At 45.0% G+C, this 71,379-nt stretch overlaps 2 protein-coding genes and 3 long non-coding RNA genes across 7 annotated transcripts; 2 read left to right on the top strand and 3 right to left on the bottom strand.

The window, feature by feature from the left end:
* Positions 1-28,581: 28,581 nt before the first annotated feature.
* On the top strand, positions 28,582-31,434 carry PRMT10 (protein arginine methyltransferase 10). Its single transcript, XM_048684846.2, has 8 exons — positions 28,582-28,829; positions 28,933-29,125; positions 29,366-29,471; positions 29,719-29,908; positions 30,378-30,563; positions 30,640-30,723; positions 30,839-31,021; positions 31,169-31,434. Exons 1-7 carry the CDS (start codon positions 28,620-28,622, stop codon positions 31,013-31,015), a joined length of 1,146 nt encoding a protein of 381 aa, XP_048540803.1. The 5' UTR covers positions 28,582-28,619; the 3' UTR covers positions 31,016-31,021; positions 31,169-31,434.
* Positions 31,435-32,267: 833 nt separating this feature from the next.
* Positions 32,268-36,020, top strand: LOC125525274 (superoxide dismutase [Fe] 2, chloroplastic). 3 transcript variants are annotated; one of them, XR_007291219.2, is made up of 9 exons: positions 32,269-32,565; positions 32,674-32,862; positions 33,003-33,174; positions 33,281-33,354; positions 33,446-33,472; positions 33,547-33,570; positions 33,669-33,845; positions 35,542-35,641; positions 35,726-36,020. XR_007291219.2 is itself a non-coding variant. In XM_048690275.2 (7 exons), exons 1-7 carry the CDS (start codon positions 32,395-32,397, stop codon positions 33,792-33,794), a joined length of 783 nt encoding a protein of 260 aa, XP_048546232.1. In that variant the 5' UTR covers positions 32,268-32,394; the 3' UTR covers positions 33,795-34,122. The 3 variants fall into 3 exon arrangements, 1 of the variants encoding a protein (XP_048546232.1); XR_007291218.2 differs by having other exon boundaries at positions 32,270-32,565; positions 35,542-36,020; XM_048690275.2 differs by lacking the exons at positions 35,542-35,641; positions 35,726-36,020 and having other exon boundaries at positions 32,268-32,565; positions 33,669-34,122.
* A 367-nt stretch (positions 36,021-36,387) lies between these two features.
* LOC125525275 (uncharacterized) lies at positions 36,388-37,999 on the bottom strand. Its single transcript, XR_015611733.1, has 2 exons — positions 37,125-37,999; positions 36,388-36,691 (listed from the first exon to the last, which is right to left on the bottom strand). It is a non-coding gene; the product is annotated as an uncharacterized LOC125525275 (long non-coding RNA).
* Positions 38,000-47,745: 9,746 nt separating this feature from the next.
* On the bottom strand, positions 47,746-49,021 carry LOC147957906 (uncharacterized). Its single transcript, XR_015610521.1, has 2 exons — positions 48,379-49,021; positions 47,746-48,083 (listed from the first exon to the last, which is right to left on the bottom strand). It is a non-coding gene; the product is annotated as an uncharacterized LOC147957906 (long non-coding RNA).
* A 3,704-nt stretch (positions 49,022-52,725) lies between these two features.
* On the bottom strand, positions 52,726-54,852 carry LOC147957905 (uncharacterized). The gene is made up of 2 exons (XR_015611902.1): positions 53,359-54,852; positions 52,726-53,048 (listed from the first exon to the last, which is right to left on the bottom strand). It is a non-coding gene; the product is annotated as an uncharacterized LOC147957905 (long non-coding RNA).
* Positions 54,853-71,379: the final 16,527 nt, after the last annotated feature.

Genomic DNA, 71,379 nt, shown 5'->3' with positions numbered 1-71,379 from the left:
AGAGCTTCGGTGAACAGTGCCGCCGCCGCCTCGGTTTCCGTGCAACCCTAGATCTGGGGTTGTTTTTTCTCTCCAAGTCATTAAATTTTCAGTCCAAGTTGCTCTGTTCAAGGCTCCATAACTTTGCATCCATAACTCCGATTCATGCATATAGCATATCAAATTGTTCATCTCAGTGAGCACATCATTTTATTCCATTGCATCTTTTTCATTTGAGCTCATCTCGATGCCCGAAGTGCTGTTAGAAGGAGGCTTCATGAGTTAATTGTCAGATCTGCTAGTTGATCTTAGACTTTTGTCATTTTTGCCATGATTATTGTGTGCATGATATGCCCTTGAGTCCTTCATATGTTTTGTTAAGGATTTTTTCTTCTTTACAGAGGTGCAACCCATGCATTTTTGTGATGTGTGTGGTGACTTGTGCAAGCTTGCAAAGTGAGGCACCCGGTGAATCTGTTTTCACGGACTTAGTAGTTTTCACTAAGTCTGGGATTATTTAGTTCATGATGCCATATGTTCTTGCTGTTTCCTAGTGATCCGTGCCTCTTTTGAGGATGATCAGTAAAGGAGTTTTGTTAATCTTGTTATGATCTGTCCATACATGTCTTTACTTACAATTATGGAGCACCCTAGCTTGAGTAAATCGAGCTCTACTTTTGCTTTGTTGTGAATCTGGGCAGATCGTCAACTCGTTTGCGATTTTGCCGATGTTGTTGTAGTTGATCCGTGCATGCTATGCCATTGTTCTTGCCATGTCTAGCTTGTATTTTGTGCCTTGTTTATGGTTGTATGCTTGCCTTGCCATGACTTGCACCGTAGTGAGTGCATCGAGCTCGTTTACATGCCTTCGTGAGTTATATTTCAGCATGTCCCAGTTTTCACTAAGTCTGAAAACTGATTATGTTTTTGCTATGTTCGTGTGCTCGTTAGTATATTTTGTGATCCCTTTTGGCTCAAGGTCACTAAGGGACTTTTGTTAAGCTTGTTGAGTAGCTCCATGCCATGTCTTTCTTTGTCATGTTCAGGTCCTGTAGCATGTTGTTTTGATGCTCCGAAGAGGGCTATATGATCTGAAATTTCAGACAAGTGTTAATTCCACTAAGTCTGAAATCTGTTTTGCATTTGTGTTTTTGACATGCTTGTTTGAACCTCATAATGGATGATTTGGCCATAGCTCAGTGCTAGACTTTTGTTAAGAATCTTGTGTGCATCCCTGCCATGCATTTTGTTGTCATGTTTGGGTGCTGTAGCATGTTCATCTCATTGCATTTAGATGCCTACTTGCTGTAAATCGTAGACCGGTGTCAATTTTGAATCGCTTGCCATTTCCAAACCGTAACTCCGATTCCGGCGTTCTTTATATCGTTTTCAAGAGATTTCATATCATTTTTCTAGTGGCACCCTTGGAATTCCAAGTTGAGGCCAGATTCATGCATTTCCTGTCATATCTTGCATTTTGCATCCCGCATCGCATCCCGCATAGCATATCAGCATTGCATCATATCGCTTGATCCTTGCACGTGGTTGATTGTGTCCTTGTTGCTTGTTTGTCTTTTTTGGGTAGAGCCGGGTGACGAGTTCGCTACCGAGGAGCCCGTTGAGTTTGCTTGTGAGGATCCAGTCAACTCTGACAACTGTGCAGGCAAGATGATCATACCCTCGAAATCACTACTATCTTTGCTATGCTAGTTTGCTCGCTCTTTTGCTATGCCATTGCTACGATGCCTACCTTTTGCTTGTCAGCCTCCCAATTGCCATGTTGAACCTCTAACCCATCATGGTCCTAGCAAACCGTTGATTGGCTATGTTACCGCTTTGCTAAGCCCCTCTTATAGCGTTGCTAGTTGCAGGTGAAGATTGGAGGCGTTCCTTGTTGGAACATTTATTTACTTGTTGGGATATCATTATATTGCTATGTTATCTTAATGCATCTATATACTTGGTAAAGGGTGGAAGGCTCGCCTCTCGCCTAGTGTTTTGTTCCACTCTTGCCGCCCTAGTTTCCGTCATATCGGTGTTATATTCCCGGATTTTGCGTTCCTTACGCGGTTGGGTTATAATGGGAACCCCTTGATATTTTGCCTTGATTAAAGCTTTTCCAGCAATGCCCAACATTGGTTTTACCATTCGCCACCTAGCCTTTTCTTTCCCTTGGGTTCTGTAGACTCAAGGGTCATCTTATTTTAACCCCCCCCCGGGCCAGTGCTCCTCTGAGTGTTGGTCCAAACCGTCAGCCGCCGGTGGCTACCAGGGGCAACTCTGGGCTGGCCTACCGGAAGTTTGGACAATCTGAGTGTGCCCCGAGAACGAGATATGTGCAGCTCCTATCGGGATTTGTCGGCACATTTGGGCGGTGTTGCTGGTCTTGTTTTAACCTGTCGAAGTGTCTTGAGTTACCGAGATACTGAGTCTGATCGGAACATCTTGGGAGGAGGTCTATTCCTTCATTGACCGTGAGAGCTTGTCATGGGCTAAGTTGGGACTCCCCTGCAGGGATTGAACTTTCGAAAGCCGTGCCCGCGGTTATGGGCAGAAGAGAATTTGTTAATGTCCGGTTGTAGATAACTTGAACCTTAATTAATTAAAATGAATCAACTGAGTGTGTTACCGTGATGGCCTCTTCTTGGCGGAGTCCGGGAAGTGGACACGGTGTTGGAGTAATGTTTGCGCAGGTTGTTCTCTAGTTTCTCGCTCATGCTTTGCCTCCTCTTCTCGCTCTCCTTTGCGAATAAGTTTGCCACCATACTTGCTAGTCCCTTGCCGCAGCTCCACTCATATTTTACCTTGCCTTACCTATAAGGTTGAATAGTCTTGATCGCGAGGGTGCGAGATTGCTGAGTCCATGTGGCTCACAGATACTATAACTCCAGATGCAGGTCCAGGTGATCCCGCTTCAGGTGACGAGTACGAGCTCAAGTGGGAGTTCGACGAAGACTCTCAGCGTTACTACGTGTCTTTTCCTGATGATCAGTAGTGGTGCCTAGTTGGGGTTTGATTCGGGGCCTTGTCGCATGTTGGGTTCTTTTCTATTTTGGCGCTGTAGTCGGGCCATGAGTGTTTGGATGATGTAATGTTATTTATGTACTTGATTGATGTGGCGAGTGTAAGCCAACTATGTTATGTCCCTTTTATTTATCATATTGCATGGGATGTTGTGAAGATTGCCTAACTTGCGACATATGCCTTCAATGCGATTATGTCTCTAAGTCGTGCCTCGACATGTGAGAGCTATAGTCGCATCGAGGGTGTTACAAGTTGGTAATCAGAGCCTTCCCCGACCTTAGGAGCCCCATTGCTTGATCGTTTTGAGCGGCCGAGTTGTGTCTAGAAAAATGTTTTGAGTCTTTTAGGAATTATATATTTGAGAGATTAGGAATTATTTTTACTTCCCAGTCTCCTCATCGCTCTGGTAAGGCATCCTGACGTAGAGTTTTGACTCTTCTCTTCTCAAATTTCACTAAAAAAATTTTAGGATCACGCGGATATCTTGGAATCGTTCCGATGGTTTTATGATGAGAACATTGACTTGGTGCCTCCTGTCAGGGGTTTAGTGGAAGTGTCCCGGGGAGTTGAGCTCTGAGGTGTTGTCATCATAATTTTATCATTGCAGTTCTGGAATACCTAAGTTTAGTACGCCGACATCGAAAATCTCTTTTATGCAGTTCGTTGGTGAGATAACCTCGACGCCACCCAGTACTGGGGCGGGAGTTCGGGAGTATTGCCATAACTTGTATAACGGATGCTTTTCGAAGGTTGAGGTAGATGGTTTCCGAAGGTTTCTTGGTTATGTGTTGAAGGATGGATACAGCTGGATGTAGGATTTGCTAGTTTGGGTGAGATATTATGCTTCCCCTGTATCCCCAACACCTGATTGCATAACCGGAAAAGTTCGGGAGTTTCATAGGTGGGAATTCTAGTAGCTCTAGTTCTTCTTCCACGGATATTGGTTTGAGATTGGGATTTCTTACCGATTATTCGTTCTCGAGCCGTATCTTGTTGTTTTACTTCTTCTACCTAATTCTACGTGGCTTCGCAATTTAGGGATATGTGACCACTTCAAGAGGAATGCATTCGTTCATTTTGTTCGGATGTGAAGACTTTATGTTGCAATTTTCATTCCGTTGGTTTCAGCTTCATTTATCTGTCTATGTGCTAACGGTGGTCAACCTCTTCAGGATGGCTCCCGCTAAGAGCACCAGTCAGAACCAGAATCAAGATCCGCCACCTCCTCCAGAGGCATGGCAAGCTGTGATGGCCGCAACCAATGCAAACACACAGCTGATCATGCAAATTCTCCAAGAGCGCAATCAAGGCAGTCAAGGAAATCAAGGCAGCAATCAGAGTCACTTTGCTACACTCAACCAGTTCCTTGCTAATGGGCCAAAGACTTTCAGCAATTGTGTTGAGGCAACCGATGCTGACGATTGGCTTGTGGATCTGTGTAAGCATTTCGAGTGCAGTAATGTCAGGCCTGAGGACTTTGTCAAGTTCGCTTCCTTCCAACTCAAAGATCAAGCTGCAGAATGGTTCCAGCAGTACAGGGACTCCAGAGGTGGACGTGTTATCACTTGGGATGATTTCCGTCGAGATTTTCGAGCTCATCATATTCCGCAGAGTGTGGTTGAAAGCAAGCGTGAGGAATTCCGCAATCTGAAGCAAGGCTCTTTGTCTGTCTATGACTACAACAAGTTGTTCCAGAAGCTCGCCCGCTTTGCCAACCAGGACGTCCCTGATGAGAAGAGCATGATATATCAGTTCAGGGGTGGTCTCAGAGAAGAAATTCAGCTCGCTCTTGTCCTCTTTGAGCCCTTGAGGTACAATGAGTTCTACAACATGGCACTGAAGCAAGAGGCTGCTCAGTTGAGGTGTGATGCTTCCAAGAAGCGAGTCAGAGATGTTACTCCTTCTTCCTCTACTCAAGTGGCCAAGCAGCAAAAGTTTTGGCTTCCTCCTCCTCCGTTCCGTCAGCCGTATCAGCAGAAGAGCAAAGGTGGCAGTGGTTCTTCCCACCCACCCAACCCTGGCTTTCAGAATAAGGCTTCGTCTCAAGCTCCAAGATCGAGTGCTCCGTATCACCGTCCGCTTTCAGAGGTCACGTGCAACAAGTGCCAACAGAAGGGTCACTATGCCAACAAGTGTTTCAACCAGAGGCGTCTTCCTCCTCCTCCTCCTATCAGATCGGCAAGTACGGCTGTGGTCAAGCATAACCCCAAGCATGCCAAGGTCAATTTGATGAATGCAGCTCAGGCAGAGGACTCGTCAGATGTGATCATGGGTAACCTTCCTGTTAATGATAAACCTGCAAAAGTTCTTTTTGACACTGGTGCATCACATTGCTTCATCTCAAAACCTTTTGCATCTAAGCATGAGTTGACTTCCCAAGTTATGCATAAACCGTTAGCAGTCGTCTCTCCGGGTAAATGTTTGCTTGCTAATCACGAGATTCCGGATATTTCTATCATGATGGGTGATTTCAAGTTTCTGGCTTCTCCAATGGTTCTTGGTAACTCGGATATTGATCTTATTCTCGGCATGGATTGGCTTTCTAAGCACAAGGCTCGGCTTGATTGTGCAGCCAGGCAGATTCAATTGACTCATTCGTCTGAGGATGTAATTGTCTTTGCCGCTCGGGATAATTCCATCCGTCTGTTTTCTCTCAATGAGAAGGGTGAATTGGATGCCATCTCTCAAATTCCAGTCATTTGCGAATATCAAGACGTCTTTCCAGAAGAGCTTCCAGGAATGCCTCCGCACCGGCCAGTTGAATTCGTTATTGAACTTGAGCCTGGCACAGAACCTGTGTGCAAACGTCCTTACAAGCTCGGACCTGAAGAGTTGAAGGAGCTGAAGAAGCAACTCGATGAGCAAGAGAGAATGGGTCTCATCCGGCCTAGTTCTTCTCCGTGGGGTTGTGGTGTTCTTTTGTGAAGAAGAAGGATGGAACGGACCGACTTTGTGTTGATTACCGTCCAGTGAACAAGAAGACCATCAAGAACAAATACCCACTTCCCAACATCAATGAGCTGTTCGAACAACTCAAAGGTGCCCAAGTATTCTCCAATCTTGATCTCCGCATGGGTTACCACCAGATTCGCATTCGTGAAGAAGATATTCCCAAGACAGCATTCAGAACAAGCTTTGGTTCATATGAATACACTGTCATGTCTTTTGGCCTCGCCAACGCTCCTCCGACGTTCTCTCGCATGATGAACTTCATCTTCAATGCCTACACCAATGACTTCGTTTTGGTCTATCTCGACGACATTCTGGTTTTCTCCAAGAACAAGGAAGATCATGCCAAGCACTTGCGTTTGGTGCTTGATAATCTCAGGGAACATCAGTTCTACGCCAAGTTCTCCAAGTGCGAATTTTGGCTCGATGAGGTTCTTTATCTTGGTCATATCATCTCTGCCAAGGGCATTGCCGTGAATCCTGAGAAGGTGTCCGCAATTGTGAATTGGGAACCTCCTCAGAACGTGAAGCAACTCCGCAGTTTTCTCGGTCTCGCAAGCTATTGCCGAAGATTCGTTGAAAACTTTTCCAAGATCGCGAAGCCTCTCTCTAATCTTCTTCAGAAGCACGTCAAGTACGTTTGGTCTCCGGAATGTGATATTGCTTTCAACACTTTGAAAGAGAAGTTGATCACTGCTCCAGTTTTGACTCCGCCTGATGAATCCAAGCCGTACGAGGTCTTTTGTGATGCCTCTCTCCAAGGTCTAGGCGCAGTATTGATGCAAGAGAAGAAAGTTGTTGCTTATAAATCTCGCCAGCTGAAGCCTAATGAGAAGAACTACCCCACTCATGATCTCGAGTTAGCGGCAGTTGTGCATGCTCTTTTGACTTGGAGACATCTTCTATTGGGGAGAAAAGTGGATATTTTCACTGATCACAAGAGTCTCAAGTACATCTTCACTCGGCCTAATCTCAACCTCAGGCAAACTCGATGGGTCGAAATGATTCAAGAGTATAATCCGAGTATCGAGTATACTCCAGGCAAGGCCAATGTGATTGCCGACGCTTTGAGCAGGAAAGCGTATTGCAACAGTCTTATTCTCAAGCCTTATCAACCCGAGCTTTGTGAAGCCTTCCGCAAACTGAATCTGCAAGTTGTTCCTCAAGGTTTCCTCGCCAACCTTCAAGTCTCTCCTACCTTAGAAGACCAGATTCGCCAAGCCCAGCTTCTTAATGCTATGGTGAAAAAGGTGAAGATTGGGATTGCCAAGAGTCAGTCCAAGTACAAGTGCTACCGCCTTGATGACAAGGACACTCTTTTCTTCGAGGATCGTATTGTTGTGCCCAAAGGTGACCTCCGTAAAGTGATCATGAACGAGGCTCACAATTCTCTCCTCTCCATCCACCCTGGGAGCACGAAGATGTATCAGGACCTTAAGCAAGCTTATTGGTGGACTCGAATGAAGCGCGAGATCGCTCAATTCGTGAATGAATGTGATGTCTGCAGAAGAGTGAAGGCAGAACACCAAAGGTCAGCAGGTCTCCTCCAACCTCTTGCCATTCCAGAATGGAAGTTTGACCACATTGAAATGGACTTCGTGACTGGGTTTCCAAAGTCCAAATGTGGCAATGATGCTATATTTGTTGTCATCGACAAACTCACCAAAGTGGCTCACTTTCTGCCTATCAAAGAGTCGATCACTGTAGCTCAATTGGCGGAACTCTATACCTCTAGAATTGTCTCTCTGCACGGTATTCCTCAAGTGATCTCTTCAGACTGTGGCAGCATCTTTACCTCGAAGTTTTGGGATTCTTTTCAGAAGGCCATGGGCACGAACATCCGCTTCAGCACAGCTTTCCATCCTCAAACTAGCGGTCAAGTCGAGCGTGTCAACCAGATTCTTGAAGATATGCTCAGGGCTTGTGTGATCTCCTTCGGCATGAAGTGGGAGGATTGTCTTCCTTATGCTGAATTCTCCTACAACAATAGTTTTCAAGCAAGTTCGGGCAAGGCCCCTTTTGAAATTCTGTATGGCAGGAAGTGCCGCACCCCTCTCAACTGGTCTGAAACCGGTGAACATCAGCTTTTGGGTAATGACTTAATCACAGAAGCAGAAGAAATGTGCAAAGTCATTCGTGATAACCTCAAAGCAGCCCAATCCCGCCAGAAGAGCTACTATGATAGTAAGCACCGTGATTTGGCTTTTGAGATCGGAGATCATGTTTACCTCCGCGTCTCTCCTATGAAAGGTACTCGTCGCTTCGGTATCCAAGGGAAGCTTGCCCCTAGATATGTGGGACCTTTCAAGATTGTCAGCAAGAGAGGCGACCTCGCCTATCAACTCGAGCTTCCTTCAAACTTTGCAAATGTTCATGATGTGTTCCATGTCTCTCAGCTTTGAAAGTGCTTCAAGACTCCTGACCGCACCGTCAACTTCGAGGACATTGAGCTCCAAGAAGATCTCTCTTATCGTGAGCACCCAGTTGCTATTCTTGAAGAGACTGAACGCAAGACTCGCAACAAGTCAATCAAATTTCTCAAAGTCAAGTGGTCACACCATTCCGACCGTGAAGCTACCTGGGAATGCGAGGATCACCTCCGTTCTGAGTACCCGGAGTTCTTTCAGTCCTAGATCTCGGGACGAGATCCTTTCGTAGTGGTGGAGTGTTGTAACGCCCCGGATATAACTTTCCCAATTTGTACTCCAACTCTTGCCGTTTCCGGCGTTGAGTTATATTTATTTTTCTCGGGTTCGGGTCTTTGTCTCCGTGTGTTGTTGTCTTTGTCATGCATCTCATATCATGTCATCATGTGCATTGCATTTGCATACGTGTTCGTCTCATGCATTCGAGCATTTTCCCCATTGTCCGTTTTGCATTCCGGCGCTTCGTTCTCCTCCGGTGGTCATTTCTAGCTTTCTTTCGTGTGTGGGGATTAAACATTTCCGGATTGGACCGAGACTTGCCAAGCGGCCTTGGTTTACTACCGGTAGACCGCCTGTCAAGTTTCGTGCCATTTGGACTTCGTTTGATACTCCAACGGTTAACCGAGGGACCGAAAAGGCCTCGTGTGTGTTGCAGCCCAACACCCCTCCAATTTGGCCCAAAACCGACCAAACTCTGCCCCATGTCCTAGAGCGTTCGATCACGATCGCGTGGCCGATAACCGCACCTCATTTGGACTCTCCTAGCTCCACTTATGCCTATAAATAGACCCCCCGTTTTCGGATCTTCTCCTCCCACGAAACCCTAAAATCAGATCCGCCGCACACCGGACGTGTCCGGCCGCGCCGGACTTTGTCCGCTCCGCCGCCCGCGCCAACCCCTCGCCGCCACGTAGCGCTTCTGCCGCCAGCCGCCGCCGAGGCCCGGGAGCCCGCGCTTGGCCCTCCCGGCCTGGTCGCCCCGCGAGCCGCCCCCGCGTCCCGCGCCTCCATCCGCCGCCGCCTCTCCCATCTCCGGCGGACGCCGCCGCTGCGGACCACCCGCGAGCCCGAGCCGGAGCTCGCCGCGCCACCGCCGCCCTTCGCCGCCTCCGGCCGCCACAGCCGCCGCCTCGCCCGGCCGTCGTCGCGCGCCACTGCGCCGGCCGCCGCCGACCCCGCCGTCCGGCAGCCCCTCGCCGGCGCCGACTACCTCCTCGCCGGAGCCCTGCAACCTCGCCGGAGAGCTTCGGTGAACAGTGCCGCCGCCGCCTCGGTTTCCGTGCAACCCTAGATCTGGGGTTGTTTTTTTTTCTCCAAGTCATTAAATTTTCAGTCCAAGTTGCTCTGTTCAAGGCTCCATAACTTTGCATCCATAACTCCGATTCATGCATATAGCATATCAAATTGTTCATCTCAGTGAGCACATCATTTCATTCCATTGCATCTTTTTCATTTGAGCTCATCTCGATGCCCGAAATGCTGTTAGAAGGAGGCTTCATGAGTTAATTGTCAGATCTGCTAGTTGATCTTAGACTTTTGTCATTTTTGCCATGATTATTGTGTGCATGATATGCCCTTGAGTCCTTCATATGTTTTGTTAAGGATTTTTTCTTCTTTCCAGAGGTGCCACCCATGCATTTTTGTGATGTGTGTGGTGACTTGTGCAAGCTTGCAAAGTGAGGCACCCGGTGAATCTGTTTTCACGGACTTAGTAGTTTTCACTAAGTCTGGGATTATTTAGTTCATGATGCCATATGTTCTTGCTGTTTCCTAGTGATCCGTGCCTCTTTTGAGGATGATCAGTAAAGGAGTTTTGTTAATCTTGTTATGATCTGTCCATCCATGTCTTTACTTACAATTATGGAGCACCCTAGCTTGAGTCAATCGAGCTCTACTTTTGCTTCGTTGTGAATCTGGGCAGATCGTCAACTCGTTTGCGATTTTGCCGATGTTGTTGTAGTTGATCCGTGCATGCTATGCCATTGTTCTTGCCATGTCTAGCTTGTATTTTGTGCCTTCTTTATGGTTGTATTCTTGCCTTGCCATGACTTGCACCGTAGTGAGTGCATCGAGCTCGTTTACATGCCTTCGTGAGTTATATTTCAGCATGTCCCAGTTTTCACTAAGTCTGAAAACTGATTATGTTTTTGCTATGTTCGTGTGCTCGTTAGTATATTTTGTGATCCCTTTTGGCTCAAGGTCACTAAGGGACTTTTGTTAAGCTTGTTGAGTAGCTCCATGCCATGTCTTTCTTTGTCATGTTCAGGTCCTGTAGCATGTTGTTTTGATGCTCCGAAGAGGGCTATATGATCTGAAATTTCAGACAAGTGTTAATTCCACTAAGTCTGAAATCTGTTTTGCATTTGCGTTTTTGACATGCTTGTTTGAACCTCATAATGGATGATTTGGCCGTAGCTCAGTGCTAGACTTTTGTTAAGAATCTTGTGTGAATCCCTGCCATGCATTTTGTTGTCATGTTTGGGTGCTGTAGCATGTTCATCTCATTGCATTTAGATGCCTACTTGCTGTAAATCGCAGACCGGTGTCAATTTTGAATCGCTTGCCATTTCCAAACCGTAACTCCGATTCCAGCGTTCTTTATATCGTTTTCAAGCGATTTCATATCATTTTTCCAGTGGCACCCTTGGAATTCCAAGTTGAGGCCAGATTCATGCATTTCCTGTCATATCTTGCATTTTGCATCCCGCATCGCATCCCGCATAGCATATCAGCATTGCATCATATCGCTTGATCCTTGCACGTGGTTGATTGTGTCCTTGTTGCTTGTTTGTATTTTTTGGGTAGAGCCGGGTGACGAGTTCGCTACCGAGGAGCCCGTTGAGTTTGCTTGTGAGGATCCAGTCAACTCTGACAACTGTGCAGGCAAGATGATCATACCCTCGAAATCACTACTATCTTTGCTATGCTAGTTTGCTCGCTCTTTTGCTATGCCATTGCTACGATGCCTACCTTTTTCTTGTCAGCCTCCCAATTGCCAAGTTGAACCTCTAACCCATCATGGTCCTAGCAAACCGTTGATTGGCTATGTTACCGCTTTGCTAAGCCCTCTTATAGCGTTGCTAGTTGCAGGTGAAGATTGGAGGCGTTCCTTGTTGGAACATTTATTTACTTGTTGGGATATCATTATATTGCTATGTTATCTTAATGCATCTATATACTTGGTAAAGGGTGGAAGGCTCGCCTCTCGCCTAGTGTTTTGTTCCACTCTTGCCGCCCTAGTTTCCGTCATATCGGTGTTATATTCCCGGATTTTGCGTTCCTTACGCGGTTGGGTTATAATGGGAACCCCTTGATATTTCGCCTTGATTAAAGCTTTTCCAGCAATGCCCAACATTGGTTTTACCATTCGCCAACTAGCCTTTTCTTTCCCTTGGGTTCTGCAGACTCAAGGGTCATCTTATTTTAACCCCCCCCCCCCCCGGGCCAGTGCTCCTCTGAGTGTTGGTCCAAACCGTCAGCCGCCGGTGGCTACCAGGGGCAACTCTGGGCTGGCCTACCGAAAGTTTGGACAATCTGAGTGTGCCCCGAGAACGAGATATGTGCAGCTCCTATCGGGATTTGTCGGCACATTTGGGCGGTGTTGCTGGTCTTGTTTTAACCTGTCGAAGTGTCTTGAGTTACCGAGATACCAAGTCTGATCGGAACGTCTTGGGAGGAGGTCTATTCCTTCGTTGACCATGAGAGCTTGTCATGGGCTAAGTTGGGACTCCCCTGCAGGGATTGAACTTTCGAAAGCCGTGCCCGCAGTTATGGGCAGATGGGAATTTGTTAATGTCCGGTTGTAGATAACTTGAACCTTAATTAATTAAAATGAATCAACTGAGTGTGTTACCGTGATGGCCTCTTCTCGGCGGAGTCCGGGAAGTGGACACGGTGTTGGAGTAATGTTTGCGCAGGTTGTTCTCTAGTTTCTCGCTCGTGCTTTGCCTCCTCTTCTCGCTCTCCTTTGCGAATAAGTTAGCCACCATACTTGCTAGTCGCTTGCCGCAGCTCCACTCATATTTTACCTTGCCTTACCTATAAGCTTGAATAGTCTTGATCGCGAGGGTGCGAGATTGCTGAGTCCCTGTGGCTCACAGATACTATAACTCCAGATGCAGGTCCAGGTGATCCCGCTCCAGGTGACGAGTACGAGCTCAAGTGGGAGTTCGACGAAGACTCTCAGCGTTACTACGTGTCTTTTCCTGATGATCAGTAGTGGTGCCTAGTTGGGGTTTGATTCGGGGCCTTGTCGCATGTTGGGTTCTTTTCTATTTTGGCGTCGTAGTCGGGCCATGAGTGTTTGGATGATGTAATGTTATTTATGTACTTGATTGACGTGGCGAGTGTAAGCCAACTATGTTATCTCCCTTTTATTTATCATATTACATGGGATGTTGTGAAGATTGCCTAACTTGCGACATATGCCTTCAATGCGATTATGTCTCTAAGTCATGCCTCGACACGTGAGAGCTATAGTCGCATCGAGGGTGTTACAGCACACTTCCGTGATGATAATTTTGGTAATGTCATGGAACACTTCTACGACAGCACAGGTATGACTATCTTGATTCTGTCATAAAATCGTCATGGATGTACATGCATGACAAAAACGCGACCTACTGTGACAAACACGTATCATCACGGAAGTGTATTTTTTTGTAGTGACTCTAGCAATTTGTTCATCAAGAAATTCACCTAGTGGCACATTATCATCAATCAAGGTACTAGCGTCATCAAGAGTAGCATTCATAGCAGAAGTAGCATCATCAATGACTTGCGACATATCAGGATTAATAGCATGTGATGGTGTTGCAAGTTTACTTATAACAGAAGGTGAATCTAAAGCGGAGATGGATGGCAGTTCCTTACCTCCCCTTGTCTCAGAGGGAAAAATCTTAGTCTTAGCATCCTTCAGATTCTTCATAGTGATAAATTGGTAATAATCCCAAGTGACTCAACAAATATAGCTATGCTCCCCGGCAACGGCGCCAGAAAAAGGTCTTGATAACCCACAAGTATAGGGGATCCCAACAGTTTTTGAGGGTAGAGTATTCAACCCAAATTTATAGATTCGACACAAGGGGAGCCAAAGAATATTTGTAAGTATTAGCAACTGACTTGTCAATTCAGTCACACCTGGAGATTAATTATCTACAACGAAGTGATCAGTAGCATAGTAATATGATAGTTTTGATAGTAGTAGCAATAGCAATAGCACCGGTAACAGTGATAGCAATAGTTTTGTAGTAGTGACGATAGTAACAGCGACATTAGTAACTTAGCAAGATCAATATGTAGGAAAATCATAGGCATTGGATCGGTGATTTGTTGGATGATATTCATCATATAACAGTCATAACCTAGGGCGACACGGCACTAGCTCAATTTCATAAATATAATGTAGGCATGTATTCCGTAAATAGTCATACGTGCTTATGGAAAGAACTTGCATGACATCTTTTGTCCTACCCTCCCGTGGCAACGGGGTCCTATTGGAAACTAAGGGATATTAAGGCCTCCTTTTAGTAGAGAACCGGAACAAAGCATTAACACACGGTGAATACATGAACTCCTCAAACTATGGTCATCACCGGGAAGTGTCCCGACTATTGTCACTCCGGGGTTGCCGGATCATAACACGTAGTAAGTGACTATAACTTGCAAGATCGGATCTAGAACATAGATATAATGGTGATAACATAAACGGTTCAGATCTGAAATCATGGCACCCGGGCCCAAAGTGACAAGCATTAAGCATAGCAAAGTCATAGCAACATCAATCTCAGAACATAGTGGATACTAGGGATCAAGCCCTAACAAAACTAACTCGATTACATGATGAATCCCATCCAACTCCTCACTGACCAGCGAGCCTACGAAGGAATTACTCACTCCCGGTGGAGAGCATCATGGAATTGGTGATGGAGGAGGGTTGATGATGACGAAGACGGAAGATCCCCCTCTCCGGAGCTCCAAACGGACTCCAGATGTGGCCTCCCGATGAAGAACAGGAGGTGACGGCGGCTCCGTATCGCGAAAAAAGATAATTCTTCCTCTCTGATTTTTTCTAGAAAAATAGGATTTTATAGCGTAGGTTTTAGGGTCTACGGGGCCACCAGGTGGGGACAACCCACCTGGGTGCGCCTGGGGGGTAATGGATATTTGTGTTGGATAACATTCATCATATAACAGTCACAATCTAAAGCGATACACGATAGCTCCAATTCATCAATGTCATGTAGGCATGTATATATTTCGTATATATTCATATGTGCTCATAATAAGAACTTGCATGACATCTTTTTTCCTGCCCTCCCGTGGCAGCGGGGTCCATAAGGAAATCTAAGGGATATTAAGGCTTCCTTTTAATAGAGAACCAGAACAAAGCATTAACACATGGTGAATACATGAACTCCTCATACTACGGTCATCACCGAAGTGGAACATCAATGTATCAATAATTCCAAGGTACATAATTTTTTGGAGTTGAGATTACCCTAAACCACACAATATACATAACCCTAAAGCATGAGTTGCAATTTCTCACATTTGAGTCATTTAGATGAGTTATAGCTGAACTCCTTCTGGAAAGTCGAACAACATTGGTGATATCACTAGCAGGGGGCTAGTGTGCATTTATCACCTCCAACTATTCAAGTCACATGTGGTGTCGGTGATCTTTAGCCAGATTTACCATTGACATGCGAGATCCTACTATGTTTAGCCACCGCGGTTACGGTCAAGTATAAATGAATATGTAATAACACAAATAGGTGTATGCCCCTAGGCCAACCTAGAATGTACAGAACTGTAAGCCCTGAAGTGTAACTTTCTCATACTGCCTCTAAAATTGGACTCCTTTGCAAAATTTGCTCAACATCAGAGATATGACCAAGGGGGCTTCAACATATATTTGTCGCCTTCACCTCTTCAAGTGTCATGGTCTGCTAGAGTTGTCTATTACATGTAGAAGATACCATCTCAAACGAATGAACTTTTTCTAAACACAAAGAAAAAAGCTCTCATGTATATCTCAAAGTAAAAAAAAGAAACTTGTGCAACAAACTTGTAGTGAACTAATGTTCCTTTCCACCTAACTGGCATTTACCCCAGTCTTTATGGATAAACCTACTATTCTTTGACAAGATGCATAAGATTATTGCAATGAAATAAAAGGGCAACTAAGGGATGTATCAAGACAAGGTACTATGAGGCCTCTTTGATTCGCAAGATTCTAAAAACGCGGGAATAGGAAAAACATAGGATTGTCATGCCATGCCCATCTCAATCCTACAGGATTTTGGTTTGTTTGATTGTATCACATGGAAAAACAAAGGATTCTTTCAAAGAGGTTTGAGTGGATGTTAGAAATCCTACATGAAGTAGTACAAAGAAATCCTTAGGAAAAAATCCTATGGGATTCAATCATGTGAATCAAACAACTAAAATAGGAAAACTTTTTAAGGATTCTAATCCTCCAAAGTTCCTATGAAAATCCTCATAATCAAACTAGGCCTAAACTTGTTTTACTCGATTGTTGATGTTGTTATATATATTCCTCTCTAAAGTTCCTATGAAAATCCTTTGAATCAAACGAGACCTAAACTTGTTCCACTTGATTATTGATGTTGTTATATATATTTCTCTCGACCTAGTAGATGTCATGTCTAAATTGGCTATAATCTGGATCATAGCTATTTGCAGCTTCAAAAAGAAGAAAACATCATGGGTCCAAAAAAGTTGATGCAAGGATCTATAGTTGTGTACAATAATGTTGTCGTGAAACTGAAATTGATGCATATAGAACGGATGTGCCATGTCCACTTGGTCCAGAACTGAAAACATTGCATACATTTTCTGCCAACGGGGTACATGCGACAACCTTTTGTTCTCTTGGTGTGGACTATCCAGGATTGGAAAAAGAGCATGAGGGGTGGCGGAAGGGACTTCAGTGATGAGAACCGGGTCGCCACACTAAAGGTTAATACGTCTGTGTAGAGGCTGAGAATCTATTGAAGATCCTCGCCAGAGGCTTGAACTTATAGACCTAGTTGCGAGAGGCTTGTATGCATAGTCTTTGTGTGGTGATTTTTTGTTTGATGATTGAGTTGTTGCGTATGGCAGTGGATCAGATACGGTTGTTGTCGTGTACATATCTTAAGAAAGGAGGTAGATAGTGGGGAGATTTTTGGCTGGTGATTTATTTATTTACTAGCAAAAGGGCTTGTGCGTTGTAACGGGAGAAAAAATAATTCATAATCTTCAATGGCCATGACCACATTTTGTTGCATCATCAAGATACACTACCACTCTCAATTTCGTGAAATCATGTACATTTTTTAAACTCATGCATATATTTTAAATTGTGAGCATCTTTCAAATTCATGAACACTTTTACAAATTTTTGAACGTTTTCTAAAATCAATAACATTTTTTGAATTCATGAACATTTTATAGTATTTGAAAACATTTTTTAAAAATTTTAAACATTTTTATAAACAATTTTGTTGAATTGGTGAATATTTCTAGATTGTATGGACATTTTTTTTTAAAATTGGTGGAACAATCTTTGAAATTCACAAATATTTTTTTGATTTAACAAACATTTTTTCAAATGCATGTTCATTTTTTGAATCAGTGAACATTTTATGAATGAAAAAACTATTTTGTAAGTCACGAACAGTTTTTGAATTTTTATGATATTTTTCCCTTCAAGAACATTTTTTTAATTGAAGAAATTTTGGTCAATTTCATTAACATTTTGTAATACACAAACATTTTTAAAAATGATGAACATTTTTCTCCAAAATTTCGAATATCTTTTGATTAAGAAAACATTTTTTACAAAATCACATACATTTTTTAATCCACAAACATTTTATGTCAAAAATATATTTTTTATTTTCGGAACTTTTTTGAAGTCCCATATTATTGAAAGTAGAAAAAAACGAAAAAGAAAAAGAATGTAAAACAAAATAAACAGGCTGCCCGGACATGGGCTGGTCCAAACGGGGGCGTTGCGTCTTCTCCCAGTGCGCGCAGAGCGCAGCATAGAAGGTCCTTACCACATTTCCTCAAAAAAAAGAAGGTCCTTACCACATGGGCGGGCTCAGGCAGGGGATTATCCTGTGTGAAACGTTTTATTATCACTTATAAGTGCCACTGGATTCGCTCTGAAAAAAGTGCAACGGGTGGGTAATATTTTGCGAATTTAAATTTTTTTGAGGGCAAATCAATAGCTTTATAACTTAACTGCTCTTGGGCATATCGCCCAAGACACAAGCGCCCATATGGGCGGGTACATCAGACCACTCTAAGAAGTGGTTGGGGTCACATCCACGGCCAAGATTGGCAAGTTCATGAGCGACAGAGTTCGCGCTACGTCTACAAAAAATAGCAAACTTGGAAAACCATAGTTTTAAGTGGTATTTTATATCTTCTATGACAGCCGCATAAGCCGAAGAGTCAACCTTCTGCATGTCCAACGCGTCCGCCACTAGCTGGGAGTCCGTCTCCAGCTCGACCCGAACGATACCAAGATCAGCCGCGATATGCACTGCATGCGACATGGAAATGATTTCCGCAGCAAAGGCGTCCTTGACATGCTCCTGTCTTCCAGCTCGAGCGTAGGCCAGGCTGCCATCCTTCATTCTAACAGCCACACCCTAGCCCGAATGGTTCTGCCCAGGCACGAGGGATCCGTCCACATTGATTTTAAATTCAGCATGCATCGGCGGCCTCCATTTGTCAGGAGCTGGTTTGACTGGCTGCTTCCCGAAGATCTCACGAAATTCGAACACGCTGCTCCTCGTACGGCAGGCCACCGTATCGGCCGACCAAGCCAACTCGCCCTGCCTTATTTTATTCCGGTTCGACCACCACGACCACCAAAAGGTTAGGACATGCAGCCGCATTTTTACATCAAGCCCCCAGAGAAAATCCAGCACCGCATGCACGGGCCCGATAGATTCCAGCTTCATGCGTACTTCTTCCATCTCCATCCTCCTCCACACCTCCTTCACACTCTTGCACTTGATGGACAGGTGGGCTCCATCCTCGTCCACTCGGCCACAGAACAAACACTTAGTGTCAGTGATCGGGACCCCCTTTCTTGCCACATTAGTTCGGAGTGCAAGTGAGTCATGCTTGAGACGCCAAGTAAACATTTGAATGTTGGGTGGGCATGGCAGCTTCCACAACCTCTTCCAGGAGTCATCGCTCGTACTATCCAGATTGCCAGACACGTGTGAGCTCCCTCCCAACCCTCCATCCTGCTTCATACGATCAAGTTGGACTTGTAGTTTGTAGGCACTTTTGACAGAGTGGATCCCCTTGGTGTCATATTGCCATGCAATAAAATCCTGAGTCCCCTCTCTTAGCGGAATTTGGAGAATGTGCTTGACATCATCAGGCCAGAAGGTATCGTGTACAAGTTGCTCATCCCAGGTTCCCGTACCCGGGTCAATCAGGTCACTCACTCTATCCAGTAAGTTTGTGCCTCGAGGAGTGATCACCCCACGCGACCATGGACGTGGCAGCCACGGATCCGACCATATTTTGACTTGTGTGCCATCTCCGATCCTCCAGATGTAGCCCTCATTGAACAGTTGCAAGCCGTGTAACAAGCTTCTCCAGGAGTAAGAGATACCGTCACGGGGTCGAGCTTCCAGGAGTTTGCCGTCGGGGAAGTAGCAGGCTCGCATGATACGGGCACATAGCGAGTCCGGGAACTGTATAAGACGCCAAATCTGCCGCGAGAGCATCGCCAGATTGAACCCGTGCATATCCCAAAACCCTAGCCCCCCTTGTGACTTGGGCAATGTCAGTTTCTTCCAGCCGATCCAATGTGTTGTGCGATCTTTATCCTGTTGACTCCACCAGTAATCGCAAAGAAGTGAACTCAATTCCTCACAAAACGTCTTTGTGAGGTAGAAGCATGACATTGCAAACGTCGGAATGGCTTGCGCTACGGCTGTGATCAACGTTTCTTTCCCGCACATTGCCATTAGCCTCTCCTGCCACCCGTACACTCGGCCGGCCATGGCCCCTTTGACAAAAGCAAACGCCTTCCTTCTGGACTTGCCAACATGAACAGGTAGGCCGAGATATTTGTCGTTCCAAGTCTTGCTCTGTATCCGTAGGGCTCCTTTCACCGCCCCTTTGTCCTCCACCCTGGTATTCGGGCTAAACATAAGAGCTGATTTCTCTAAGTTAATGCACTGTCCCGAACAGGTTTCATATAGATCCAAAACATCCCGGAGGGCTTGAGCTTCATCCTGCTTGGCCTTCATCAGCAACACCGAGTCATCGGCAAACAAGAGGTGCGAAACAACCGGAGCGTTGCGGCAGAGTTTCACTCCTGTGATCCGCCTGTTTGCCTCAGCGTCATGTAGTAGGGCCGAAAGCCCCTCCGCACATATGACAAACAAATATGGTGATGTTGGGTCACCTTGACGAAGCCCTCTCGAAGGGGAAAACTGCTCAGTCAAATCACCATTCACCTTGATCTGATACCTCACTGTGGTTACGCAATTCATCACCAAATCAATCCACCGCTCCCCAAAGCCAAGTTTGTGCAGCATAGCACGCAGGAAGTCCCATTCGACTCGATCATACGCTTTACTCATATCTGCTTTAACCGCAGCAACTCCATCATTACCATTTTTCTTGTTGAGCAAGAAGTGTGAGAGCTCGAAAGCAATGAGGACATTATCCGTGATTAACCTCCCTGGCACGAAGGCACTTTGGTTATTCGAGATGATCTCTGGCAGAATCAACTTTAGCTGGTTGGCCAAAACCTTGGAAACCAACTTATAGACCACATTACATAAACTGATTGGCCGCAAGTCTTTGATCCTGTTTGGGTTCTTCACTTTGGGGATAAGAACAACCACTGTATCATTCCACCCTTCCGGCATTGCGCCCCCATTTAGAACCGCCAAGACCTCCTCAACCACCTTGTCCCCCATAAAATGCCAATGCCTCTTATACACGATGGAGGGCATACCGTCGGGGCCGGTGCCTTGAGGTCTCCGATGTGATCAAGAGCTGCCTTGACCTCCTCCCTGGAGTACTCGGCCTCAAGGATGGCCCGCATGGCCGGGGTTACCCGTGCTTGCACTTTGTCGATGAGTTCCGGCAACCGGTCACCGTGCCCCGACGTGAACAATTCCTGAAAAAATGAGCAAACATAGTTATTAAGCTCCTCTCCCTCCTTCACCTCCGAGCCGTCTTCCTTCCTCAACACTCTAACTCTGTTTGCCTTCTTCTTAGCAGACGCCACAGCCATGAAGTATTTTGTACTCCTATTACCCTTCTTCAACCATGTGACATGAGAACGTTGCTTGGCTTTGGTATTCCTCCTCTCCTCAATCTTTTCCACCCTACACCGAAGCTTCGCCTCCTCTCTAATTTTCTCTTCACTCACTGGAGCACGCATACACCTTTTTAGATCCCGACGTGCTTGCTTCAGCTTCTCCTCCAAGTCACCTGCCACTTCCTTCCCCCACTTAGACATACGCCCCGCCACTGACCTCAACGCTGTGGCAACATCACCTCTCCCTTCTAAGCATCCTTCTTCCCAAGACCCTTGCACCTCCTCACTACATCCCTCCTCCTGTAGCAACCATGCTTCAAAACGGAATCCACGGTCTTCGTCCCGCTCCCTTCTATTTTCTCCCTGGGTGCAAACAATGATGGGCCTGTGTGGTCTGAGTGGCGGGGAGCCCCGTTGAGAACACTGAAGTTGGGGAACCAGTCACACCAGGAAGCATTCGCCATGGCCCTATCAAGGCGCTCACAAATGTAGGTGCTAAGTTCCTTACTATGATTTCGCCAGGTGAATTTATCGCCCTCATACCCAATATCACTGAGCGCGCAAGATTCGAGGGCCTCTCTGAAGTTATCCAACAGCCTTTGTGGTCGAACCGCACCCCCTATATTCTCATCCAGTGACAATATCTCGTTGAAGTCTCCTAGACAAAGCCACGGACGATCCCCTTGGTGTTGTTGACCCAGAACTCGTAGGGTTTTCCATGTCTGCACCTTCCGATCAGCCGCTGACTCTCCATATACCCCCGTAAGCCGCCAGATTCTACCATCCTCCTCCTTCACGTCCACATCCACATGTCTTCTTCCGAACGATCGAAGCGTAATATCCACCTCGCGTCTCCAGAACAGCACCACCCCCCTGCTTCGCCCTTCTGCACTCCATGCCGCCATATGAGGCAAACCCAACATCCAACGAAACCTTTCCAACTCCTTCTCCGACAGTTTTTTCTCCGCCAAAAACAGTACATCGGGCACCTCCATCCTCCCCATCTCGAGGAGGCTACGAACTACCGGGTTGTTCCCGAGTCCCCGGCAGTTCCATCCGATTATTTTCATTGTGTTCGGCGGGGCTGCTCCTGCAGCCCGGCCGATAAAACGTTGATAGGCGAAACTGTCCTTGCATCCGTCTCCTCTCCCACCCCCTGCACTCCTTCCTCCTCACGACTCTTCTTCCCCACTTGCTCCTCTCCCTCATCCATCCTCCCCCTCTTCGAGCCCAGAACCATCTCATTGTCCTGCCTCACCCTCCCCTCTGGCCGATCACGCCCTTTCTTATGATATCGTTTAGCAGTGTAATTCTTATGCGGCTCAGCAGTCTTCTGATGCCGGGCTAACTGAGTGTTCTACTTCTCCAGTGTCCTACCTTCCACCTTTCCATCTACATCCATGACTATTTCCTTCCCACACTGACTCTGGGATGCATTGGAGGCATCTAACTTTCCTTGATCAGTAGGGTTTTCCTTGGACCTTCCAAGCATCAACTTCCTAGGGTTCCCTGCCTTACTCGGTGGCGGTGCCAATTTGCTCGGGCTCGTCACCTCCTCCCCTCCCTCCTTTCCTCCTTTAATCCCATTGCCTGATTTCGATTCAGATTTTCTCCATGTGAGGCTGTCACTCCCACTCCCCGACCGGCCCCCGGAGCGGCTGTACCCGTAGCTTCGGCCTCCACCAGAACCACGACCCCCCGATCTCCACGTACCCTCCTCAGTTCTACCCCTCCTCTGCCCAAGATCAGCCTTGAGCCATCTGCTGAATTGTTGCTTCTCTCCCTTACTGGTTTTAATCAGGCAGTACTTGTCCCCATGTCCGATCATACCGCATGTGTAGCAGAAATCCGGTAAGAACTCATACTCAAACCTACACCAGTCCACATCTTCCTCATCTTCGGAACCGATAGGCTTCTCTCCTTTTCCGCCCCTACTCTCCTTCCGATCCGCACCATCGTCCAGGGTGAAGCCCCTCATGATTGGTTTATCAATCCGCATCCGTACCTTGATTCAAAGGAATCTACCAATTGCACTTCCATCCGCTCCTGTATCTGCCTCCACAAATCTACCAATGGTGTTGCCAATGTCCTCCGCCGAATCCTCATTCATCATACCCAAAGGGAGGTTAAAAACCCTGACCCAGATCGGGATATCATTAAAGGCGTAGTCTTCGGGCCGCTTGCTAGGCACATATTCCTCCACCACCACCAGATCCTTGTCGAACATCCATGGTCCGTCCTCCACCGCTTTCCGCTTCCCCGATTCCTGGTGAAACGTGAAGAGGAATTTGTTTACCCCTATCTCCGTACAGGTGATCCCCTTGATCGGGCACCACACCTTACCCAGGGTGAGCGAGATCGCGTCTAGATGGGCCAACTTCTCGGACATGATCTTCCCCACCGCCTGGAACGCCACCTCTTTGCCCTTCTCCTTCACCGAACACCGGATCTTCACCCCCTTCCTCTCCTCCTCCGAAAGCTTCAAACCCCGCATCAGCCCCGCCACACCCTCCATCACTTCCTTCAAACCCCCTCTCTCCCTCCTAGGGTGGATTGTGTCTTACGACCACGCGCCCTAGGGAGCACGCAGAAGGCCTATGGTGGATGGGGAATGGGATCGGAGTCGGGAATCGCTCGCACGTAGGAGATGCCGGATGCCCGGCCACAGAAACCCTAGATCACGAGGCCCAGGGCACAAGAACCTCGCGATTGCTTCCGCAATCGTCGGACCTAACGTGAACCGTCACCCAACAGGGACAGACCCATCCCAGGTGTCTGTGTTGTTCTTGGTTGCGAATTTAATTATTAGGGCCAAAAGCCAGTGGGTGGGTTCTGTTTGTAAAAAAAGTTCGATGGGAGTTGGGAATCGGTCAAGCAAAAAACTCAAGGTGTATGGGAGGGGTACCAAATGACGACGTACAAATTCTCTTTAATAGTAGAGATGTGAGAGATGAGTGTGTAATTTTGATATAGTTAGATGTCCACCCACACAATTCTTTTTCTGACGGGAAACCTTTCAATCTATTCATCAATAGTCATGGAAACATAAAGAACATTAGAAGTAACAAAAATTACATTCAACTCAGTAGACCATCTACTAATGACTACAAGCACTAGAATGAGCCAAAGTTGCACCACCGTCATCGGCCTTCCTTTACCAAAGCCGGCCTCTTAGAACCAACACACCATGACAACAACTGTTACCATTGAATAGGCGTGTAGATCGAAAGTATCAGCATGTAGACACATGAACATGAACGACGAAGACCGGGTCCAAGTAGATTCAACGAAGACAAACGCCGATCGAAAATGATGGAATCCACTAGACACACACCTCCACACACCCTCCGACGACATTGGACACACTGTCAGGACGGAGGCTAAGCGGGAGAACCTTATTCCATCTTCAGGGAGCCGTCACAATCTGGTCTTCCTAAACAAGACACAAACCCTAAATGAACACGAATTTACCATCCTGGTCAATGTAGAAGATACCATCTCAAATGAATGAACTTTTTCTAACCACAAAGAAAAAGCTCTCACATATATCTCAAAGTAAAAAAAAGAAACTTGTGCAACAAACTTGTAGTGAACTAATGTTCCTTTCCACCTAACTGGCATTTACCCCAGTCTTTATTGATGAACCTACTATTCTTTGACAAGATGCGTAAGATTATTGCAATGAGATAAAAGGGTAACTAAGGGATGTATCAAGACAAGGTACTATGAGGCCTCTTTGATTCACAAGATTCTAAAAACGCGGGAATAGGAAAAACATAGGATTGTCATGTCATGCCCATCTCAATCCTACAGGATTTTGGTTTGTTTGATTGTATCACTTGGAAAAACAAAGGATTCTTTCAAAGAGGTTTGAGTGGGTGTTAGAAATCCTACATGAAGTAGTACAAAGAAATCCTTAGGAAAAAATCCTATGGGATTCAATCATGTGAATCAAACAACTAAAATAGGAAAACTTTTTAAGGATTCTAATCCTCCAAAGTTCCTATGAAAATCCTCAGAATCAAACTAGGCCTAAACTTGTTTTACTCGATTGTTGATATTTCTCTCTAAAGTTCCTATGAAAATCCTTTGAATCAAACGAGACCTAAACTTGTTCCACTTGATTATTGATGTTGTTATATATATATTTCTCTCGACCTAGTAGATGTCATGTCTAAATTGGCTATAATCTGGATCATAGCTATTTGCAGCTTTGAAAAGAAGAAAGCATCATGGGTCCAAAAAAGTTGATGCAAGGATCTATAGTTGTGTACAATAATGTTGTCGTGAAACTGAAATTGATGCGTATAGAACGGATGTGCCATGTCCACTTGGTCCGAAAACATTGCATACGTTTTCTGCCAATGGGGTACATGCGACAACCTTTTGTTCTCTTGGTGTGGACTATTCAAGATTGGAAAAAAAAGTGCATGAGGGGTGGTGGAAGGGACTTCAGTGATGGGAAGCGGATCGCCACACTAAAGGTTAATACGTCTGTGTAGAGACTTGAACTTAGAGACCTAGTTGTGAGAGGCATGTATGCATAGTCTTTGTGTGGTGATTTTTTGTTTGATGATTGAGTTGTTGCGTATGGTAGTGGATCAGATACGGTTGTTGTTGTGTACATATCTTAAGAAAAGAGGTAGATAGTGGGGAGATTTTTGGCTGGTGATTTATTTATTTACTAGCAAAAAGGGCTTGCGCGTTGTAACAAGAGAAAAAAATTCATAATCTTCAATGGCCATGACCATATTTTGGTGCATCATCGAGATACACTACCACTCTCAATTTCGTGAAATCATGTACATTTTTTAAACTCATGCATATATTTTAAATTGTGAGTATTTTTCATATTCATGAACACTTTTACAAATTTTTGAACATTTTCTAAATCAATAACATTTTTTGAATTCATGAACATTTTATAGTATTTGAAAACATTTTTTAAAATTGTTAAACATTTTTATTGAATCGGCAAACATTTCTAGAATGGACGGGTTTTTTTAAAAAGTTGGTGGAACAATCTTTGAAATTCACAAAAAAAATTTGATTTAACGAACATTTTTTTAAATGCATGTTCATTTTTTGAATCAGTGAACATTTTATGAATGAAAAAACTATTTTGTAAGTCACGAACAGTTTTTGAATTTTTATGATATTTTTCCATTCATGAACATTTTTTGAATTGAAGAAATTTTGGTCAATTTCATTTACATTTTTTAATACACGGACATTTTTAAAAATGATGAACATTCTTTTTCCAAAATTTCGAATTATTTTTGATTGAGAAAACATTTTTTAAAAAATCACGTACATTTTTTTAATCCACAAACATTTTACGATTTTTAAACATTTTATGTCAAAAATATATTTTTTATTTTCGGAACTTTTTTGAAGTCCCATATTATTGATAGTAGAAAAAAATAAAAATGAAAAAGAAAAAAATGTAAAACAAAATAAACAGGCTGCCTGGACATGGGCCAATCCAAACGGGCGTTGCGTCTTCTCCCAGTGCGCGCAGAGCGCAGCATAGAAGGTCCTTACCACATGATCGGGCCCAGGCAGGGGATTCTCCTGTATAAAATGTTTTATTACCACTTATAAGGGGAGGTCCTAGTCGGCGCCTTAAGCTCCCCGAAGTGGGCGTCGCTGGGGATCGAACCAGTGGCGGAGGCAGGAATATGTATAATCTGATGTTAGGGAGGGCCGGCTGCAGGCAACAGTAAAAAAATATCACTGTTCATATGCATAATACAAAGAAAATTAGGATGTTGGGGAGGGCCGGGGCCCTGGCTGGCCACCCCCTGCCTCCGCCACTGGATCGAACTCACGCCGCGACAGCACTACAAGAGACTAGCTACCACTGTATCACTCGCGCGCTAGCAATCAAAAGCAGCGCACATTTGTAAAAGACTACTACGCGCAAGTTCACTAATTTGAGAAACAAATGTTCACCAATTGAACGGTGTGACTAGTTGACCGTTGGCTGTTCAAAAAATATGTGTATGCTTTTTTGAAAAATCAGGAATTAAAAAAATCATTCACAACAAAAAGTTCACGGGGTCAACAAAGGTTGACGAATTTAAATGAAAAAAAAATCACAAAAATGAAAAAAGTTCAACGAATTTGAAAAAAGTTCGTCATTTTTGAAAAAAAGTTCATCTAATTTTTGAAAAAGTTCATCGAATCTGAAAAAAGTTCATCGTATGGAAAAAAGTTCATCAAATTTGAAAAAAATCCATTGGATTTGAAAAAAGGTTCATTGATTTCGAAAATAGTTCATTGATTTTGAAAATAGTTCACCGAATCTGAAAAAAGTTCACCGGATTTGAAAAAAGTTCATCGGATTTCAGAAAAAAAGTTCATCGGATCTAAAAAGAGTTCATGGAAATTGAAAATGAATTCATTGATTTCGAGAAAAGTTCACAGATTTTGAAAAAGGATGAGGAAAAAAGAAAAAAGGAAAAAGAAAAAACCAAACTGACATGAATAATAAATAAATAGACTGAATTATTTATTAATACAAGCCGTCTTGGCCGGGTGGCTAGAGCATTGGTTCGATCCCTCGTTCACCCACTTTTTTTTGATGTTTCTCTAAAAACAGAAGAAGAAGAAAAAAAAACGGGCCGAGCCCAGTTGACTCGGCTGCAGGCGCCCGTTTGCAAATTACACTGTAACAGGCGCCTGCAACGCCAAATAGGAAATGCCCTTATAAGTGCCACGGGATTCGCTCTAAAAGAAGTGCCACTGGTGGGTATTTTTTTGCAAATTTAATCATTAGGGCCAAAAACCAGTGGATGGGTTCTGTTTGTAAAAAAAGTTCGATGGGAGTTGGGAATCGGTCAAGCAAAAATCTCAAGGTGTATGGGAGGGGTACCAAATGACAGACGTGCAAATTCTCTTTAATAGTAAAGATATGTGAGAGATGAGTGTGTAATTTTGATATAGTTGGATGTATACCACCCACACAATTCTTTTTCTGACGGAAGACCTTTCAATCTATTCATCAATAGTCATGGAAATATAAAGAACATTAGAAGTAACAAAAATTACATTCAACTCAGTAGACCATCTACTGATGACTACAAGCACTAGAATGAGCCAAAGCTGCACCACCGTCATCGGCCTTCCTTTACCAAAGCCGGACAAACCTTGTTGTAGTAGATGGTCATGAAGTTGTCGTGCTAAGGCCTATTAGAACCAACACACCATGACAACAACTGTTACCATTGAATAGGCGTGTAGATCGAAAGTATCAGCATGCAGACACATGAACACGAACGGCGAAGACCGGGTCCAAGTAGATTCAACGAAGACAAACGCCGATCGAAAATGACGGAATTCACTAGACACACACCTCCACACACCCTCCGACGACATTGGACACACTGTCAGGACGGAGGTTAAGCGGGGGAACCTTATTCGATCTTCAGGGAGCCATCACAATCTGGTCTTCCTGAACAAGACACAAACCCTAAATGAACACGAAAAGACACCAAAATATGGAGCAAGGGCTCTCCCTCGGCCAGGGATGAGAACTACCACGCCTCCATGGCCTAAGGCGAGAGAGACGAGGCAGACCCGCGCGCGTCGCCGACAGGAGGCGAGAAACCCTAGTTGTCGGGGCGAGCGAACTCTCAACATACATCATATACATCTGATATAGACATACACACATCAATGAAACTCTCAAAGCTTGTGTTAATGTTCATGGACTACACAGCCCCTTCCACGAAAGATGCAAGAAAAAGGCCCATCAACCTCGAACACGAATATTAAGGCACCATCCAACGGCTGAGACCCACGGCAGCAGTCCTTTAAACATCCCTACCCCATAAACCCTAGAACCGAGCAGCCATCCTCCCAAACCGCAGGAAAACCCCTCCCCTCTTTCCTCCTCTCCCGCCCCCACACCCCTCCCCATGGCGTCTCCCCCCAACGGCGCCGCCGCCGCCGCCGCCGCCTCCTCGGCCGCCGGGGGCGCGCCCCCCGTCGACAAGGAGGTCGACTTCGCCAACTACTTCTGCACCTACGCCTACCTCTACCACCAGAAGGAGATGCTCTGCGACCGCGTCCGCATGGACGCCTACCACTCCGCCGTCTTCCGCAACCCCCACCACTTCCGCGGCAAGGTGAGAACAAACGGCCCCTCCCTCCCCGTCCCGCGAATCGATGGAAGTCCGAGGTTTGCTGTAATTTGGGGCTCCGGCTTGATTGATTTGGCGGATCTGTCAGGTGGTTCTTGATGTCGGCACCGGGAGCGGCATCCTCGCCATCTGGAGCGCTCAGGCCGGCGCCAGGAAGGTGTACGCCGTCGAGGCCACCAACGTGGCGGAGCACGCCCGCGAGCTCGTCCGCGCCAACGGGGTCGCCGACATCGTCGAGGTCATTCAGGGGACCATGGAGGACATTGTGCTGCCAGAGAAAGGCGAGTCTTGTCGTTTCTTGAATCCCTGTTACATTTGTTCGTTCCTGAATCGATGTCAAACCTTTGAAAGTACTGGTCTTGGCTGGTGGAGTGATATCCCAGCAATATTGTTAACAACAAAAATGCGAAGTCTTTCATCTTGAAAGGGGTTTTTTGTTCCAAGTCTTATCAGAATATGGAAGATATGATGTATATTGAGTATTGATCAGTTTGTTGTGTGTATTGTTTTTGAAACTGCAGTTGATGTCATTATCTCTGAGTGGATGGGCTACTATCTCTTGAGAGAATCCATGTTTGATTCCGTCATATGCGCACGTGACCGCTGGTTGAATCCAGGTGGTGTAATGTAAGTAAAGAGAAGCATTCTTGAATTTTAGGCTTGCTAACATGCCCTGTACTGGTTTGGAATTTTCTTACCCAGAACTGTGATTGTTATATGCAGCCTGATCAAATAGTCTGTAAATCAAGTTAAATTAACAAACACACAATCTTAAATGCTTTGTTTCTGAAAGATAGCAATCAAGACCCTCCTGATTTTGTTGTCTGCACAAATAAAACGCAGATGCACCTAATGCACGATCGATCTTTTGCAGGTATCCTAGTCATGCTCGGATGTGGTTAGCTCCAATAAGAAGTGGTTTGGGTGACAAAAAGATGGAAGATTTCGAGATTGCTATGAATGACTGGAATCATTTTGTTGAGGACACTCAGGCTTATTATGGGGTCAACATGAATGCCTTGACAAAGGCATATCGTGCAGAACATGAGAAGTTCTATCTCAAGGTATCTCTTAGCACAAAGGCATCATATTTTTGTCTTTTGGTTGGATTGGCATGCTTTTGGTCTGAAAAAATGTGATACATCTATACAAACATAAGTCTTATAATGATATTTTTTGAAGTAGCTCCTATGAATTTATATTCATCAAAAAGGACAAAGTCATGCCAAATGTTTGTGTAGTTCTTTGTTTCTCAAATAACTCCAGTCTTGGGATGTAAAGTTTAGTTTTTTTTGAAGCTTATAAATGACTTGCACCTAATAGGCCTGTAATATACTGTACTCTCTCCGTCCGGAAATACTTGTCGACGTATTTTAGTTTTAGATACATCTATTTTTATTCATTTCACCGACAAGTATTTCCGGACGGAGGGAGTATTTCACAATTAATCACTACATACTTCAAGTAAGGACCCTCAGTTCTTTATACAAGACATTTCTCACTTCCATAACCATTCTTCCTATTCTTCTGCAGTCTTCGATTTGGAACAATCTTCATCCGAACCAACTTATTGGGCAACCTGCTGTCGTCAAGGAGATGGATTGCTTGACAGCAACCGTTGAAGAGATTCGAGAAGTTAGAGCACAAGTTACATTGCCAATCAACCAGGATAGAACAAGGCTAGCTGCATTGGCTGGGTGGTTTGATGTTCACTTTAGAGTATGTCTAGCTGAATTATTTCACAGATTTCTCATGTTTTACTCAATGGAAGACACTCACTATTTTCCACTTACAGGGTAGCAAGCAAAACCCTGCAGTTGAGGAAGTTGAATTGAATACAGCCCCAGATGAGAATGGTGGGACACACTGGGGTCAGCAGGTTGGTTTTCTAGAATATATATCACTATCCTTTTCTGTTGTTGCTGAATTTTCTAACGGCAATCATATCAAGTTGCCTGTCAGTCTGTCTGACAGCCATTTGTTTCTTCCCCAAGGTGTTCTTGATGACTCCAGCTCCGAGAGTAAATGAAGGGGACAGTATCAATGTTTCTTTCTCGATGGTTCGCTCAAAAGAGAATCACCGGCTTATGGATATGGATATCACCTATGAACTGCACGAGGCATCTGGAAGGAAGCTACCAGCAGTCGCAACCAAGATTTTCTTAGAGTAGAGCAAGGTCTGGCTCACAGAACTGCAATACGCTTTTGAATTATACCCATTCAGTTTTTAGCGTCAAGGTGCACAATACATTTGGGATGAAGCACTTTGGTTAATGGTTCAACACCAGGATTTAACCTAATCTTTTTTTTTTCTGTTTTAACAGATCACTGACTGGATCTGACTCGGTTGATGGGATGTCAGGGCATTGTGTGCTATCATGTGTCGTGCTGCCGTATCAAAAACCTTGCCCACAGTTCAGAGAAACATTGGTCCCCGGTGTGTTTGTTTTTCATAGTATGGCCTAATGGCCAACCTTTGTGTAATACATACTATGCGGGGTTTGTAACAGTGATACCATGAGGCATGATCAAGTGCCAGAGATTTTGTTTGTTGTATCAGTAATTTATTATTGTCATTTGATTGGTTGAATGATTCGAGCTGTTGCCTCTAGATTAGAAGTTGGTTTTCCGTGCCTGTCAATTAGTTCAACTTGGGTTCACTGAATTTTAAAGCGAAGATGCAACCAATCTGAGCTGTTATTCAGTGAGATCCTATACCTAGTAATTCAGATTGACAGAAGTTGAGGTATTTCTGGATGAACTCTTTGCACTGACAGCAAACTAAGGTGTTTAGAGATAAACTAAAACAGATGAAAATTGCTTGGCAATTTTATCTGATGTTCTGAAAGTTTTTTTTTAATCTTTGCCTTTTGACATTTAAGTTTTGAAAATTCCGAAGTGATAGCATTACCATTGTGAGTGCATTTTGTACTTCTGTCACAGATTTTGCTTGCTGTATCAATAATTTTGTTGGTTTTCCTTCCAATGCCTGTGATGTAACTTTCGTGCAACTGATGTGTTTGTGCTCACTACATTTTAAAGGGAAAGATAGACTGAACTGTTTTTGCTGTCAGTTTTAGCTGGTCGGTAATCTAGTTCCATTTTGACTATAACTAGATTGGTTTGAATTTCCATAAAAAAGATTAGGTGTGGCTAGATCTCAGTCGATTGAGATTTAACCAGGTCTCTATCATGTGATAGAACATATAAGAAAGGAGAAAGAAAACATAAAATAATTCTTTTTGCACGGATCTTCATGTAAGATCCAACGAATATAGCATCGACTGAGACCTAGTTAAGTCTTAATCGACTGAGATAAGCAGATTTGGTTTGAATTTTGCTGACAGTTTTGAAAACTCCCCGAGTGATGGCATCAACATTGTGAGTGCATTTGTCAGTTCACTTGCTCATACTCAGCTCAGTCAGTAGCAGCTAGCAGGCACTGTGAAAACGATAAGGTTTGGATCAGCCGAGCCGGCAGCCACAGCCTTTCCCTCTCCCTCCCGAGCGCCGGAGCTCGTCTCCTCTCCTCGCCGGCGCCACCGCCCCCATGCTCCTCCCAATGCGCGGCCTCCCGGCCGCCCCACCCCGCCCGCTCGCCCACCCACACACCGCGCCCGCGCCGCCGCCCTCGCTCCTCGGCCCCCGGCGCCGCCGTCCGTCCCAGAGGCTCTCCAAGGTCGTGTCCTACTACGGCCTCACGACTCCGCCGTACAAAACCGTAAGCACGGCCGTCTTATCTTTCCCAGCAGATTCGCCCGCCGCCGCGCCGCCATTAAAGAAGATGCCACCTCCAGCTTCAGCTTCAGCTTCGCGTGGTTTCTTGCAGGACGCCCTGGAGCCGTACATGAGCAGGCGGGCGGTGGAGCTGCACTGGGGCAAGCACCAGCAGGACTACGTGGACGGGCTCAACAAGCAGCTGGCCATCAGCCCGCTCTACGGCCACACCCTCGAGGACCTCATCAAGGAGGCCTACAACAACGGCAACCCGCTGCCCGAGTACAACGACGCGGCTGAGGTAATGCCGCGCACTGAGATTTCATCTTCTGGTAGCTTTCAGTTTGATTAACTGTTGCAGACAGATAGCTGAAGCAGAGTGGATGCTGCTGTATTTGATTGCTGCAATTCTGAACCTGTATGTTATTTTGTGGTGTGTAGGTCTGGAACCATCACTTCTTCTGGGAGTCGATGCAGCCGGAAGGCGGTGGCTCACCCGAGGCAGGCGTGCTGCAGCAGATCGAGAAGGACTTCGGCTCCTTTTTTAATTTCAGGGAGGAGTTCATGCGCTCGGCGTTGTCATTGTTGGGGTCTGGTTGGGTTTGGCTTGTCTGTAAGTCCCCCTCCATTACTACTGCTTCTTTCAAGTACAGACAGGCAATATCTGTCTGAAAGTCCGGTTAATGTTCATTCACAGCTGAATGTTTTGCGCATTGCAGTGAAGAGAAGCGAGAGGAAGCTCGAGGTGGTTCACACGCGAAACGCTATCAACCCACTTGCTTTTGGGGATATTGTATGTTTGCTCAACCCTTTTCTGTCGAATTATATGAGGCATTTCCAATTTTAATCTTTGCAATGACATTCCGTGTCTTCTTCTCTTTCAGCCAATCATCAGCCTAGACTTGTGGGAGGTAAGGGAATCGAAGAACCCCTGTTTAGATCCTACCATGCGCCATGTACTGATATTTCTCTTTATCCTTTTCAGCATGCTTACTACTTAGATTACAAGGTACCCTACTAGATCCCATTTTTCTGCTTGCTATCAAAACTTTAGAAGTTAAGTGCTAATATACCTGAAAACCGATCTGGTTCTTTTTAATGATGTAGGATGACAGGCGAACATATGTGTCAAACTTTCTGGATCACCTTGTCTCTTGGCATACTGTCACTCTACGCATGATGCGCGCGGAGGCTTTTGTGAACCTTGGTGAACCAACTATCCCAGTGGCATGAGATGATATGGACATGACCTGGAGTTGTCTCTAAATATGTCAATCTCACGAGGTAATAAGTTTTGCAGCATTATACCTGGCATATGTGCATCTTATAATCAAGTAATATACGATTCAATCCCCTGCGGATGAGGTGGTATATAACTAATCAAATCAGGGTTCAGGGCATCTGTACCCTATGATGTTTCTTTTTCTAGCTATGAGGTAAGTACTAGAAGCATTATGTCTGCCATATTTGCAGCTTAATCACGTAATATGCCTTTCGATTCCCTGCGTGTAAGGTGGTATATGAATAATAAAGCAGGGTTCAAAGTATTGGTGCCCTATTATGTCTCTTTTCCAACTATGAGGTAAGTGGTAGCATGGCAGTACCAGAAGTTCTGCTGCATTATTACCAGGGATGTTGATATACCATGTAATGTTTGCACTTCCTGCACAAGTGACAATAAAGCTTCTCTTGAAAAGCTAGCGCATAAGGCAATCAAATATTGGGTTTCAGACTTAGGCACATACAGTTGGGAAGATCAAGGTAGTATTGACTTGACGCTGTTTCTTTGGTTGAGGACTTGAGCTAGGGAGTAGGAAGTATGCAGCTTGGAGGCCAGAGCAGAAAAACATAGTGAAATTTCACCGCATCTTAGTATTAGAATGTCCAGGGGTATATATGTAGGCATGTAGCAGGTGGGGTTGCATTGTTTCTTTTCTTCTTGGGGTGTGCAGTTGATCAGGTGTCTGACTGGACGGATTTTGGTTTTCACAGTTTATGGCCGGAGAAGAGACGTTGTGCAAAATCACCTTACATCGTTCTCATGAACAAACTAGTACCATCAATATGGATATATGGTGTTAAACTTTACCAGTGATATCATTTTATCTGCGCGAACTACTTCACAACTTTTTACATTGGTAGACATAAGTACCTTTTCTCAGTAGCAGCAATAGTAAGCTGAACCTGAAGAAAATATTTTTTTTTTCTTCCGGACCTTAACTCCACATACCAGTAAGAAGAACTCCTGTCGAGATTTTTTTTAAAGTTTCAAAGTACCCTACCTCGTTCTTTCCCATGAACAAACTACTAGGTGTCATGAATATGGATATATAGCCTTGAACTTTACTAGTGATATCATTTCATCTGTGTGAACTACTACTTCATAACTTCTTAAAATGGTAGATACAAGTACCTTTTGCCAGTTGAAGCAGTAGTAAGTTGAACTTGAAGAAAAAGTTGAGTAGTTTTTCTGCCGGGCCTTAGTTAATCTACCATGCCCTAGTAACAAGAAACCCCGTTGAGGATCTTTTTTTAAAGTAATCTGGGAGGTTATATGAAGTAAGATGGAGGTTTTATGCAAGGTTATCCTTTAACAAGGACTCTGAACCTGCCACCTTCTCCGAGTCTTTTAGCCATAATTACTTTTTTGTGGGGTTTTTGCCATGATTCACAACGTAAGCATCACACTATGCTATATTCTGACAACAAAATAATGACATCACACTGAGCTATATTCTGGCAACAAAAGATTAATCATATCATTGAAGAATCCACTAGACATTGCTTTCAGGCTTTCCATGTCCTGCACTGAGCTATTCGATGCAATGTTCGTGCACCCCATTCTATGTCCATCGCAATCCCCGAGGCCCACGTTTGTTTTAAACACACCAAGTGGTCTGCTAGTCTTCCTTACGTAGCAAGGCAGAATGTTCAAGCCTTCTAAAATATCTTGATTCCTTTTTTTCCGTCTATTTGTCAGGGACGCCAAGGAAAATCCTGAACCACATCCTACTGGATGAGACGGAGAGTTTGCGGGGGGCAGCGTGATGTAACCACGTCATGCGATGCACGGTGAACAAGTAAGCTCTGCCTGGAGATAAGACAGCTGATGTTTCGTCGTTGTCCTCATTCGTCGCTACAGGGAAGTGACCTCCCATTTCAAGTTATTATGCAGTAAAAGCAGGCATGGACGCTTCAGAGCAGGGTGACTTAACTCTAGAGTATGGACTATCGATCTAACTTGTGCTTGAAGCCACGGAAGTTTCTGTCTTAGAGCAATCTCCCATGGTGCTGTTAGAACAGCCCCTAGTTTTCCACGGCTTGTAGTCACAGCTTTTCATCATTCTGTTGCAACAGAATTCAACCATTGTGCGCTGAGGCATATAACCCCATGAATGTTTGCCTTGCTGAAACATATTCTTCTTTTTCATGAATATTTGCCTGGGCATATTATCCTCTCTTTTCTCCGCCTGATGCTTTGGAACATATCGAATGGTCCCTGCGCAGCCACAGACGACTTTTTTATGCTTTACAGATCTTCTTGATGGTCGTACCTTTTTGACGGTTGAACCAATGCCTTTTGTTAAGCAAAAAGGCTTGGAAAAAGCTGTACTATCATGTCGACGGTTTGCACTAAGGAAATTAGCGTGCAGTTTGCCGAACCGTCTACCTAAGCTACTGGTTGGCATGGCAGGTTAACCTGCTCAACCAACATTTGTGAGCCACAGCAGTTTGGGGAATCATGATTAGGTTGCACATGTTCATTCCAAAATTTCAGATGATTTCAGGGTGGAAAAATAAAATAATTCGGAAAACGACGCAGCGGTTTGATGCCAGGGAACCGGAATCTTATGCTAATTAAATTAAGATGCAGCACAAACCATAATCGATGTTTACAGTGATAGCCTTGTCCTGGACATATAATATTACAGCAATATCTGATACAGTTCTCATCGAGCTAAGGCACAAGACACATATGCTTATTATGAAAGGCGGCGGAGGCCGGTGGATCTCTGCTGCTGCGCCTTGCGGCCTCCGGCGGCCTGGTCTAGTTGCAGCAGCAGCAGAGGCAGTCGAGGCAGCACTCGCACGTCTCGTAGCAGCAAAAGCAGCACAGCGCCGTGAACACGCTGCAACAGAAAATAAAGAGACAATTGATCAGACACGAAGAAACAAAATCATACTCCCTTCGTTCTGAATTACTTGTCGAAGGTATGAACGTTTCTAGATGTATTTTAGTTCAAGATACACCTATTTCTGCGACGAGTAATTTGGAACGGAGGGAATAGAAGGGAAGAATGCATAGAACACAAAGGAATATCAGGAACTAGTACTAGGGGAATCAGTCCCAAGATGCTCCTGCCCTGTCTCTATGATTTCTCCCAGGATTTTTCAGATGGTAGAAGAGGCTGTTTATCTCTCTCTCTGTCTCTCGGCCTTTGCATCGACCGACGCACACGGCCGAGAGATTTTACATCTCTCGGCAAGACGAGCAGAGCAAAACTCAGAGGGAGAGTGAGAGTGGATGAACAAATACAAAGTGTGTGTGTGTGTGTGTCTCACCATGCGTAGATGCAGCCCTTCTCCTCGTGGCGCTTCTGCACATGGTCCGTGTAGGACATCTCCTGCCCCGACGGAGCGTTGTACATCTTCGCAGAGGGTGGGTTAGGTTACTATGGAAGAAGAATTGCCTCCAAGGATTCTGCTCTGCCTGCTCTCCTGTGGCTTTGGGAAGATGCTGGATTGCAACAGGAAGGAGTGGGTGGGGTTTTATAGGCTGGGAAGGCAGCTGCACCCGTGCCACAGTTTTTTTCCCCTACTCATCAGCACCACCTAAGCACAAGTGGCAGCGCTGTTTTGTAACTGACACAGCTCGATGGGCCCACGCGTCGGTGGCCGTGGTGTTTGCTGTTTGTCTTTTGTATAGGTGTGGAACACACGGCTTCGTGCTAGTCGACCTCTAGAAATCATAGAGAAAAATCTCCCAGAACTCCCAAATGGACCGGGGAAATTAAATATCAGTTTTGTAGTACATATGAAAATAAAGAGAGGGTTAAACATGGTCTGTCCTTGTTAATTTTCTCCATTTTGCGCCAACAGACCGGGTTAAATATGGACCCGGACCAGAGTCTCTTGTGCCTCTCTTGGTGGTTTGATTGTGAATCCTGACCTTCTTTTTGGATGAAGAGGGGATTCCTAGCTAGTCTAGGTGAGTGGTCGGTTGTGATGGGCTGGAATAAATCCACCACCTATCGATGAGGACTATGAGGTCATGAGGCCATGACCATGATGGATCAATTTGCCTCGGTCACCACTAATTATTAATTAGCCTGCAAAGTTAGCTACTACGGCCTCACTGTCTGCATATCTGTTCTTAGTGCAACCATCACATCATGCTTCAGAAAAAGGTTCTATATGTACGATGGGTGCAGATCATATCTTACCATGCGTAGAGGCAGCCCTTCTCCTCGTGCCGCTTCTGCGCGTGCTCGTAGTAGGACATGCCCTGCGGCGGCGGAGGGTTGTTATACATCTCGCCGCCGGCAGGCCGGGCTCCTCTCCTCTCTCCGGCTAGTTTTAGATCTCTTCTACCTTGTCTAGTTCTTGTGTGTATGCAAGCAAGGTTATTATTGCATATTGCATTCGGATGGGTGTATTTATAAGTCAGGGGAGGTCCAACACTTGTCAAATCCCAGCTGCCAAGTGTACATTCACTCACATCCGAATGTATCTTCTAACATAAATTAGAAGTATTGTAATTGAGACAAAAAAAGGACCTCATTAGTTTCCTTCGACCCGAAGGTTTCAAACCTGTTAGCTACCTAGTGTGATTCCCATTGAATTGATTCACTACACTGCCATATTTGACCAGAAAGGGTCCAAAATAAGACGTCCCCAACATTAATAGGGCAGGGGATGTCCAACATTTGTCGATGCCCAACGACAAGTGTACATCATATCTGAATTTGCCAGTATCTTCTAAACATAAATTACAAGTATCCTTGGGGAGACAAAAACGAGACTTGAGACTTGATTGGTTTCCTTCGACCCGAAGATTTCTAAAATGTCATCTACCCACTGTAATTCCCATTGAATTGAGTTACCACACTGCCATATTTGATTGTCAAAAGTCCAAATTAAGAAACAGACCATGCAGGGGATGGGGTCTCTCTTCAGCCTCATATGCTTCCAGCTGATGGTATTTTTCTTAGCAGCTAAGGAGTGTACCAATATTGGCAGTACTAGTGCAGCACCAGAATGGATGACAAGTGGATGCCTCTTACCGTCGTGTTCTTGGTTTTATCTTGGCGTGGATTTTTTTCGTCCGCTGGTGAGGTCACTGATTACCAACTAGTCGACGTTGTATTCTAGAAGGAAAATCCATCAGCGTCGACGGGGACATCGAGGAGGATTTGTTTCATCCGGCCTCTACTGGTCTTACTTGGCGTACATTCATTTGCAAGGAGAAGTGACCACGAATGTATAAGTGATCATGAAAGAATATCGCTCGCGCTTGACAATTAATGGCCACAAGAGATTAGACTATAACATGTATGTTATCATGATATGATTGGTTAAATTCCCATGGCAGATATCCTTGTAATGTTTTTTCTAGCAGTAACGATGATCAATATAAAGATTTAGGGAACTGCGCTGTAATATTTCCATCAAAAATTGGACCTGAACTGCTGCCTTAAGTATGTATTATGCGTAGCAATAACATAAGAGTCCAAATTCAAACGAGGACCGGAACCCAGAGGTGGGTGTACACCGCCATCATAACACCAACGTGTTATTTTTGACATCATCATAACACCAACATCTCCCATAACTTGCACATAATGATACACGTACGCTATCATGCTAGTACTTGTCTGTCCATTAGATGTAGTGTACATGCTTGCTATGTGTACAGTCATATCAAAGGCCCGTGAGCATATGACACGGCGAGGATATGGTTCTATCATAAAAGGCAAGGATAGCAAATCAAATTGACTATAGCAGAAGTAGTGCATGGAGACACCCACTGCTGCATAAGCAGATAAATGCAGTGCAGTGAGCTACTGAAGCGCCATCACATTAGCAATTCCTAACAGATAAATATAGTTGCATTCCAAGTCTCCCAGGTCCAGTTCCTCTAGTAATGATGATGAGAACATCTATATATTCATTAAGAGTGATCATCATCTTATTTAAATGAGTTGCATAGGTGTGAGAGGCATTAGGGATTATTCTATGGCAGGGGAGTAGATGAAAGTGAGACATTTGGAACTATACGGTACTTTTATTTCTTCCATAGGAGACAATTGGGCAAATGCCTCGTAAATGTCATTTGATACCATGTAATGTTAACAGCGCCATGCGGGATGTAATGCTCTGACGTTTAGGATAGAGATGTCTGCGGGTACAAGGTTTTCTGCATCTACATGTATCTTGTAATATAAAATTAGAAATATCCTTACGGATAGGAAAACACAACTAAATTAGTTTCCTTCGATCCGAAGATTTCTATACTGTCGCATCTCCACTTCCTGCATCCTGTTTGTTGGCCCCCTTATGTTTTGTGTCCAATTTTGATCATATGTATAAATAGAAAAATATGAATTATATTCCACAAAAATTACATTGATTATGAAAGGGGGTTTAATTAGAGGTCGAGGCCAAAGGCCAAAATATAAAACATTCCTCTCGCTGCATTACATTACACAAATGCTTAGCCCCCATAAGACACCATAGAAAAGTCTGTTCTTTGATTCTAGCAACAATAACTCCAAACGGCACCACGTGCATTCCACTCTTTCCAGATTTCACACGAGATAATCACCATTAGGAAAACAAGCACCCTTTGCGATTGAGTCCTCTTGGGCGCATTGAGACTCTACCACTCCTTCACGGAATCCATGCCACCCCAATCTGGAGGATGTACATCATGAAGACCAAGCCAAGTTTAATCATGCCCCAAACTCTGACGGTGTAGCCGTGTAGCAACACTGAAAAAGAAGATGAGCCGCCGATTCTTGAGACTTTTTGCAAAAGGGGCGCAAGTTTTAGTTAGACCATCCCTGGCGTTGGAGTCTGTCAGCCGTCCAGATCCTATTTTGACTAGTAGAACGCCCGTGCGTTGCAACAGGCTTTTGGTAAATTTTAAAATCTACCCACGGAGGTAAAATAACCAAGAATAATGTCGTCTCAACTAACTCACATCTTTTTCTTGACAATCAGCTAACACACATCAATAATATCGAAGCCTTCCCCACCTTCGGCCCTCGATTAATTGGACATTCACAAGAGGGCGCGCCCCAGACTTGGTCATCTACGGCGTTGGCAGCCGAACATCGAGTTGGACGTGGGGGTGTAGGGAGGGAAACAAGCACGCAAGCAACAACGGCATCGCGACGGGCAATCGTGCCACGGCCTTTACCTTTTCCTGGGCAACGACCAGAGGCCACCGTGCTCCTCTGCTCTCCCTCCTCTCTTCCATGCCTGGCAGCAAGATGGGACGAGATAGACAGGAGGCAACCCCTCGAGATCTAGATCGGGTGGAGTCAGGTTTGGAAAGAAAAAACTGAATCGGGAGGATTGAGGGAAGGAGATTGAAAATGAAATGGAATATAACAAATTAAAAACTGAGAGAGACTAATTAGATGGTTTTATGTTTCATGAATGTGTCATGTCCAACAAACATGTTTATCCCAATTTCCAACCATTTCTTTCTATATGGCCACCAAGATGTTTTTGTTTACCCGAGCCACAGATTCCTTACAGCCCCACCCTCGAGCGAAAAATTATCTCTTTTTTCCTCATTTATCTTCTTTTGCCACTTGGTTTTTCATTATTCTCGTCATACAAGAATTGACTTGCTAGATACCCTCGTCAAACTAATATGATACACTTTTACGGATCCACCAATATGAGTTCGTTATTATTTCATTACTAAAGAGGATGGAACTCTAAAATGCTAAACAACATGCTACACCAAATAATGTTAATTGATTGTATAATCAACCAATCTGATTTAGAATTATAAGATCTTAGGAATTTAATTATAGAACCGATAATGTGTTTGTGTTGACTATTATATTTGATCACTTTTGCAACCAAGATCTTCCTGATATAAGCACTCACATTTTAAAGCAGATGCAGAGTAGCAGAAACGACCATTCTCCCTTTTTCCTTCTTCTAGAGATCTAGCAATAGACTTATGATATACTCCCTCAATATAAGTCTTTTTAGAGATTCCCCTACGGACTATATATGGAGCAAATTGAGTGAATCTACATTCTAAAGTATGTCTATATACATTTGTATGTAGTTTATAGTGGAATCTTTAAAAAGATAAATATTTAGGAACGAAGGGAGTAGACTGCCCTGTTTCCTTTAGATGTAGGGTCCTCCTTGATTATGATGTAGGGTCTCGTCCAGCCATCGAAGGCCCTCCGTCGTCACTCCCTCCACATGACTACATCTTCCTCCTTGAGTTACCGCGCCTCCCGCGTCAGCCTAGGCGGCTGGGCGCCTGGCAGTTCCCGAGCGTTACTCGCCCAACCACATGATGCGCGACTCCATCACCAGCATGCCCTTGCACCACCTAATGCATGCCTCCTTCAGCGACCAATAGCGGCCACGGATGATGTCGACACGCGCTCAGCCCTCGACCACTGCTGCGTGCGCTGCTCTCCCTGCAACAGTGTATCAATTTTTTAAACGGTGTATCGATTAGCTCGGGTGTTCTACTTATGGCTGAAATAAATTATCTTTTTTTACCCGATTGAAATTAAGTGAGTGCAAGACTACTTCACTATATCATACTACCACTAGTAGAAAACAGGGCTATGGTCCAGGCCGGCTCAGCCCATTAGTCCCGGTTCAGTCTAGAACCGGGACTAATGTGAGCATTGGTCCCGGTTCGTGCGGCTAAGGCATTAGTCCCGGTTCACTCGGGCCCTTTAGTCCCGGTTTAAGACATGAACCGGGACTAAAGGGTGCGATGACCTTTAGTCCCGGTTCGTGCCTCAAACCGGGACTAAAGATTAGACCTTTAGTCCCGGTTTGAGGCACGAACCGGGACTAATGGGGTTGAGACCTTTAGTCCCGGTTCGTGCCACGAACCGGTACTAAAGGTCCCATTTTCAAACTCTACCCCCCCCCCCCCCCCCGTGGATCGCCTTTTCAGTTTAAAAAAAATAAAAGAAAAATAATGGAAATGTCAAAAAAATAAAAGAAAATAAGTTTCTCATGTGATATGTGGTCTAGTTGTTGGGAAAATTTGCAAATGTGAATTTTGACTTTATTTGCAAAATCTCTCTGAAATTTGTAAAAATGGGCATAACTTTTGCATACTAACTCGGATGAAAAAGTTTTTTATATGAAAAATCATCTACTCGAAAAGTTACATCCAAATTTAACAGGGACATTTTCAAATCCTCAAAAACCTAATAGAAAAAAAGTTACGGGGCTTTTAAGATCTAGAGTGGAAAAAATTGAAAAATATTCAAACAGTGGGCAAACTGTGGTCAAACAGTGGGCAAACTGTGGTCAAACTAATTATTCTAGAATATTAGTGTTACTAAATAATTATTTTAGTTATTTCAATTTTGGTCAAATCTGGTCAAACTGTGGTCAAACAATGGTCAAACTAATTATTCAAGAAATATTAGTGTTACTAAATAATTATTGTTTTTTAAAACAATAGTTTCAAACTCAAACAGTGAAATGTGTCACTTCATGCTCAAGCAAAATTCCTGAAGGTTAATAGGATTGACATCTTACTATTGTCAGGAAAACAACAAGTGCGGACTTGGAGCGAGGGAGAATAGAACCCGGAAGTTAAGCGTGCTTAGGCTGGGGGAGTGGGAGGATGGGTGACCGTTCGGGAAGTAAGATGTTTTGAAATGATGAGGGGTGATTAGAGGATAAATTGAGAAGTGATGAGGGGTGGTGATTACAGACTAGAGGTTAAAATAATTCAGAAGTTTGAAAATAAAAAAATTCAAATTTTTTTACAAAAAAAATCATAAAATTTCCTTTAGTCCCGAGCTCCACGTGGCCGCGCCCTTTAGTCCCGGTTCTGGATTGAACCGGGACTAAAGGGTCAGGGCATTAGTACCGACACTTTAGTCCTGGTTCAGGAACCGGGACTAAAGGCCCTTACGAACCGGGACTATAGGCCCTTTTTCTACCAGAATCTATTCTAATTAGATTCAAAGATAATATAATAGCAAGACCTTAAAGTACCAAATTCTTTGAAAACACACATAAGAGAAACTTAGATAACTGTGAACTCCGAATGCCCGAACAACGAATCAAAGTTTTAGAATCTGCACAAGCATGAGCACAATTTTTTTTATGGGGCCCAGGAAAGGTTTCATGGAGAACAAATATTCTATTCTACATAATGTATCACACTCCTTGGGACTTATTTATACAGTTTTTCGCTTTGCTCTGACCTAGCATGCTGACCAACCCCCCATATTTTCCCCCATATTTTTGTTTTAGCTCTTTATCTCTCTGTTTTTATCTGTTCGATCAAAATATCTCGTCCTGCAAGTAATATAACAACCGGTGGGGTGCTACCCCCCAATTATTCTTCAATGAAAATGGCTTTATTAATTTTATTCCAATTTTTATCGTTGACAACAACAACTAACTATCATGGATACATTTCCACTTCAAACATCAAATGGTGCATATGGTTTCTACTTCAGAAACCATATGAGCTTGTTATTATACTTCTGAAACCATATGAGCTTGTTATTATACTTCTGAAACCATATGAGCTTGTTATTATACTTCTGAAACCATATGAGCTTGTTATTATACTTCTGAAACCATATGAGCTTGTTATTATACTTCTGAAACCATATGTTATGTAGTATTTATACCTTCCAATACTCATTGCCAGTTGGAACGGTCCTTTCTTAGTTCTGTGGATACTGCAATATGCAATGCTATGTCAAACTGGACATATCCATTTAGGATTGCCCTTAGTTTATAGCACACTCTCAACATACTTGCAATAGTTATAAAGTCTGAGCCCAAAGATGGTAATGAAGTGAAAAGGAAAAAAACAGCACACATATAATAACCCAGTTGTAGGGTCCATGCATAAAAAAATAAACATATTCATTGATAATATGAAACATAATGTATATGAAAATTAGTCACCATGTATCAGACCGCAAACACAATAGTAGTACATGGATGGTGTTAATATTACCTTTTATTAAAAGAAAGACTGCAACATGATATATAAAATGACCAAGGAGTAGAACTGATGGCCAAACTTCTCAAAATTCTAGTAAGGAAATTTTGGGCAATCCTAAAAAAATTAAACAAGGCAGCAGCTAGTCATTTGCAATGCTTGATTGTACATGATACCTTGCCCTTTTACAATGTTATTCTTATCTGAATCCACGAAGACGCTATCCGATCCTCTGTAGTGGTAAACCATGTCTTCTTCTCATCATGTGCTGTCAATCCTGCAAAAGATACATATAAATCTCTCTCTCTCTCTCTCTCTCTCTCTCTCTCTCTCTCTCTCTCTCTCTCTCTCTCTCTCTCTCTCTCTCTCTCTTTTACAGTGTGTGTGTGGTGTGTGGACCTGATATTTAAAGGTAACAAATTAGCCTTGTTCAAAAGACTATTGTTCTCTTGTTAAGTTCCTTTGCATGTACCTACTATAGATAAGTTCATGCCATCAGACATGAAAAGGTTAAAGAATCCGCAATAGTACTAACGCATAAACCTTCCATATGAGAGCACAAAAATAGATGCAGATTAAGAAAATTTACATTTGCAGCAAAAGCTATGAGAGCACAAAGAACATCATTCTGTCAGTACTTCTATAGTCTATTTTGCTTAAGTATTCCTTGGATACAAAAGATATTATCAATCAGACCATATCAGTACTTCTATAGTCTATTTTGCTTAAGCATTCCTTCCGTACAGAAATTTTTAGCAATCAGACCACATGAAAAACTTAATGATGACAAAGTAGCACACCTTGGCGGACCAAATACAACAGAGCAACTCTATGTATCTCCTCCTACAAACCAAACTAAACACCACGATGCAAGCACATGAGAAATACTTAATATAGGGAGGAATCTGTAGAGGAACCTAAATAACATCCTTAATTGCCTTAAACTCTGAACTACTGCAAAAAAAACATTTATGTAACACGTCAGGTGAGAATAGTGGGAGCACCATGATTTGGTCATGATTCGGAAACTGATAGAGATGCTGTAGTCAAGTTCAATGAACGTCTGACCTGGCCGAGAGGTCCTATATATGCTCCGAGAACAAAACCTGTGTGCCAAAAATAAATACAGTAAAGATGAACACCGGTTTTTTCTGATCAAACCAGGCATAAACCTCTTGTAAAACAACCTTCTCGTTGTTTGATGTCCGCAGGAACTCGGTGACAGTGCAAGACACGCTCATAGCTATGCCATATATACCAAGCAAGCAACATGTATGGAGGAGGAGGGGGCCCGCACTAGTATCGCATAATCTTGCACGCGGCGCACTTCTTGCTGCTGGTGCTGGGGATGCCGCAGGCGTAGCACGAAATTGATCGTGTTCTTCGGCTCCAGCCTAGTGAAGTCGACCGCAACTTCGGCCGCTGACTGCTAGCTCGCCTACCAGGCATGACCTGAATGCCATCTGACTCTGCTAGAGTGTTAGAGGAGGCGCCCGACCATGTCCCCAACGCACCAGCAGCCTCCCCAGCTCTTGGTCATCACTCACGACCCTCCACCACCACGGCACTCCTCTTCGTTCTCCAACCATGCCGCCAGCCCGTCACACACATCAAATGCCCCACCAACATCGCCCTTGGTCAGCCGCTCTAAATCTCGATTTTGATCTAGAAAAAGAAGGGTGAGCGAGAAACGAGAAGTGATGGCGTGGGAATCTCTGATGTCGAGGACGACACGGAGATTAGATGAGACATTCCCGCGACTTCCATCCGGCTACCTGCTGCTTGCCGCCGTCATCCCACTGCTGCGCCGCGTGTCTCTCCCACGCTGCTGCTGCTATCAGGAGGAGGGACGAGGGAGAGGAGGATTGGGGCGGCGGCAGCATCACGTGTGTTTTTTCTTTCCTAACAATTGTGCATCGGGCTTGTACGAAAGGGGAGGAGGAACGGGTGGGGTAGACTGTTTTTTAAGGCCTTATTCTGGCAGGAAATCGGTAAATACCCAAAATGAGACGTGGGCTATGTTTGGAAAATATCGATCGAAGGTGGCGAGATCCTTCCTTCGATGGAACGAACGAAACCAAACGAAGGACTTAGAGACGTACCATCACCGCCGCAGACTCCTCATTTAGGAGTAGAGATAAATTATGTGATTGAATCTTTCTTCTTTTTTGTATGGGGGAATTACGTGATTGAATCATCACTTGCCAAATCAGGAGGTGGGAAAAATGGGTGGGGCGTGCGTTGGGGGAGACCTTCGATTGATGGGGTGGGGCGTACAAAGTGAAGAGAGTAATTACCATATTCAAAATTTCCTGAGTTATGGCCTTACCATACCTGGATTGATTTATTACTATAATTATCATATTTGAGATTTCTGAGTTTATAGCTTTACCATACGTGGATTAATTGTGATTGATTACCATAAATACGTTGGGTATTGCCGGCGAGACGAGAAAAGAGGAAAACCGGTGGGAGGGGAGGTGGTGGGAGGTTGGACGAAGAAAAATCAGACGAAAAAAAACCAGACGAAAGTCGTGGGACTATTCAACCAACTCGTCCATTAGGAGTAGAGATAATTAGCCATGCGAAGAATTTGCATTTGGGGGGCCGGGGGCAGGGGGAATTCCTCCACATGTTCTGGAGCATGTCCGTGTCATTGTCAACCAAACCAAGGAATTGTGCGCTAGCTATAGGCCGCCGCCGCTGAGTAATGTCAACCAAACCAATGCATTCATGAGTTGTGCGCCCTAGTTGATGTATTATGTTGACGGTTTGCAAAAAGAAAATCAGCGCGCAGTTTGCTGAACCGTCTTCCTAAACTACTGGTTGGTATGGCAGGTTAATCTGCTCAACCAACATATATCAGGCACAACAGCTGCACACGTTCATTTCAGTCACAGAAAAACAAAGTTCATTTCAGTCTTGAAATAATTTCAGGGAGACAAAGCGAAGTGTCAAAGGAAAAGCACAGTGGACAGGCGAGGACCAGAATCTGATGCTAATTAAAACAAGATGCAACACAAACCATGATGGATGGTGATTAACTGATTATAGTGATAGTGTTGTCTGGTGCAGATAATATTATGCGGTACCTGATACAGTTCTCATCGAGCTAAGCTGCTAGCTAGCTTATTACGAAATTGTAATTTTTTGGGGGGAATAATTAACAGTAGTGGAGGCCGGTCGATCTCGCGCTGCCCCTTTCTCCGTCCATCCGTCCATGGTGACCATGGCTGGTTTAGTTACAGCAGCAGCAGAGGCAGTCGAGGCAGCACTCGCACGTCTCGTAGCAGCAAAAGCAGCACAGCGCCGTGAACACGCTGCAACCCAAACATCCAATTATATCAGTCAAACAATAATAGCAGCGTCATAGAAGGGAAGAATGAACAGAACACAAAGGAATTAACAGGAACTGGTACTAGCCTACTAGGGGAATCAGTCCCAAGATATTTTCCTGCCCTGTCTATATGATTTCTCCGAGGATTTCTCAGATGGCAGAAAAGTTTATCTCTCTCCCTTGGCCTTTGCATCGACCGATGCACACGAGAAGACGAGCAGAGCAAAACTCAGAGGGAGAATGAGAGTGGATTAACAAAGTGTGTGTGTGTGTCTCACCATGCGTAGATGCAGCCCTTCTCCTCGTGGCGCTTCTGCACATGGTCCGTGTAGGACATCTCCTGCCCCGACGGAGCGTTGTACATCTTCGCAGAGGGTGGGTTAGGTTACTATGGAAGAAGAATTGCCTCCAAGGATTCTGCTCTGCCTGCTCTCCTGTGGCTTTGGGAAGATGCTGGATTGCAACAGGAAGGAGTGGGTGGGGTTTTATAGGCTGGGAAGGCAGCTGCATCTGTGCCACAGTTTTTTTCTTACTCATCACCACCACCTAAGCACAAGTGGCAACACTGGTTTGTAACTAACTAACACAGCTCGATGGGACACGGCTTTGTGCTAGTCGACCTCTAGAAATCATAGAAAAACAATCTCTCAGAACTCCAAAATGGAACAGTTTAAATCTTACATGATGGGTGTGTCGTGCATGCTCCGGGTATGGGTATGGTCGGGAACGAGACTAAATAATCAGGCTCGATCTCCACTACTAGTTAATCATGCCTGCAAAGTTAGCTACTACGGCCTCACTGTTATCAGTGCTCTTATTATTAGTGCAAGTATTACATCACATCATGCTTCAGAAAAAGGTTCTAGGTATATGAGGGCTGCAGATGTCTTGTCTTGCTTCAGAAAAAGTGAGAAGCTGAATCAATTACCAGGCATAGAGGCAGCCCTTCTCCTGGTGGCGCTTCTGCGCGTGCTCGTAGTAGGACATGCCCTGTGGTGGTGGAGGGTTGGTATACATCTTGCCGCTGGCCAGCTGGTCTCCTCTCCTCTCCGGCTAGCTTTAGATCCCTTGTACCTTGTGTTTATACAAGTAAGGTTATTGCACATTGCATTTGGATGGGTGTAGTTATAAGTCAGGGGAGGTCCAACACTTGTCAAAGCCCAGCTGCCAAGTGTACATTCATATCCAAATGTATCTTCTAACATAAATTAGAAGTATCCTCATGGAGATAAAATCGGGACCTCATTCGTTTCCTTTGACCCGAAGTTTTTTGTCAGCTACCTAGTGTGATTCCCATTGAATTGGTTCACTACACTGCCATATTTGACCGGAAAAGCTCCAAATTAAGATGTCCAACATTTGTCAATGCCCAACATTAATAGGCTAGAGGATGTCCAACATCTGTCGACGCCCAACAAGAATTAGAAGTACCCTTGGGGAGACAAAACGGGACTTGATTGGTTTCCTTCGACGCGAAGATTTCTAAATTATCATCTACTCACTGTAATTCCCATTGAATTGAGTTACCAGACTGCCATATTTGACCGTCAAAAGTGAAAATTAAGAAACATACCATGATAAGTGGACTATGCCTACTTTACTATTAGATAATGTCAAACGGGAGGCAAGAACTTGGGGCCTTCCGGGGCGAAACATTTGTGCACTTTGATGCCGCGAGAGTAGGCTTTTTCTTCCATTTGTTGAGGTGTAATGGACCTCGTTGAACTTTGTTTGGCTCTTCTTCTTTGTTAATGAGATGAGGCAAATCTTTTGCCTCCGTTTAAAAAAACAGACCATGCAGGGATGGGGTCCCTCTTCAGCGCTGATGCTATTTTTCTTAGCAGCTAAGGAGTGCACCAATATTGGCAGTACTAGTGCAGCACGGTAGCACCAGAACGGATGACAAGTGGATGCCCCTTACGTCGTGTTCTTGGTTTTATCTTGGCATGGATTTCTCGTCCACTGGCCAGGCCGCTAACTACCGACTAGTCAACGTCGTATTCCAGAAGGAAAATCTGTCAGCGTCGACGGGGACTTCAAGGAGGATTTGTTTCATCTGTCCTGTGCCTGGTCTTACTTGGCGTCCATTCATTTGGAAGGAGAAGTGATCAAGAATGTCGCTTGACAACCGCCACAAAAGGGATTAGACTATAGCATGCTATCATGGCATGATTAGGAAGTTCGAATCCATTTCAGATATTTAGGATCACTTTAAATCCCCGTCGCAGATCTCCTTGTAATGTTTTTTTCTAGCAGTAACAACGATCAATATAAAGAATTAGGGAACTGGGTTGTAATTTTTCCATTAAATTAAGGACCTGTACGGCTGCCTCAAGTATGAATTCTGCGTAGTAATAATACAGGAGTTCAAATTCAAACTAGGACCTGAACCTAGAGGTATTTTTGACCTGATAACACCGACATCTCCAATAACACATAATGATACATGTACGCTATCACGCTGGTACTCGTCTGTCCATTAGATGTAGTGTACATGGTTGCTATATGTACAGACATATCAAAGGTTCTATCATAAAAGGCAAGGATACCAAATCAAATTGACTGTAGTAGAAGTAGTCCATGTGCTGAAATTAGAGACACCCACTGCTGCATAAGCAGATAAATGCAGTGCAGTGAGCTACCGAAGCACCATCACATTAGCAATTCCTAACAGATAAATGTAATTGCCATTCCAAGTCTCTCAGGTCTAGTTCTTCTAGTAATGATGATGAGAACATCTATATATTCATTAAGAGAGATCACCATCTTATTTAAATGATCGCATCTTATTTAAATGAGTTGCATAGGTGTGAGAGGCATTAGGGATTAATTCTGTGGCAGGGCAGGAGATGAAAGTGAGACCTTTGGAACTATATGGTTCTTTTAGTTCTTCCATTGGAGACAATTGGGCAAATGTCCTTTGATACCACGTAATGCTAACAGTGCCATGCGGGATGTAATCCTCTGGCGTTTAGGATGGTACAAGGTTTGCATCTACATGTGTCTTCTAATATAAATTAGAAGTATCCTTACGGAGATGAAAACACAACTAAATTAGTTTCCTTTGATCCGAAGATTTCTAAATTGTCGCATCTCCACCTGTGTCTTGTTTGTTGGCCCCCTTGTATTTTGTGTCAAATTTTGACCATATATTTGAGTAGAAAAATATAAATGACATTTCATAAAAATTACATTGTGAGATTCGTACTTGAAAGAAGTTTCCATTGACATTGTTTTTGCGCCATATGTTTTATATCTTGCTAGGTAAATCTACGATCAAATTTAGCCTGAAATACGAGGGGGGTAATAAACCTGGAAGGAGGAAGTAGTGTAATTAATTCCCACTGAATTGATTTACTAATGACTACACTGCCATATTTGATTGGCAAAAGGCCAGATCAAGCGCTGGTACATTAACAGTTCAGCTGAGGATACAATTTTAGCGGGTAACCAGGTAATTCATGAAAAAATAATCAATAAATATGCCCCTTTTTACAGCCCCATGCTTCCAGTTGGCAGTAATAGTTTTCTTAGCCACCAAGAGATGTGATGAAACTTAATTAAGAAGTGTAGCAGCAGCAGCAGCAGCACTAGTGTGTCCTGTTCTTGGCGTGGTCAAAAATTGAGTACATTATGAAAGGAGGTTTAGAGGTCGAGGCTGAATGCCAAAATACAAAACATTTACTCTTGCTGCATTACATTATGCAAATGCTTAGCCCCCAGAAGATACCACAACAAAGTGTCCTCTTTGATTCTGGAGACAATAACTCCAACCGGCACCGCGGTGTTGCAGAAGACACGCGCATTCCGCTCTTTCCAGATTTCTCACGAGATAATCAACATTAGGAAAACAAGCGCCCTTCCCGATTGAGTCCTTTTGGATGCATTGAGGCTCTACCACTCCTTTATGGAATCCATGCCACCCCAATCTGGAGGATGTACATCATGAAGACTAAGGTAAGTTTAATCGTGCCCCAAACTCTGACGGTGTAGGCATGTAGCGACACTGGAAAAGAAGATGAGCCACCGATTCTTGAACCTGTTTGCAAAGGGGGCATAAGTTGTAGCTAGACCATCCCCGGCGTTGGATCTTGTAGTTGTGGAGAATGATAGAAGCGTCTCAACCCTCATACATGAGAGCCCGCATGTATATATTGATACAATCGAGGGGATTACAGGATTCGGTGGAGATTGCCAACCGAAGGGAGATACATTAGGAGATAGAGAAGAAGAGATAAGTAGTTTAAACAGATAACAATAAAACCTACCTCTATCTCCTATATTTGAGGCGCAAGATATGTTTAACAGTAGTCATCTGTCCAGATCCTATTGTTGATAAATAGCGATGTGACGAAGTAATGTCAACCAAACCAAGAAATTGTGCGCTAAGTAATGTCAGCCAAACCAAGGAATTCATGAATTGTGCGCCCTAGTTGATGTATTATGTTCACGGTTTGCCAAAAAGAAAATCAGCGTGCATTTTTCTGAACCGTTTACCTTACTACTGGTTGGTATGGCAGGTTGATCTGCCTAACAAACATATATCAGTCATAACAGTTGCACACGTTCATTTCAGTCTTCAGATAATTTCAGGGTGGCAAGCAAAATGTGAACGAAAAGCGCAGTGGGCAGGCGAGAACCAGAATCTGATCCAAATTCAATGAAGATGCAACACAAACCATGATTGATGATTACAGTGATAGCGTTGTCTGGGACAGATAGTATTATATTGATGCAATATCTGGTACGGTTCTTCTCATCGAGCTAAGACACTAGACATATATGCTTATTATGAAAGGCGGCGGAGGCCGGTGGAACTCCGCTGCGCCTTGCGGCCTCGGTCCATGTCGGTCATGGCGGCTTGGTTTAGTTGCAGCAGCAGCAGAGGCAGTCGAGGCAGCACTCGCAGGTCTCGTAGCAGCAGAAGCAGCACAGCGCCGTGAACACGCTGCAAACCCAACACCCAATTAGTCAAACAAAAATAACAAAATCATAGCAGGAAAAAATTAGTAGAACACAAAGGAATTAACAGGAACTAGTACTAGGGGAATCAGTCTCAAGATATTTGCCCTATCTCTGATTTCTCTGAGGATTTTTCAGATTGCAGAAGAGCTTTATCTCTCTCCCTCGGCCTTTGCATTGACAGATGCACACGGCCGAGAGATTTTACATCTCGAGCAGAGCAAAACTCAAAGGGAGAGCTAGAGAGTGGATGAACAAAGTGTGTGTGTGTGTGTGTGTGTGTGTGTGTGTCTCACCATGCGTAGATGCAGCCCTTCTCCTCGTGGCGCTTCTGCACGTGGTCCGTGTAGGACATCTCCTGCCCCGACGGAGGGTTATACATCTTGGCAAAGGGTGGGTTGGGTTACTATGGAAGAAGAAAGTCTCCAAGGGTTGTGCTCTTGTCTGTTCTCCTGTGGCTTTGGGAAGATGTAGGATGGGAACAGCAAGGAGTGGGTGGAGTTTTATAGGCTGAGAAGGCAGGGAGGGGAACTTTTGGTCTATGGGGACATATGCATCCTATATGGGAAAAAAAATTAGTAATTCAACAAAAAGTCGAAAATTCCTGAAAATATTTTTGAAATAAACTTGACCTTCTATTGTATTCGTGAGAAAAAAATATCCCTTTGACTTCTTTTCAAAAAAGATAAATTTTTGGCTAAAATAGCGTGAATAGTGATCTATAATAGCAAATAAATTTTGTCTTTTTTGCTGTGAGGTCAACTTTTGTTTTTTTTTTGTCGGGATTTTTATACTAGTGCAAAAGTAAGTCAAGTATTTTGTCAAAATAGTTCTTACCTATTTTGACTTTTTATTAAAAATTTAAAAATAAATCCCCATATAGGGTGCATATACCACCAAAAACACAAGTGTATTTCCCGGGAAGGCAGCTGCATCTAAGCACAAGTGGCAACGCTGTTTTGTAACTAACACAGCTTCATGGGCCCACGCATTGGTGGCCATGGTGTTTGCTGTTCGTCTTTTGTAGGCGTGGAACACGGCTTTCTGCTAGTCGACCTCTAGAAATCTCTCAGAGCTCCGAAATGGACCAGTTTAGCTGCTGCTACATGAGTAGGGGAAACTAAATATCGGTTTTGTAGTGTATAAGAAAATAAAGAGAGGGTTAAACATGGTCTGTAGTTGTTTTCTTCATTTTGCGCCAAAGCGGACCCGGACCCGGACCGGAGTCCCTTGTTCTTCTCTTGGTGGTTTGATTGTGAGTCCTGACTTACTTTTTGAAGAACGAACCGAGGATTGAGTGGTCAGTTGTGATGGGCTGGAATAAATCCACCACCTATCGATGAGGACTACGAGGTCACGGGCCCATGACCATGATGGCTGTGTGTGCATGCCCTGGGTCTATGGTGGGAAGGAACAACACAAATTTGCCTGCGTTACTACTAATTATTGATTAGCCTGCAACCACCACATCTGCATATCTTTTCTTAGGCTGGTCATAGTGGGAGTAACTTAGATTAGTGTCATGCATATGGCACTAGCCTAAGTTACTATCTTTAGAATGCAAAGTAACATAATAGTAGTAACTTAGATGGCTTCATTAATCACCTTGTAGACTCATTTTGTCTTGAAAATCGCTATGTTACAGTAACATATTATGTTACCACCTCTCATTAATTACTTGCCACATAAGCAAAAAATTCTTAAAGTGCGCTATGTTACTAGCTAAGTTACTCCCACTATGACTAGCCTTAGTGCAACCATCACATCACATCATCATCATGCTTCAGAAAAAGTTCTACCTGGCGTAGAGGCGTAGAGGCAGCCCTTCTCCTGGTGGCGCTTCTTTGTGTGCTCATAGTAGGACATGCCGTGTGGCGCCGGAGGGTTGGTATACATCTCGCCACCGGCTGGCTGGGCTCCTCTTCTCCCCGGCTAACTTGAGATCTCTCCTACCTTGTGTAGTTGTGTGTATATTAGTATGGTTATTGCACATTGCATTTGGACGGATGTATTTATATAAGTCAGAGGAGGTCCAACACTTGTCAAAGCCCAGCTGCCAAGTGTAAATTCACATATGAGTGTATCTTTCTAACATAAATTAGAAGTATCCTCATCGAGACAAAAACGGGACCTCATTAGTTTCCTTCGACCCGAAGTTTTTTGTCAGCTACCTAGTGTGATTCCCATTAAATTGATTCACTACACTGCCATATTTGACCGGAAAAAGTCCAAAAAATAAGATGTCCAACATTTGTCCATGCCCAACATTAATAGGGCAGGGGATGTCCAACATTTATCGATGCCCAACGACAAATGTACATCATATCTGAATTTACTAGTATCTTCTAACATAAATTAGAAGTCTTGATTGGTTTCCTTTGACCCGAAGATTTCTGAATTGTCATCTACCCACTGTAATTCCCATTGAATTGAGTTACCACGCTGCCCATGTTTGACTGTCAAAAGTTCTAATTAAGAAACAAACCATGCAGGGGATGGGGTCCCTCTTCCAGCTGATGATATTTTTCTTAGCAGCTAAGGAGTGTACCAATATTGGCAATAGAATGGATGACAAGTGGATGCCTCTTACGTCATGTTCTTGGTTTTATCTTTGGCGTGGATTTTTTTAGTCCACTGGCGAGGTCGTTGAAAACCCACTAGTCGACGTCGTATTCTAGAAGGAAAATCCATCAGCGTCGACGGGGACATCAAGGAGGATTTGTTTCATCTGGCCTCTGCTGGTCTTACTTGGTGTACATTCATTTGCAAGGAGAAGTGACCACGAAAGTATATCGCTCGCGCTTGACAAATGCCACAAAAGAGGTTAGGCTATAACATGTATGTTATCATGATATAATTGGAAAGTTACAATCCATTTAATATATTTAGGCTCACTAATTCCAGCAGATACCATTGTAATGTTTTTTTCTAGCAGTAACGACGATCAATATAAAGATTTAGGGAACTACGTTGTAATTTTCAATCAAAAAATGGACCTGAACTGGTGCCTTAAGTATGTATTCCGCGTAGTAATAACATAGGAGTCCAAACTCAGAGGTGGGTGTACGCCATCATAACACTAACGTATTATTTTTGACCTCATCATAACACCAACATCTCCAGTAATTTGCACAGAATGACATATGTATGTTATCATGCTAGTACTCGTCTGTCCATTAGATGTAGTATACGTGCTTGCTATGTGTACAGTCATATCAAAGGCCCGTGAGCATACGACACAGCGAGGATACGGTTCTATCATAAAAGGCAAGGATAGCAAATCAAATTGACTATAGTAGAGGTAGTGCAGGTGCTAAAATTGGAGACACCAACTGCCGTATAAGCTGATAAATGCAATGCAGTGAGCTACGGAAGCGCCATCACATTAGCAATTCCTATAAGATAAATATAGTTGCATTCCAAGTCTCTCAGGTCTAGTTCCTCTAGTATATGATGAGAACATCTATATGTTCATTAAGAGTGATCACCATCTTATTTAAATGAGTTGCATACGTGTGAGAGGCATTAGGGATTATTCTATGGCAGGGCAGTAGATGAAAGTGAGATCTTTGCAACTATATGGTACTTCTAGAGATAATATCAGTGGCAATCTACTTGCATCTGATGTTTAATTTAGTGCTAAAAGTTGTAAAATACATCATTGCTGTCATATAACTTGCCTATGCGTGCATATGCGGTCACTTCTTCCATATCCAGCCACATCTAATGCTCCTATCGCATGTCAGCATGAATGCGGCCCACATGTCAGTGGGCAGGAGTGGTGAGGCGTTGGATGAGCCACTAATTGATTGCTTTTATTTAATTACGCACCTTTAGGCTTCAACACATAAGAAACATGAACAAAAAATAGTGCCAAGGGGATTCGATCCGACGTCCCGCACTCCATAAGCTAACTTCACTATGCACTCAACCAGGAATAAATTGATGCAAGTAAAACAAACGAAATGTTCTTTAACACAGTGTTCGCTCAGCTCAACAAAAGGAATAAACCAAAACTAAAGACCAGCCGTGCTCCCCGCAGGAATAAATTGATGTAAGAAAACAACTTAAATTCTGTTGTTTCAAACAAAAAATTGTTCACGCATTACAAAAAAATACATGACATCTAACAAATTTTTTAAGCATTGTAAGAAATATTTGCGTAATTAGTAAGTTGTGTTTTAAAAATGCTCATGCATTTAAATAAAAGTCAGACGGGAAATATAAATGTTCGCGCATATGTTGTTATTTATCTTGTTCTATTTAAGAAAACTACACGGGGAATAGAAATTCTCCATGACATCTGCATATTATCACGAGAGCGGGATCATTATGATTGAGCGTCCATTTTTTCAAATTTAAAATTATTCAAATTTTAAATGTCTTTCGGGCAAATCAGATGAACTACATTTTCTTTTATTTACATTTTCAAATATAAAGCTATTTGAATTCAAACAAAATTTCCATTGATTTATCTGAAAGAAATTTACGCACATTCATTCTGCACTATATCTTCTTTTGTCTAGATTATTTAATTTCAAACTATTAAAATTCATAATAAATAGTTGATTTTTCGAAAAATTTCAAAAATAAACTAAAGACCTGCCATGTTATTCCCCGCAGGAATAAACTGATGTAAGAAAACAGCTTAAATTCTTTTGTTTGTGACATTTAAAAAAATGTCCATGCGTTACAAAAAAATACGTGACATCTTAAAAAAGTTTGAACACTGTATGAAATATTTTGTAATTATAAAAAACATAAGTTGCATTTTGAAAATATTCACACATTTAAATAAAAACTCAAGCGGGGAATATAAATGTTTGTTCATATGTTGTTATTTATCTTCTTCTATTTAAGAAAACTATGCAGGAATATAAATTCTCCATGACATGTGCATTTTATGATGAGAGTGGGATCATTCTGTTTGAGCTTCTATTTTTTCAAATTTAAAATTATTCAAATTTAAAATTTCTTTCGGACAAATCAATTGAACTATATTTACTTTTGTCTAGATTTTCAAATTTAAAGCTATTCGAATTCAAGCAAAATTTCCATTGATTTGTCTGCAAGAAGTTTACGCATATTCATTATGCGATATATCTTCTTTTATCTATATATTTTTTAATTTAAATCTATTCAAATTCAAAAGAAAGTTGGTTTGACCTATATTTTTTATTATTGAGATTTAATAATTTAAAATTGTTTGAATTCAAACAAAAAATTAGTTGATTAGTTCAAAAAAATTACATACATTTGTTTTGCACTATATTTCCTTTTATCTAGATTTTCAAATTTAAAATTATTCGAATCAAACAAAAATTGTTTTGTCAGAAAAGTTTATCTAGAATATAAATTGTTTGCTAACATAGAAAAAATAAAGAACACAGAAGATTAATTGTCTATATCTCTTTAATTCATGTCAAACATCAGTCGGTCGAGTGGTTATCAAGCGCTGCTAATTGCAGCAGGTCGTCGGTTCAAATCCGAGCTCTAGTGTGTGTTTTTAATTTTATTTGAGGATTTTCAGCGTAAATAAATAAAATGCAAGGGTGGTTTCTGAAAAAAAGTGCTCATGGATCCCCTTGATGCTACTATGTGCTGATAGGTGCATAATTAAATAAAAATCAAACGCGTTTTCTACAAAAAAAATGTGTGGCTCACCCAACGCCTCACCACTCTAGCCATTGACATGTGGGCCGCATTCATGCTGACACACCATGTGTGCACTAGATACGTCTGGGGGAAAGTATCTAGTGCTCCCAGGCCTAGGGTGCTCCCGGTGCTCCGATGCGAAAAACATTTTAAAGCCCAACTTATGTTATGTACAAAAATTTGTCATTTTTGTATCTCGAGCAATGTTTCGAATTTTGATTTGAAATTTTGTGACAAGAGACATCGATGTTCCGTCGATCTGCTGCATTTTTTTCAGAATTTTTTGAACATTTTAAAAATGTTTTTCGGATATTTGGAGCACCGGGAGCACCCCAAGCGTGGGAGCACTAGATACTTTCCCATACGTCTGGATACGAAGAAGTGACCGTATCTGCACGCACAGGCAAATTATATGACTGCAATAACGTATTTTATAACTTTTAGCACTAAAGTGAACATCATATGCAAGTTTTACGACTGCCACTGATATTAGCTCGTACTTTATTTCTTCCATAGGAGACAATTGGGCAAATGCCCCGTAAATGTCATTTGATAAAAGTGCCATGTGGGATGTAATCCGAAAAAGGGTTTCCCCCGCTTTATATTATAAAGCCATCGACCAAGCATCCAACACAAGAGACAGGTACCAAACAAGTCAACAAGTCATGCTGGGGGCACAACGAAACAAGCCCCAAAAAAGAAGAAGAAAGAAAAAGGGAGCTAATCCGGCTCGGGTGGGGGTGGCGGTGGAGGAGATGCTGGCGAAAGGGCTGCTGCCGAAGATCGAAGGCCTGCACTGATGTTGTCAAGGGTGTCCCGATCACACCGCTTGCTAAGCGGTCTCCAGAGCTGTAAGAAGCCACACATTTTATAGATAGCGTCAGTCGCACGGTTGGGAATCACACGCTCAATGACAAGCTTATTGCGGATACACCACAGGGTCCAAACAAGGGTCCCCAAAGCCACCCAAGTGGCGGCTTTCCGGGGGGTAGGGAGGCTAAAGGCCTCCCCAAACAAGTCCGGGAGGTTTCCTGGCACCAATTGCCACCCACGACCTCCCGGAAGCAACTCCACAGGAATTGTGTTGTAGGGCAACGGAAGAAAATGTGGTTGCAATCTTACGGGACCAAGCAGAGGGGGAAGAGGCCATCCCCAGGGCCACTACACTTGCGGACCTCCGTGCCCGAGGGAAGTCGGCCTCGAACCCACTGCCAAAGGAAGATGCGGATCTTCAGGGGAAGTTTGATTTCCCATATAACAGATAATTCTGCCAGTCCCGGAGTGGGTACAATTGCCTGATAAAGGGACCTAGTTGAGAAGCGGCCATTTGGCTCAAGATGCCAAGATAGCGTATCCGGCTCGAGGGAGGGGGAGCGGAGTGCAATACATTTGACTAGCTCGTCCCATTGTTCGCGTTCCGCCGCCCCAAAGGTACAGCGGAAGGTAACAACCCCCAAGTCTGCTAAGGCAACTGCCACCGGTAAGAGTGGGTGGGTGCAGATTGAAAATAATGAAGGGAAGCGCACCGCAAATGAGCGGGGCCCCGCCCATCGATCTAGCCAAAAGAGGGTACCAGCACCAGACCCTACAGAGATGGCGGTCCCAATGCGTAGCACAGGCATCAGACGGATCACCGATTGCCAGAACTGGGACCCGCCTAACCTAGAGGCAAAGGCCAATGGTTGACCACGAAGGTACTTAGCGCGAATAATCTCCATCCATAGGCTTCCCTCCTCAGTCTGGATCCGCCAGAGCCATTTTGAGAGGAGGGCAATATTCATCCGCTTGGATGAGATGACCCCAAGACCACCCTAGTCCTTAGGCTTACAGATCTCGTACCACTTCACCATGTGGTATTTCTGTTTATTATTCTCGCCGGCCCAAAAGAACCGGGAGAGGATTTTGGTTACCTCCTGATGGAGGGATTCATGTAAACTATAGAATCCCATGAGATACATCAGGAGGCTAATAAGGGAGGAGTTCATCAGAATCACTCTAGTGGCCTTGGATAGCCATCTCCCTTGCCAAGGCTCCATCCGTGGTTGGAGCCTGGCAACTATAGGGCGGAAGTCTTTCTCTAGTAGACGGTTGTCACTGACCAGCAAGACAAGGTAAGTAGTCGGAAATGACCCCAACTGACAATTCAAGCGGTTGGCAATGCGCTGGGCTTCCGACGGTGAATATCCGAGCACCATGACCTCACTTTTGGCAAAGTTGATCGTGAGGCCCGACATCTCCTGAAAACAGAGGAGGAATTTGAGGTTCCGGATATCCTCATCCGAACCCTCCACCATCATAATGGTGTCATCAGCATATTGGAGATGGGTCAGGCCTCCATTGACCACAAGATGGGGGCAAATCCCCATGATGTGGCCTGCCTGCCTTGCCAAATCAAGAATCGAGGCTAACGCATCAACCACAAGGTTGAAAAGGAAAGGGGAAATCGGGTCCCCTTGCCGAACACCTTGTCTTGGTGTGAAATAGGGTCCAATTTCCCCATTGATATTAACGGCAGTACGACCGCTCGTCACAAGCTGCATCACCCGAGCCACCCAATGGGGGTCGAAGCCACGTTTAAGCAATACTTCCTGAAGGAAGGACCAATGGACGGTATCATATGCGTTGTGAAAGTCAATCTTGAAGAACACCGCACGAAGGTGTTTGGTCTTGACCTCATGAATGATTTCATGGAGGACAAGAACCCCATCAAGAATATATCTACCTTTCGTGAAGGCCGATTGGTTCGGTGGTGAATCCGAGGAGCGATCAGGGCCGCCCTAGTTGCGTACCCCTTGGCCAGAATCTGAAATATCACATTAAGGACGGTGATGGGGCGGAACTGCCTAATGTCGGCAGCTCCGGGGACTTTAGGAATCAGGGAGATGGTCCCGTAGTTGAGACAAGACATGTCCAATGTCCCCCTGGCGAAGTCCCGGAATAGGTCCAGAATGATCTCCTTAACCATCGGCCAGAAGGCCTGGAAAAAACCGACTGGAAGCCCGTCGGGGCCTGGGGCCGAGGCCAGGTTCATCGATTTGACGAACGCTTCCACCTCCGCAGCATCAAATGGGGCCATTAACGCCGCATTTTCCGCCGGGGAAACTAGTTGGTCATGTGACCAGATATGGTCGGCCAGGGCGAGACCGCCCCTGGCACGGCCCATAAATAACGACTTATAAAAGTCGTCCACCAAAGCGCGAATCCCTGGTGGATCCTGAAAAGGCTGGCCGCCTTCCCATAAAAGGGGGATGGAGCAACGTCTCCTACGGCCATTGGCGATCGCCTGGAAGTAAGTTGTGTTGGCATCACCAAACAGCACCCACTTTATAGATCCGCGTTGGCGCCAAAATTCTTCCTCCTTGGAGTAGATCTCCATGAGGGACTCTTCCAGGTTGTATCTATATGCCCATTCCTCTGCAGAGATCCCTGAGGTATCAGCGCGCAGGTCCAACGCGCGGATTTCTTCGAGAAGGGTAGCCTTTTGGACACGAAGGTCCCTCCCAATATTGGCACCCCATCCCTTCATGAATTGCCTAGCTAGAGCGCTTGGATAGGTGATTCCACTCATCAAGGAGTGACATTGCCCTATGGGGTTCGGATAAAGCCGAGGCCCAGTGAGCCTGGACGGCAGCCGTGAAGCCCGGTTGCCGTAGCCAAAAAGTTTCAAAACGAAACCGCGGTGGGGGGCGAGGCCTCTCATCATGAGAGGACAAGAGAAGGGGTACATGGTCCGACCCGATGCATGTAATGGCCTGGAGGGAGGCTAGGGGGAACCGCAACTCCCAGTCGGGGGAGACAAATACCCGATTGAGCACACTAAGGGTTGGGTTAACCTGTCTATTGGTCCAGGTATATCTCGCCCCAACCCTGTCTAACTATAGCAGTCCTAAGTCTGCAACCCAGTCGTTGAAATGACGGATTTCCGCGAGGTCAACCCTTGCGTTGCTCTTCTCCTCCGCTGAGCGAAGGAGGTTGAAATCTCCGCCAACCACGACCGGAAGCGTCGCGGAGGCAATCTTGGTGTGGAGTTCGGCCAGGAAGGCAGCCGACCTACTATGATCGGCAGGGCCATAGACCACAATAACCCCCCACTTGAAGTTAACATCACGCTCTGACAGCTCCATACTAACAAAGTGGGATCCATGATCCATGGATCCCACCTCAAAGGTGGCATCCTTCACACCCAGAAGGATCCCACCGGAGTGTCCGGCCACGCCACTAGATGGCAACCAGTGCCAGGCGAATAAGTGATGGCTCAAGCGCTCGAGCTCGGCCAAGGAAAAATCCACCCGCATCATTTCCTGAATCGCAACCACATCCACAGACTCGTCGCGGATGTAATCAATCAGTTGCCTACGGCGGCCATCATGGCCGAAACCCCATAGGTTCCAGAATAACGCATGCATAACTACTCGCCTACAAGGTCCTCCCGGGACCCCACTGTGGAGTTGGCACTCAAGGCACGACGTAACTGAGCTGTCCGCGAACGGGTCCTGCCACGGACCTCCTCGGGGGCTGGGTCCCGAGGCGATGATCTATGCGTCAGGCGCGGAGTCGGCGGGGGGGGGGGGGGGGAGGCTGCTTCATCGACCGCAGCCGCCTCGCGAGCCCGAGCAGCCGCGAGCCGCCCCTCCAAGACCTCCTTGGCCTGAAGGGAGGCAATTTGTTCTAAGGGGGGACCTTTCTCCCCTGGGAAAACTATGGTGGAATCCGCCGCGACTTTCGCTAAGTGACCCAACGGAACCCCGGCAAGGACCGAAAAGGAAGTATCCTCAATCATCACATCATCATTGCAGAAGAGAGCCGGTGTAGGATGGGTAGACGGACCTGCATCAAGGTTCCGCGCCGCGGCACGGCGGGAAGCCTTCTCCACGGCGGTGGGAGAAGGCCCCACCAGGGGGGTCGCCGACCCGAGCCGCGCACTCTTCCGAGCCGACGACGGTGGAGTGGACGTCGACCGCGGGCGCCGCTTGGCCGCGGGAGGGCGGGGAGGGGCGGCCCGCGCTGAAAGCCCCGAGGCCGGCACCGGACCGGACAGCTCGAGCAATGCCGGAGGCACGATGAGGACGGCGCCGGAAGGATCTTGAAGCGGGGCAGGAGAGGAGGGACGGGGCGAAGAGGCCGGGATCACCTCCATGCCCACACTGCTCATGTCGCTGGCGCCATCGTCAGAGGAGGAAATCTGCGCCTCCATGAAGATTGGAATGATGGCGCCAGGAGGTAAGGTAGCCGCCTCATCAAGCATAGCAGCGATCACCGCGATGTCCTCCTCCCCCTCACCCGAAGCATCCGCGGGGAGGACCGTGGTGATGGCCTTGGAGCGGGACGGAGGGACCGCCGCACCAGTCCGGGGCGAGGCGCCACGGTCATCCTCGGAGGCTTCGTCCGAGCGTTTCGACGCCGGGGAATGGCTCCGGAGACGGCAGTGCTGCTCGCGCCCAGAAGGGGGCCGCCATTGCCCTCACGGTCCAGGTCGGCCTCCGGGTCCGAGCCATCCATGGGGTCCACAGGGGGAGCGGAGAGCGGCTCTTCGACGGAGACGTGGAGAACGTAACCAGCATCATTGAAGAACATCCGAAAGGTCATCTGGAGCTTGGAGGGGTCCGGGGTCTTGAGCTGGACACGGACGACCGGCCCCTTGAGCAGCGAGTAGGGGTGGGCATAAAAACCGAGAACCAAAGACCGGAGCCGAAAAAACCGAGACCGAAGCCGAAAAAACAGATAACCGAAACTTCGGTTGGTCGTTCGGTCAGCAAACAGCAGAAACCGAAATTAATTCGGTGAGTTCGGTCACTAGAGTCTGTTAACCGAATCTCCCGAATGAACCGAGTATTTTAGTAGCAATATATTATTAAAGCCCATCCAGCTAAGCCTAATAGCCCATCCATGTTAATTGGCCATACCGATCAGTAAACGACAATGTTTCCCAACCTTTTATTCCCCTTAAAAATAGATGTCTTGGCCTCATGCAATGCATGCGATGGCCCACTTCCTAACCGCTTTGCTACCCAGCAGATTTTTATAGTCGCACCTCGCACGATGCACCACGAGACAAGCTTGCACTTCTCAGTTCAAAAAAAAAGTCTGGCATCCAGCTCTCAGCGCCCAGCGGGGTTCTCCGGGGCCAGTGCCCAGCGGCATCTGCTCCCTCTCACTCGCGCGCTTCTGCATCTTGTTTTTTTCGCCCCGACATCCTTTGTCGATGGGCTTCAATCTCTGACGGCAGGTGCTACTGAAGTGTATCGGTCCTGCTCGGTCAACCCGAGAACTGAACCGAATTACTGCTGCACCGAATCCTCGGTTATCTCTTTTCTAGATAACCGATCGGGTAGCATATTCTCTAAACCGAAATTAAAAATAACCCGAAATACCGAACCGAATAGTTCGGGGGAACCGAATGCCCAGGCCTAGCAGCGAGAGAGGGTCAATCGACACAATCTTGCACAGGAGCCGGGACATGCCCCGGATAGCCCCCTCCACACGAGCAATGGGAGGAAGCCCACGAATCTGCACCCACACGGTGGAGAGGGAGGCCACGACGAGGGGATCCACAGATGGCACCGAAATGCGCACCTTCAGCTGATGAAGCGCAAGGGTCAACTCCGCACTGTGGGTGCCATAGCGGAGGCTGACAGGATCACAGAAGACTGCGGTGAACTCCCGATCAGAAATGGGAGCCACCTCCCAGTCCCAATCCGGCTTGAACAGGTGGCGAAGCTCTTCATCAATGATCTCCGGGGACGCCGTCTTGCCGTCGAGGACAGAGATGAGAGCAGTCAGGGAGGAGGAAGCCGCCGGCACAGGGAGATCCATCTGGAAGAAGCCCAAATCATCAAGCGCGTAGCCAAAGAGGACAAGGATCCCTGTTGTCGGATGATCAGGGCAGAGCGCGGCGGGGTGGTCTGCGCGCTTGCACTTGAAGCAAGCGGGCGGCCGAGTGCAGTCGACCTGGCAATGCCCCTCGTAGGCACAGTGGGGAGTTCCCCCGAACTATTCGGCTTGATGATTTGGGCTTCTTCCAGATGGATCTCCCTGTGCCGGCGGCTTCCTCCTCCCTGACTACTCTCATCTCTGTCCTCGACGGCAAGACGGCGTCCCCGGAGATCATTGATGAAGAGCTTCGCCACCTGTTCAAGCCGGATTGGGACTGGGAGGTGGCTCCCATTTCTGATCGGGAGTTCACCGCAGTCTTCTGTGATCCTGTCAGCCTCCGCTATGGCACCCACAGTGCGGAGTTGACCCTTGCGCTTCATCAGCTGAAGGTGCGCATTTCGGTGCCATCTGTGGATCCCCTCGTCGTGGCCTCCCTCTCCACCGTGTGGGTGCAGATTCATGGGCTTCCTCCCATTGCTCGTGTGGAGGGGGCTATCCGGGGCATGTCCCGGCTCCTGTGCAAGATTGTGTCGATTGACCCTCTCTCGCTGCTAGGCCTGGGCATTCGGTTCCCCCGAACTATTTGGTTCGGTATTTCGGATTATTTTTAATTTCGGTTTAGAGAATATGCTACCCGATCGGTTATCTAGAAAAGAGATAACCGAGGATTCGGTGCAGCAGTAATTCGGTTCAGTTCTCGGGTTGACCGAGCAGGACCGATACACTTCAGTAGCACCTGCCGTCAGAGATTGAAGCCCAGCGACAAAGGATGTCGGGGCGGAAAAAACAAGATGCAGAAGCGCGCGAGTGAGAGGGAGCAGATGCCGCTGGGCACTGGCCCCGGAGAACCCCGCTGGGCGCTGAGCGCTGGATGCCAGACTTTTTTTTTGAACTGAGAAGTGCAAGCTTGTCTCGTGGTGCATCGTGCGAGGTGCGACTATAAAAATCTGCTGGGTAGCAAAGCGGTTAGGAAGTGGGCCATTGCATGCATTGCATGAGGCCAAGACATCTATTTTTAAGGGGAATAAAAGGTTGGGAAACATTGTCGTTTACTGATCGGTATGGCCAATTAACATGGATGGGCTATTAGGCTTAGCTGGATGGGCTTTAATAATATATTGCTACTAAAATACTCGGTTCATTCGGGAGATTCGGTTAACAGACTCTAGTGACCGAACTCACCGAATTAATTTCGGTTTCTGCTGTTTGCTGACCGAACGACCAACCAAAGTTTCGGTTATCTGTTTTTTCGGCTTCGGTCTCGGTTTTTTCAGCTCCGGTCTTTGGTTCTCGGTTTTTATGCCCATCCCTAATTTCCAGTGTTGCACTCGTACCACGTATTTTTTTTACTCTCGCCACCACCAAAGTAAAGTGGAAACACTGATTTGTAACTAACATAGCTTGATGGGCCCATGCATCGGCCACGGTGTTTTGGTTTTGTCTAGAGAAATATGTCTTTCGTAGGCATGGAACACAAGACTTCGTACTAGTCGGCCACTAGAAATCATAGAAAAATCTCTCAGAACTCCCAAATGGACCAGTTTAGTTGCTACTACATGAGTCGGGGAAATTAAAATATCAGCCCCGTAGTAAATGGAAAAAATAGAGAGGGTTAAACTTTGGTCCGTTCTGAAGAGAGGATCCTAGCTAGTCTAGCTAGTTGGGTGGAAAGTCTGGGCAACTCCGAAATGCAAGTTCTTCGCTTGGTTAATCATTCACAACAGAGTATGGACGGCAGACAGGCTACAACGAAGAGGATGGCCGAACTGCGGTTTATGTCCTCTTTGCAGCCAAGTTCAGGAGTCTGCAGCGCACCTCCTTTTCCAATGCCGGTTTTCGGTTGCGGTTTGGAATGCGGTAAGGGCGAAGATCGGGCTGAGCAATATTGTCACGGTGGACTGGGCGGCTATGCGAAGTGTCAGACATTGGTGGGCCGAGATTGCACTCGCGCGCTCGCCAAATGGGAAAGGGATGGCCTCCCTACTCATGCTTATCTCTTGGGAACTTTGGAAGGAGAGGAACGCTAGGGTCTTTCGGAACGTCTCCGCGCCTACGACGATTATTGTGGAAAAAATCATGGATGAGGCGACTTTGTGGACGCTGGCAGGTGCCAAAGGGCTGGGTGTAATTTTACATCGCGAGTAGTTGCTTTATCTTCACCTCTGTTCGGCCTTTGTTTGGCTGTGGTCCTCGAACCTTGTTAAAACTCTCTCTTATTTAATGAAATGGCAAATCTTTTGCCTTGTTTCAAAAAAAATGCTAGTTGGGTGGTCAGATCTGAGGGGCTGGAATAAATCCAACACCTATGGATGAGGACTATGAAGTCATGGGCCCATGACCATGATGGGTGTGTGTGTGCATGGGCTGGGTATGGTGGGAAGGAACAAGACCAATTAGCTGAGTAATAATATAGGACTCCAAATTAAAATTTGGAGGTGAAGCCCTGAACCCAGAGGTGGGTGTACGCCATCATAACACTATACTGACATCTCCAATAACTCGGCACGGTGTGATACATGTACGCTATCACGCCAGAACTTGTCAGTCCATTAGATGTGTATATGTGTACAGTGTAGCGCGCAATGTCTGCGAGCATATGGCACGATGGGAATATGGCTCTATCATAAAAGGCAAGGATTGCAAATCAAATTGACTATATTAGAAGTAGTTCATGTGCTGAAATTGGAGACACGCATTGCTCCATAAGCCGATAAATGCAATGCGGTGAGCTACCAAAGCACCATCAGATGGTATTCCGATACACCATTGTAGGCTGACAAACAGAGAATGGAAGTGCATCGAGGACCGATTTGAGAAGGAACTGAGTTGCTGGAAGGGTAAGCTCATGTCATATGGAGACCGATTAATCTTGATAAATTCGGTGTTCACGAGTATGCCTATGTTCCTCTTATCGTTCTTTGAGGTCCCAGTTGGTGTTAGGAAAAGACTGGACTTCTATCGATCGCGTTTCTTTTGGCAGGGTGATGAACTTAAAAGAAAATACCGACTTGCCAAATGGGATATCATCTGTCGACCGAAAGACCAAGGGGGTCTTGGTATTGAGAATCTTGAAGTTAAGAACAGATGCCTTCTTAGTAACTGGTTGTGGAAGCTCTCATCCGGGACTGAGGCCATGTGGGCACAGATCCTTCGCAGCAAGTACCTCCAGACTAAAACATTGTCCCAGGTCACAGTCAGGCCAACTGACTCGCCTTTCTGGAAAGGACTAATGAAAATCAAACAATCAATGTTCAATAGGACGAGGTTTGTTATTGGAAACGGTGCTAGTACACGTTTCTGGGAGGATACTTGGCTTGGCGACTCACCCTTGGCCATTCAATATCCGTCTTTATATCGGATCGCTCAATGAGGTGTTCGTTGCAACGGTATTTCAATCTATCCCCCTTAATATTCAGTTTAGACGATCGCTAGCGGGCAATCGTTGGGAAGAATGGCTCCATCTAGTTAGGAGACTCATGGAGGTTCAATTTTCTGACCAACCCGATGAATTACGTTGAAAACTGACTAGGTCTGGAGTATTTACAGTTAAATCAATGTATATTGATGTTATTAATTCGAACTCCATTCCAACTTCCAAGAATGTCTGGAATGTCAAAGTTCCTTTAAAAATAAAAGTGTTTATGTGGTTTGTCCATAAACAAGTTATTTTAACAAAAGACAACTTGATAAAGCGTAATTGGACAGGACCTACTAGGTGTAGTTTCTGTGATTGGGATGAGACGATTAAGCACCTCTTTCTTGATTGCCCGTTGGCCAAAGTCCTTTGGCGGACGGTCCACATTGTTTTTAATATTACTCCACCGAATTCTATCAACGCATTATTTGGGACATGGCTTAATGGGATTGAGCCTGACTTAGCAAGACATATTCGGGTTGGAGTTTGCGCTTTGCTGTGGACTATCTGGAATTGCAGAAATGATTTGGTTTTTAACAGAACATCACGTATTCATTTTTTGCAGTTTATTTTCCGAGCCACGGCAGTGATCCGTTCGTGGTCGCTACTCACTCCGATGGAGGCCAGGGAGCATTTGGTTACTGGATTTATCTGTTGGGAGATGGTAGCTCGGGATATCTTCAACCGGTTTGGATGGCGGTCATGTAATAGGATAGGCAATTAGTTTTCCTATCTATTTTTAGCCAGCCGGTTGTGGCGTCTTCTCTTGGATAATTTGTGTCTCTAGCCTTTTAGGCTCTGTGTGAGTTGTCTTTTCTTTTTTTAAATTGGAGACTTTGGAACCTTGTTGGCACATTTTGTTTTTTGGTTAATAAGATGGCCGTATGCATCACTCTAATGCAGAGGCCGGGGAGCCACCCCTTTTCGAAAGAAAAAAAAGACAACACCATCACTATAATCACCATCCATCATGGTTTGTGTTGCATCTTATTTTAATTACCATCAGATTCTGTGGGTACGATTATACAATATGCATCACACAATCTCAGATTCATCTATTCGGCCAACACAAAGAACTTCAAAAGAGTGCCCCCAAAGTTTCTACCGGAGAGTCAAGACGAAAACGTGTGCCAACCCCTATGCATAAGTTCACGAGGTCACGGAACTCGCAAATTGATCATCAAAACATACATCAAGTGGATCAAGTGATATCCCATTGTCACCACAGATAAGCACATGCAAGACATACATCAAGTGTTCTTAGATCCTTAAAGACTCAATCTAATAAGATAACTTCAAAGGGGAAATTCAATTCATCACAAGAGAGTAGAGGGGGAGAAACATCATAAGATCCAACTATAATAGCAAAGCTTGGGATACATCAAGATCGTGCTGACTCAAGAACACGAGAGAGAGAGAGAGATCAAACACATAGCCACTGGTACATACCCTCAGCCCGGAGGGTGAACTACTCCCTCCTCGTCATGGAGAGCGTCGGGATGATGAAGATGGCCACCGAAGAGGGATCCCCCCTCCGGCAGGGTGCCGGAACGGGTCTAGATTGGTTTTCGGTGGCTACGGAGGCTTCTGGCGGCGGAACTCCGGGTCTAGGTTTCTTTCTAAAAGTTTCTATATATATAAGAGGTTTTGGCATCGAGAACAAGTCGGGGGGGTCTCCGGGCTGTCCATGAGGCAGGGAGGCGTGCCCAGGGGGTGAGCGCGCCCCCCACCCTCGTGGGCAGCCTGGGACTCTTCTGGCCCAACTCTTTTACTCCATGGCCTTCTTCTGGTCCAAAAATAAGCTCCGTCAAGTTTCAGGTCAATTGGACTCTGTTTGGTTTTCCTTTTCTGCGATACTCAAAAACAAGGAAAAACAGAAACTGGCACTGGGCTCTAGGTTAATAGGTTAGTCCCAAAAATCATATAAAATAGCATATAAAGCATCCTAGATGGATAATGTAATAGCATGGGACAATCAAAAATTATAGATACGTTGGAGACGTATTAGTTGTCGGGGGCAAACTGCAAGATGAAAACCAAAATTTTCACAAATGTTCCTTATATACATGAAGCTTTAGTCCCGGTTCTTGGCATGAACCGGGACGAATGTACCCCTTTGGTCCAGGTTCGTAACACCAACCGGGACCAAAGACCTCTTTTCAGCAGTCCAAAGGACGGGAAACAGAGACCTTTGGTGTACATTCGTCCCGGTTCGTGCCAAGAACCGGAACCAAAGGGGGCATTGGTCCCGGTTCATGGCACCAACCGGAACCAATGGCCTTGCATAGCGGCGTGGTGGGAGTTCAGTCCCACCTCGCTAGTTGAGAGAGTGCCGCACCTGTTTATAAGGCGCGGTGCGCCTGAGCCTTCGAGC

This window comes from Triticum urartu, chromosome 7A (assembly GCF_056163025.1).
Source record: "Triticum urartu cultivar PI428250 chromosome 7A, HENAU_Tu73, whole genome shotgun sequence".
NCBI lineage: Eukaryota > Viridiplantae > Streptophyta > Magnoliopsida > Poales > Poaceae > Triticum > Triticum urartu.
The sequence above is the reverse complement of the archived record's forward strand: the minus strand, read 5'-3'. Positions and strand labels throughout refer to the sequence as shown.

What these genes read in the sequence shown, in the direction of transcription:
- LOC125525274 (XM_048690275.2), top strand. Translation starts at nt 32,395, where the DNA reads ATGCTCCTCCCAATGCGCGGCCTCCCGGCCGCCCCACCCCGCCCGCTC. An exon ending in CGACTCCGCCGTACAAAACC is followed by an intron (nt 32,566 to 32,673) that starts GTAAGCACGGCC and finishes GGTTTCTTGCAG; the next exon opens with GACGCCCTGGAGCCGTACAT. An exon ending in AGTACAACGACGCGGCTGAG is followed by an intron (nt 32,863 to 33,002) that starts GTAATGCCGCGC and finishes TGTGGTGTGTAG; the next exon opens with GTCTGGAACCATCACTTCTT.
- PRMT10 (XM_048684846.2), top strand. Translation starts at nt 28,620, where the DNA reads ATGGCGTCTCCCCCCAACGGCGCCGCCGCCGCCGCCGCCGCCTCCTCG. An exon ending in ATGAGAAGTTCTATCTCAAG is followed by an intron (nt 29,909 to 30,377) that starts GTATCTCTTAGC and finishes ATTCTTCTGCAG; the next exon opens with TCTTCGATTTGGAACAATCT. An exon ending in GGACACACTGGGGTCAGCAG is followed by an intron (nt 30,724 to 30,838) that starts GTTGGTTTTCTA and finishes TTCTTCCCCAAG; the next exon opens with GTGTTCTTGATGACTCCAGC.